The sequence below is a fragment of the Toxotes jaculatrix genome, chromosome 14 (assembly GCF_017976425.1).
Source record: "Toxotes jaculatrix isolate fToxJac2 chromosome 14, fToxJac2.pri, whole genome shotgun sequence".
Classification (NCBI taxonomy): domain Eukaryota; kingdom Metazoa; phylum Chordata; class Actinopteri; family Toxotidae; genus Toxotes; species Toxotes jaculatrix.
The window spans coordinates 19,046,759-19,116,135 of NC_054407.1; the positions used below are offsets into that span (position 1 = coordinate 19,046,759).

At 38.3% G+C, this 69,377-nt stretch overlaps 5 protein-coding genes across 9 annotated transcripts in view; 4 read left to right on the top strand and 1 right to left on the bottom strand.

The window, feature by feature from the left end:
• The first annotated feature begins 1,576 nt into the window (after positions 1-1,576).
• Positions 1,577-7,371, top strand: cplx4c (complexin 4c). Its single transcript, XM_041055624.1, has 3 exons — positions 1,577-1,743; positions 6,257-6,344; positions 7,153-7,371. The coding sequence occupies exons 1-3, from the start codon at positions 1,577-1,579 to the stop codon at positions 7,369-7,371; spliced, it is 474 nt and encodes a 157-aa protein (XP_040911558.1).
• A 4,514-nt stretch (positions 7,372-11,885) lies between these two features.
• Positions 11,886-16,883, top strand: rx2 (retinal homeobox gene 2). The gene is made up of 3 exons (XM_041055507.1): positions 11,886-12,168; positions 15,657-15,913; positions 16,446-16,883. Exons 1-3 carry the CDS (start codon positions 11,886-11,888, stop codon positions 16,881-16,883), a joined length of 978 nt encoding a protein of 325 aa, XP_040911441.1.
• A 5,091-nt stretch (positions 16,884-21,974) lies between these two features.
• LOC121193773 (dynein heavy chain 8, axonemal-like) lies at positions 21,975-54,897 on the bottom strand. The gene is given in 91 exon segments (XM_041056237.1): positions 21,975-22,262; positions 22,436-22,557; positions 22,747-22,936; positions 23,177-23,329; positions 23,411-23,567; positions 23,687-23,847; positions 23,940-24,041; positions 24,120-24,236; positions 24,706-24,861; positions 24,968-25,120; positions 25,228-25,301; positions 25,413-25,615; positions 25,696-25,811; positions 25,894-26,015; positions 26,105-26,295; positions 26,695-26,947; positions 27,025-27,130; positions 27,400-27,582; positions 27,669-27,824; positions 27,917-28,072; positions 28,167-28,338; positions 28,482-28,609; positions 28,695-28,832; positions 29,346-29,561; positions 30,730-30,897; positions 30,992-31,168; positions 31,432-31,535; positions 31,647-31,765; positions 31,900-32,126; positions 32,384-32,548; positions 32,768-32,921; positions 33,026-33,156; positions 33,245-33,367; positions 33,446-33,638; positions 33,719-33,882; positions 34,059-34,168; positions 34,254-34,467; positions 34,645-34,767; positions 34,856-34,990; positions 35,091-35,233; positions 35,347-35,578; positions 35,668-35,808; positions 35,898-36,139; positions 36,558-36,804; positions 36,916-37,077; positions 37,185-37,319; positions 37,399-37,506; positions 37,598-37,684; positions 37,786-37,973; positions 38,051-38,229; positions 38,319-38,491; positions 38,584-38,808; positions 39,151-39,312; positions 39,630-39,734; positions 40,104-40,206; positions 40,907-41,070; positions 41,224-41,377; positions 41,719-41,918; positions 42,030-42,270; positions 42,689-42,826; positions 42,968-43,068; positions 43,705-43,767; positions 43,880-43,993; positions 44,098-44,202; positions 44,455-44,690; positions 45,404-45,530; positions 45,605-45,786; positions 45,956-46,075; positions 46,211-46,284; positions 46,374-46,489; positions 46,580-46,686; positions 46,783-46,921; positions 47,091-47,210; positions 47,814-47,894; positions 47,985-48,172; positions 48,308-48,443; positions 48,534-48,653; positions 48,794-48,893; positions 49,001-49,077; positions 49,202-49,399; positions 49,491-49,637; positions 49,747-49,848; positions 49,962-50,069; positions 50,889-51,002; positions 51,538-51,714; positions 52,203-52,366; positions 52,584-52,770; positions 53,448-53,599; positions 53,925-54,009; positions 54,609-54,743; positions 54,856-54,897. Coding segments are annotated over 91 exon segments (13,566 nt in total).
• Positions 54,898-56,234: 1,337 nt separating this feature from the next.
• Positions 56,235-60,096, top strand: calr3b (calreticulin 3b). The gene is made up of 9 exons (XM_041055938.1): positions 56,235-56,423; positions 56,899-57,000; positions 57,363-57,566; positions 57,661-57,755; positions 57,862-58,071; positions 58,303-58,416; positions 58,541-58,684; positions 58,775-58,867; positions 58,993-60,096. The coding sequence occupies exons 1-9, from the start codon at positions 56,336-56,338 to the stop codon at positions 59,209-59,211; spliced, it is 1,269 nt and encodes a 422-aa protein (XP_040911872.1). The 5' UTR covers positions 56,235-56,335; the 3' UTR covers positions 59,212-60,096.
• Positions 60,097-61,219: 1,123 nt separating this feature from the next.
• LOC121192557 (epidermal growth factor receptor substrate 15-like 1) overlaps positions 61,220-69,377 on the top strand; it is a 15,736-nt gene continuing 7,578 nt past the window's right edge. For all 5 annotated transcript variants that reach the window (XM_041054288.1, XM_041054285.1, XM_041054287.1 and 2 more), the window contains exons 1-17: positions 61,220-61,429; positions 61,921-61,962; positions 62,111-62,200; positions 62,291-62,338; positions 62,434-62,529; positions 62,669-62,734; positions 62,824-62,949; positions 63,053-63,112; positions 63,230-63,496; positions 64,743-64,900; positions 65,677-65,842; positions 66,087-66,149; positions 66,912-66,997; positions 67,355-67,427; positions 67,592-67,753; positions 68,325-68,522; positions 69,117-69,281. In XM_041054288.1, the coding sequence (XP_040910222.1) occupies positions 61,376-61,429; positions 61,921-61,962; positions 62,111-62,200; positions 62,291-62,338; positions 62,434-62,529; positions 62,669-62,734; positions 62,824-62,949; positions 63,053-63,112; positions 63,230-63,496; positions 64,743-64,900; positions 65,677-65,842; positions 66,087-66,149; positions 66,912-66,997; positions 67,355-67,427; positions 67,592-67,753; positions 68,325-68,522; positions 69,117-69,281 (1,920 nt within the window). In that variant the 5' untranslated portion in view covers positions 61,220-61,375. The remainder of the gene's footprint in view (positions 61,430-61,920; positions 61,963-62,110; positions 62,201-62,290; positions 62,339-62,433; positions 62,530-62,668; positions 62,735-62,823; positions 62,950-63,052; positions 63,113-63,229; positions 63,497-64,742; positions 64,901-65,676; positions 65,843-66,086; positions 66,150-66,911; positions 66,998-67,354; positions 67,428-67,591; positions 67,754-68,324; positions 68,523-69,116; positions 69,282-69,377) is intronic.

Genomic DNA, 69,377 nt, shown 5'->3' on the forward strand with positions numbered 1-69,377 from the left:
CTCTCAAGCCATGACTGCAGGACAGCTTTCTCAGGTGTTTGCTCAATATTTTGACACACTTGTGTCTAAACTATAGCTAAATATCCTACTTGTGGTGGAGCTTCAGATCTCTGACAATGAGGACAGCACGATGCAGAAGCAGTATTTTTAGGATATTTTGGCAAAACCCAACCAGACATCAGGACTGGAACTGACTATTTTAAAATATTACTTTCTTAAAGTTAGATAATTTGGCCTCAGTCTGCAGGACTGGAGAATAATTTAAAAAGATCCTCTGTAATTAGGTGATCTTAAGTCCTACAAGCTTAATGTGTAGAGCCGTATTAGTTCTGTGTTGGGTATGGAGGTTTTAGGTCGTCAAGGTGTTAAGTCCACAACGTCCCTAAAATACTGAGACTCGGGACACAGTATCTGGCAACAGTAGTAGACAGTAGAGCTAATCGCGGAGATTTTAAGAATCTTACAGCTACTTGAGTCTGCTTAAATCACAAATCCACTAGTGACAGAGGTCCTATCAGGACATTTAAATAATCCACAAAATGTCCTTTAAAGGAGCTGGCCAAATTCATACTCAAAAAAAATAGGGGGTAGTACTGTACAAAAGTCCGACTGGCCATTGGGTAGACCTAGGCAAATTCCAGTGGGCTGCCACATCAGCGGACCAGTGGACCCTCAAAAAATCCCTAAAGTTTTTAAGAGTCCTCTCTGTGTACCTGTTATTCACGATGTGCATGAGAGCGTGCCGAGTGCGTGTTCTGGCCTCTCATAACCAAGTTACAACCCTCACTCTTAAGCTAACGTTTTGTTTATGTAACTGGCAGAGTGTTTCCTTTGGTTCTTGGTAGATTGACAACAATGTTTTCACACTCAGTCTGCCCAGTCAGAGAGACGGGGAAGACTTAGCGCTGGCAGGAGTAGAGGGTCGAAGAAAATAGGTCGAAGAATGTGAAGGGGAGGGGCAGCAAATATCCAAATCTTATCTTTCTTATCTAAAGGAGAGTCACTATAAGACCGAAATATGTATTCCTTGTATTAAATACACTGTCAGCATAGTGCCCTTTGACTGCAGGGAAGACATGTTGATGATGAGTCTGAGTGCACCTAAAACATCTGTAGGAACTAATCTAAAAAATTAGAATTTGTTATTACTGTGCTATGGAATTTATTTGTACTTTCTTGCTTTAATCTATATTTATAACCAAATTACCCCATGTGTATTGTTGTAATTTTTGCTGGTTAGTGAAGTAGACAGCAGTGGCCTACATCCTGAGGGTCTATGCTACTGCATCTTGTTGACAAGATAAAGACTCTCCATTGCCTGTAGGCTGCCACTTATGAGCTAAGCTCTTTAGAGGTTTTACTCCAGCCACAAGTTATTGATACAGTCTAATCATCTTGACACACAATAGCCAAGGTTTCAGTTTGGGAAGTGTGAATAGTAAGCAGCTCTTGTTGATAATTTGTTGATTTACATATTACGATTGGATTTTAACATTACTCTTCTCCCTTCCATCAGCCCTCGGTTTCCCTTTTCCTTATCCCTGTAGGACTGAATAACATCTCTTTTTAGTGAGTGATGGCATTTCTCATGACTCAAATGGTGGGTAATAAGTTGAAGAGTTTTACCGGAGGAGGCGGTGACGACGACAGTAAAGCAGGAGCAGACGGAAAGGAAACACCTGAGTCCAAAGGCATGTCCAGGGAACAGTTTGAAGAGTACCAGAGGCAGCTGGTGGAAGAAAAGTGAGTAAGCAGAGATGCTTACATTATATCTTCATAGTAAAACTGACTACAGCGCTAAAAAAATTATGTTTATGACTGCACAACAGTGTGGGGAAGACACAGAGTATGTACACATACCAAGGATCTTAAATAATGAATTAAAATGTCTAAATGTTTTTGCGTCTGCCACTAAGAGCACTTTGTACAATACATAATACTGATTTGACCTTTCATAGACAAAGGAGAGCATAATTAATGTGAGAACGTTTCATACTGAATTGCTGAGAGATAGAGTAGAAAGCAGCTGTAAAGAGAAAATATGACCTACATATCCATAAGCAGGGATTAGCAGGTGTGATTAGCATTATTTAAAGTAGGCTCCCACTTCATATTTGTCTCAGAACCATATATATAAAACCAGATGTAAACAAAAAAGCCTCCTATGTTCTGATAACAGGACATGGACCATGTTGGTAGCACATAGAAACAGGTGGGCTTCCAATTCCCTGCTATGATTCATAGTTATTACACAGAAGCTGCCATTTGTGATTCTATGTAATGACACTAGTAACTGTATTACTAACTGCATATTGAGTTTACAGTCACTTAAGAACATGGTTACACAAAAACTATGTCTTCAAATGAGTCAACTCTTGTTCTTGGTGTTTAGGTTAAAGTAATACAGCCAAATAAAGTTAGTTTGTAGAAATACAGTTTTAACTCTGTTACCTTGAAACAAGGGAATGTTTTGACTCATAACTGAAAGTGATGCATTGTGAATTTTCTGGTCTAATTATAAAGGTACTGGTAATACCCCATAAATATAGTGAAAACAAGATCCTAATCCTACTATATTATTATTTTGTAACTGCATCAATATCACTCCACATATAGTTTCATATATCTGGACTGTAACACATTGATTTCAGCATGGACCCAAAATTGCCAATATGAAATCTGTGGTTAGAGACACCTTATAATACCATACAGTCCAATATAACAGAGGTGTCTCTGTGGTTAGAGACACCTTACAATACCATACAGTCCAATACAACACTGTCACTGACTATGGCCTAAAAAGCCCACAGATCTGAATCAACACATCTCTGACACACAGTCAAGAAAAGCTGAACATATTAAGTCTAACAAAGGTAGGTTTAATTATAGGGCTGATATCTGAAATTGTTGTAGGTGTACGTATGAAACTACAATGTAGACTACATGACTCATGATTTCCTCACTCAGATCATTTCCAATCCAATGAAATGTCTTGACTGATACCTGAGGTTATACGATTAATTTGTTACAGTACGAAAAAAGTTTAGATGTAATATTATTTCCTTCCTGCCATCCATCCATCACTGTAATATTTTTACAATCTTGCATATTATCACAAGATTACAAAATAAATCCTTGTGAATCTCCTTTAGCAAACCCCTCCAGATGGGGTACATTTGCCACAAAAAAAACATAAATTTAAGTAACCTCAGTGTTTGCTTGTCAATTTAGTGGACAGTACAACTTTGTGATTGATAAAACTGGAAAAGAACTTTCCTCATGTACAAATAAATGTGAACTCCATTAAACTTAAGTCTTTGTTGATCTGTTGCAAAACACTGAGTGTTGATTGATATAATAACCAATCAGACATCACAGATAAGGATAACATTTGTAACAAACACAACGGCGGAAACTGATGCAGTTTTTTTTTTCTAAGTGTGTGTGTGTGTATTAGGCAGTTTGAACTTGCTTGCCTGTGCGGCTACTTGTGATGCATGTGTGACATCAACGGATGCGAGTGAGGCTTATAAGGCAGCTTTAGGTGGGGGTTTATTTCCTCAGGGCTCAAATTAGCCAGAGAAGCAGATTAGGCTCCGTGTGTAATAACTAGTCAGGGCTCGGTTTCAAGAAGCCACCATTAAACATGTCTCTTAGACAGTGCACTTTAAAACAATAATTATTTAATCACTTTACAACCTCAAGTACAGCTGATGTGTAAGTTATCTTCAATTAAGTAAAAATGGCAACTTGTAATGAACTTAAGGTCTCACTGTCAAATTTAAAGTGTGGCAGCCTGTACAAGACACGCTAATGATTTATTTAAATTCACGTAGCACCGGATGTTCACTATTTGATGATTATTCATATATATCGTAGCTAGAATTTCAAGAAAAAAAAATTAAACATCATCTTTAATATTTTATAAGTTTCACAGCCCGTTTTAAAATTGCATTTAATTTTCTTCTATAACTAATTAAACAGATGTGAAAACTACATGCTGGTTGTTAAAACAACAGATTATTTCATTAAGCTATTAAGGATAAGCTACAAGAGTCCTCATTTTGTTTTATTTACGTAAGAGCCAGGATCTAGGTCTGTGACTGAGTCATAGTTTCAGTAAATCTGCACTGTCCAGAAAGTGATGACACTGCTTCGACTACAGAATAAGTACAAAAACATTTAAGTGTCTTTTCCTTCTACAGTTTCTGTGGCTCCACGGGAGCTGGAATCTACACTGTTAGGTTAGAGTTTTTGACGAAGCAGAAGACTGTATCTCAGTAGATGCTGAGATCCTCTTTGCGTACAGCTGGCACAGAGGTGGAAGGGAATAAGGTGAAGGAGTGCAGCTCCGGCCAAGACATCAAGTAACCGCAAATCTGTGCCAAGCTGCAGCTCTTGAGGCAGCTAATCTTATTGAAACAGGGTCAGAGCTTGAGCAGACCACACTTAAATAGACATGGGTCAAACCTAGTACCAACATGGAAACTGCCCCACAGTACTGATGACGACATTGGTGCAGGTACACTTACAGAAGTGGGCTTATAACACAAATGATGTCAGCTCAGGTTTCTCCACTGCTTTAGTTAAGACAGCACTGCTGTTAAGTACTGCGAAGCCACAAGCTGTTTTTTAAAGGTTCATAGAGCCAAATGTCATATACGTTTTATTTAAATGAAAACAACTGTCTAGTATTCTGTCTGGTTTAGTTCACATAGTCTGAATTAAATATGGGTTGTATTTGTCTTTTATAAAATTAAACAAAGGGATACCAGGATAAGCCTAAACAACATAATTTACCTGCACATAAATGAGACCAAGGCAGCCTGAACCTTAATTAAATCAATTTACTGTGACTATATGCAATTAAAGTGGGGCTGCTATTAGGGAAACTAACAATTATTTGCATTACTGATTAAGCTGTCAATTATTGTTATGATGAACTGACTGATTGTCTGGTCTCTAAAATGTCCAATTGTCCAAAGTTCAGTTAAGTATGACATGAAAGAAGGAATAGCAACCGGTCATCAGAAATGAGGAGATGGAACTAAAAGATGTTTTGCAGTTTTGCTTGAAAAATGGTCACCATTAATTGATTATCAAAATAGCTTCCCCAATTTAACTAAATTAAACTAATATTTTCAGCTCTGAATGAATTATGGGTCTAAAATGTAACTACTAGAGAGGTGCAAAGGCAAAGTCACAGTTGTACTTTGACTTTCAAGTTTGTGGTTGTTACAGAAAACAGCAACGCAGGCTTTTTCTGAGGTCTAATTAAACCAGTGTTTAAAGGGGTGTCATTAAAACAACAGTGAAAATACATTGGTCTGTAACTCCCCTTAGGCCTGCACCAGTTCTCCATGCTTTTATAGCAAACAAGGATTTCCTTTTGTTTCACCTCTCAAAAAAGCTAAGTGGTGGGCTTTTATTTCTCTCCACAGTCACAGCGCCCCCATCAGGCCAATCTGCTCCTAGATACAAAATGACTAAACACAAGACCAAATTGTGCCATCCCTCATAGCTTTGTGAGTAAAAATAAGGATGAAGTGAGAGTGTGAAGAAAAAAGTTAACAGCCTCAGGCTCATAAAATGGGAAAGACTTCTTGATTATCACAGATCGACACAGGGTCATTTATGGATAAGCATTAGTATACAGCTTTCTCAACCAAATCAAAACAGTGCAGTCAAAGTAACTGATTAGATTAATAAGATAATGTTTCATAGAATGATCTCGGTGACTCTGACCAGGCATTCCTGGTGTGAATTGTTTTCACTTGCTAACAACATTACTGTAATGTGGTAATGCAGCTGATGATAAGACACTGATCTTTAAGGAAAGCTTTAGTCAAAGCCACTTGCTTCTTTGCCTCTCCTTTAACCTTTTAATACACAGCCCTTATGCTCGGACGCACTTGTTTGGGCTTAGGCCTCTTGGAGAAGGCGCAAAAGATTCTGATATTTTGGACACATTAAAATGTGCAACAATATCCATTTACTTGTTACGTGTTTTAAATTGGTTGTAAAGAAAAAAAAAACAACTGTTTCACTGAAGAGTAATACCACATTTAATTTAATTTGTACTAACTGAGTGACCTTTTTAAATCTGATTTAAAATTTGATTAATGAATGGTATTTTTCAGCATATTTAAGTTCCATTTTTTTATCCAAATATTTTTGAGTGACTATGCTGCACAATTCCCTTTACAGTGTCTGCTGCTGACTGTCTTAAATACAGTACAGTATGTGTGTTCTGCAGGATTCAGCGTGACAAGGATTTTGCCATGAGGAAGGCTGAGAGAGCAAACCTGAGAGTGGCACTGAGAGACAAATACAGACTTCCAGATGTAAGGAATCATCTAGTCACCATCTAACTTCTCATTTGTTGACATCTAACTCCACTACTTCATTTGTACCATTTTATCCTAAGTCACTGTATATCATGTCATGTCATGGTATCACACCCACTTTCAAGTGGCTTTTCAGCTTTTACACTGATTCAAGTTTTCAAACCTGTCAGTAATTATAATTTCAATATTTTTATAGAATGAATATTATAGTACATAATAACACAGTTACTATTAGAGGGGCAGAATAATAGGTTGGCATGCATGCATGTTGTTATGACAACTCCACTGCTCAAAAAATTAAAGGAACACTTCGAAACCACATCAGATCTCAATGGGAAAAAAAATCATGCCAGATATCTCCACTGATATGGACTGGGTAATGTGTTAGGAACAAAAGGATACCACATTGTTGATGGAAATGAAAATTATCAACCTACACAGGGCTGAAATCAAAGACACCCTGAAAATCAAAGTGAAAAAATGATGCAGCAGGCTTTTGCTGAAGTTTCATTGCAGCAACTCAAAATGGTACTCAGCAGTTTGTATGGTCCCCACGTGCTTGTATGCATTAAAAAGTGTTCCTTTAATTTTTTTTTAGCAGTGTACATTTCTATATTCAATTTATGTTTTCTGTGGATTTTTTGTGTTTTATATTTTTACATATTTAATTTATTAAAACACAAAACACTGTGATCCACAAGAATGACGTGAACATTGCCTCTGTCCGGTAAACATTATTGCATCATCCAGAATCTGAGGTATGACAACCATTCTGATGTATAATGTTTAACGTCTCCTGTCACAGAGTGCTCAAGACACTGCAACAGTTGAGATGGCTGGAGAGGACATTGACCTGCCAGAGGACCTTGCAAAAATGGTGGACGAAGATGAGGAAGAGGAAGAGACCAATGACTCATTCCTCCATAAACTTCAAAACATGGATGTGGATACACTGAAAACCAAAGCCCAGGCCACAGTGACAGAGTTAAAGCAGACTGCAGAGGAGAAGTGTATTCTCATGTGACCACCGTTCATTAAAATATACTGTACTTGCAAAATATCAAGGCCTTCAAAACTTTGGTCAGATTAAACGCATTCAAGTTCAATGTGTATTGTATTGTACAATCCAGCAAGATCCATCTTTCCAGTTTCTGAGGTATTACAGCTGTAAACTGATTTACCTCATAAATCTTAAATTGCTTCTCTTAATTTACCATCTTCATGTTAGAACTCATTTGCTTTACTTACAGTGGGATTATTTGTGTGACTTTTTATCTGCATCTGTTAAAAATATTAAATAAACAGACTTTGAAGTAATGAGAAGATATCCTTTTTTGACATTAGCTCAACAGCCATGTTTAAAATGTTAAAGAGGTTAAGGTAGACTTTAAGTGGGAAGCTCTAATCACAGGGCAAGGAAGGTCCTAATCTGGATGAATGGAGGGAGGGTTAACTCCTTTGACTATTGTGACAAACCAAAAGATTAACAGATAAAGTAGTACAGTATAAATTACAGCACTGTAAATCTATCAAGGATGGGCTTCAATTATAGCATGTTTACCCTGGATGTGGTTTACTGTATGTGTGCACCTTGATTTGGTAGGCATATTGGAATGCCTATGCCTACAGAACATATCATAGGACATACTGTTTAATCTAGGATTAAGCTTTTTTCCCTGACACCTGCCTATCACCACTGTTACTTGATAACCACATTTAAATGACTTGTCTTGGGTGATAATTTAAGAATTACTTCTATGTTTTTTTACCTCTACAGCCACGTGCTATATCTTTCATTTCAAAATTCACTTTAAATCACTTCATTCTGCTGTGAATAAAGGTTCAGTCTAAAGTCCTTTAAAAGTTATTTTAAAAAAGGTATTGATATTGAACTAGCAGATCTACAGCTGTACAAGTTGAGACAGAATGAGCATTTCCTTCACATTTCAGCTCAAGCTGATCACATGACCAGCCTCTCAGCATTTTACCCTCCCTTTCCATCATCTCTCTGTCATCCCCCTGCTGCTCACCATCCCCCTTTCCCCCTGTAAGCTGACACAGCGCCTTTAAACATTAGCCGCTTTCTTCCTAATAGGATCTCAAGGGCTTAAATTGTCATCTGATAAAACTAAGGAGCTTGATAGCTATGCTGCACCCTCTTAACCAATTTGTACTCAATTAGGATAATGGGGAAACAAGCAAAGAGGGACAGCTTTAATATATTAATGTGATAAAATGATTATCAATTTCCCTTGTCTACAACTTGGGTGGTATTAGTAGCATCTATCAAATCTTAAATAAATATTTGCCATTAATGAAGTGGGTCAAACCAGATAAATATTATCTGCCAAACATTATCTCTCTCTCTTGACAACTGGATGTACTGAATCACTCACAATGAATATTATCACCTCCACCACTAATTAATGAGACTGATTATCATCTGCTAAGTGCATTGAGTGTCTTATGGTATCGTCTTACTAAGGCAATTTTGCTTGCTCTTTTGTTTTTGTGCATATACTGAAAGTGGGGGAAAGAGGGCTCAGCTAAACACCCCACAGGCCTGACTTTCATTGATGTCATCATAAGACAGTAACTTACTGTACGACAAATTCGTGCCATGCATCTTTAGGCTCTTAATTTCATTCTTCTAGTAGCAAAGCTTGTTGCTCACAGGCAAAAGTAATGGGCTTTTCAGTCTCTGCTTTCTTGGAAAACAACCTTGACATCCAAGAAAAGGTGTACAGCCAAAGCCACTTAACCAAGAGCCAATCTGCTCATAGAAAGCAAAGGCACTGCAGCCAGTGTATTGCCAGATGGCTTTAAACTTGTTACATTTAAAATGCCTCAGCTGCTTAGGCATATGCCAAATGTCAAAACAAACGTTAAGTTTGTGTATCTCCCTGATTCCCAGAAGATGCTGTATCCAGGGATGGAAGACCCTTGCGAGTGCCTAAGATGTGTCAAAAGGTATTTCAAAAAATGTTTTAACGTTTTACTATGGAATGCTCAGACTGTGTATAAATGAATATACACATGCAGATGTCTTCAGGCCGGAGCTCTTAAACGTGGAGTTTGGAGCAGACTGAACAGCAGATTTGAATTACAACAACATCCTGTCTTATTGCAAACCATCAAAATTCACCATGCTGCCACAGACATGCCATTCAACTAAACCTCAAAAGCTTTGCAATTCAGCATTGTGAAAGTCTTTAGATTAGGCTGACCACATACGCTACTGATCCGATTAATTCTCGAGGCAGAGTTTGTTAAAATACAACACCTGTAAATGGCAAAAACTGCACAAAAATTGTTCAGTAAATATAAAATAGATGACTTCCTATTGGGTTTAGGGTATGGCTCCCTCCAAGAAGCTTTTTTTGCACATCTTGTTACATGTGGCTGCTAAATTTTGTACATGTAGGTTGTAATTTTGTAGGGGGTGCTATTGAGCTGTTTTACCACATCCATGCGTAACACCCATAATAGTTTTCTGAGCTTCAAAAATGTGATTCACTGGCTCTAAGGATAATAAAAACAGCAGTTTCAAGGGGTCCTCATACCAGTCAATGATGGGCCATAAAGATGTGAGCATTAAAGAAATAATAACATAAAAAAAAGTCAAAGCATGCTTTTAATATGGCTTGGTTGATGCTTGAGACTTCTCTTCTATGACAATCTGCATTTTTGAAAAATTTGTTAAATTTTGCAAAATACTTCCACAACAAAAACTTGCTGCACCACTTTACCATGTTGTATTTTGTGTTTGGCATGCAAAGAACTCCTAAATATATCTTCAGATGGGAGGAGTGAGGTCAGAGGAAATCTCTAGTGAAGTCTTTAGGCTCATTAAGGATGGGATTGATCTCTGCAACACTTACAGTAGCTACCACAGCTTTGGTTATGCCAGCTGGCAAAGGGGAAACTTGCAGGCTGCAGGATGAAACACCCCAGTGCTCCCAACCCAACTCCACTGTGAACTATCACAGGCAGTGCAACAAGTTTAACAAGCCATATTATTTATTTGTTGATTTATTTGAAACATGTACGTAAGTCACAGTTGCAACCGAAACATTTTAGAAAGGTTATAAGGACTGGCTTCAATATTAATTTTGTTCACAAATTGTTCATATTTGAATTAATTAGGTTAAACAGAGGATTGTCCCGTATTACATTGCTTCTCTAGACCTGTGCTTTAACTTATTGCTTATTTGCCCTCTTTTGGTCCTCCTGGTACAAATGTGAAAACAAATGCACCTATTATCTATTCATCTATTATTGCTGTACAGTGCATCTTATTGGTTCTCTACTATTTATAGCGACTTGGCATAATTTGAAAAAAATCCTTAAACTGGGAACCTTTATAATGCTGCTTATTCTTTTTTCCTATAAACAATGAAATTTGCCTTAAACCACTAGTGATTCATTTCTGTTTAATTTCATTTTATTATTAAAGTCTGCCTTTTCAAAAGCAGTTGTGCTCATAAAGAATTAGGTGCCTACTTCAATTAAACTATTTTATGAATACAAGCCTTTACAGTGTATAGCCATTCAAATCAAAAGTCCATCTCTGTCTCTTTTCTCCCTTACATTGTCTATAATGAAGGGATTAGTGAAAACTTGCAGTACGAGCCATTATCTTTCAGACAATAGATTTTTTCAAAGAAAGTTTTGTCAAGGCTTCATTAGCAATGGCCTCCCTCTGTGGTCTGAATGCAGGACACATTTGGAGCAATTACTTGGCCAGAAAACAACTGTCAGTCATTCTTAAAGGGGAAGGATTCCAATTAATAAACCTCTTAAACCGTTTGGTTTTACTACCATTCCCCCGCAAGCTTTGGTGTCTTGTGTGGTTAAGGAGAGTTTTGTCAGGAGAGAACAACACATGTGCTTGTTGCACAGGACTCCAATAGTAGGTCCTTTGCTCACTTGTGCGCAGGGGATTTCAAGGATTTAACTGGGAGTAACAAGTGCCTACAGTAGATGTTAGTGTCATTCGTCTACTTAGAGACTATGGAGACACCATGTGTGTAGCATAGTCTGCGGTAGGAACCTGAAGGAAGGTAAGAGTACTTTATGTAGTATAAATTTGGTTTAAAATAATAAAATAATTAAAGATACACATGCACTATTTAAAGTAATTTTTTAAAAGTAATCTTAAAAGTAAACCTGCTTAGTGACAGATATCATGTTGACATGTTTAATTATCCACCACAACTCTTACATGTAAAAACTGTAAAGATTACTAATAAGCCATTAAATTACTTTTGCCATTAAATGTAAGTGCTCAGCTTTACCATATTTGTTGTGTCTTTTGTTCTTGCAGACAAAGATGTCAGTTTGTTCTGCTTTTTTGGAAACAATACACTGAACCTCACGGAAGTTATCCTTGAAGGATACAGCCTTCACGCTTCACATAAATCGGCTTCATTGCACGTGAAGCAGAACAACAGCTCTGTACAACAGTTGCTTTGTCTCACTTTGTAGCATTTTGATTTTTTCTAATAAGCAAGAGAGAAAGTGTCTCCAAGGGATCGGATGCATTTGTCAATGGATACCCTGGGAATAGTGGACGATAGTTGCCTGGACAACTATGATATGGCAAAAGGTGCCGGGTCAAGCAGTGGAGGCAGGGTCCATAGTATCGATGTCATATTGGGATTCACTAAAGACCAGGACCCTTTACTCCATTCGGTAGGAGATGGTGACAGTCAAAAAGCCAATGGAGAAAACCCACAGCACCCTGAAAAGCAGATCCCATCAGACCCCTATGGGCACCTTCCAGAGCTAGGTGACAGCTCCCAACATTCTTCTTATCATGGTGAGTCTTTTCAGAGAAGAAGCTTTCGACAGGCACAAAAACACTGATACATTTCTACAGGATTGTAATGAGTTCAAGGGATTTTTGTCTTTAACTGTGCAACAAGTGGAATGAGAGCTCTACTAAGTTTGTCAGTCTCCTACGCAACACCCCCACACAGTTCTCCCAATGTATTAGGATGTATGTTGAATGCCATCTTTTAGCAACCACTGTCATGATAGGTTATTTGGTTGTGTGAAATGACAGTGATGTGAAGCAGGTAACTATAACTTGTATGTAACATTTCTCAGAAAATATAATTTTATGGAACTGGGCTTTCACATTTTCAGTACTATACAACAACAGAAATACAAATGACAGCCAAAGAAAGACGGATAAGTAATAAAGGGCTCTTGAGCAAACATGATCAAGATAAAGATGTAGCTTTGCTAATGAGTGTTGAAGTTACCCTGTTGAATCCTGATTTTCTTCCTCCATTCTCTCTTATGTTGCTTTAAAATTTGTGAAAACATACTTTACAAAATTACACACAGATTCTGTGTTTCCTCCCTGTTCTAAAATTCCACTTAATCTATATATAGTTTGAGAAAAAAAATCAAGCAGCAATGTTTATTATGGCTGATATTTTAAATCAAATGGAAGTATATTAATGTGTTGCACATCAGTTTACATACATTTCATTGTAACAGGTCTTCCTACTTTTTTAGACTTCTCAAACACAGATAGCTCCTAATATGAACAACTGTTACATTTCATTTAGGTCTTTTAGTGCCAGGGCCCAGGTATTGTTACTTACTGACGCACCTGACTGGAAGAGAGCCAAGATTAATGTAATTACTTACGCCTGTGCTCTTCTTGCTATGATGATCGTGAGAAAGGTCCATTCAGGCTGTCCTGTTTGTTGTATCTGGTGCATTTGATAGCTTTGGGATGCTGCGAAACAGAAAAAATAATGGATTAGAGTTATAATTGTACACTCAACTGGTTGTTCTAAGTATGGGCCTACTGGTGGGTCTGCTTGAATAAAACAGTTAAGAAGCCAGTGAAATCACCCAAATTTGAGCGTAACGGGATGTTATAAGATAATTCTAATTTTCAATCACTTATGTTTTACAACTACTGGAATCCTAAAAATATATTTAAATCCTGTGGTAGACATGATCCCTTAAATGTTAGGAACGTAATCACCTTGTATATACTAAAATGATCCAAGACAATATTGCTATGTTCTTTGAAATTTTAGTTATTTAAAAATGACTACTGAGCAGACCCTGCAAAAAGCTACAAACAGAACAGTTAGCGTATGGTAAAATAATGGACACCTACATGTCCATAAGTAATTTCTATTTTCTGCATAGCCATGACTAAATGTGGCATGTTGTTATTTTTTCAACTCAAAAACATTTTATCTGAATCTTGTGGACTCTTGAAAACTACAGAATTTATACTACTAAGAGACATAATAATTCTCTGTATATGTAGGATGTAATAAAGGATGGCTGTGTAAATACAGCCTGCTGTGAAATTGCTCCAGACATGTTTATGCTTAAAAGTTGAAAATGTAAACAGTTAATTACCAAAACTGCAACATACAGTATGTGAACAGTTTAATAATAAAAGACAAAAGCCATTGCGTGAGCTAGGAATGAGTCTTTCTGTCCAATGCAGGATAATGAACGTATGGACAGCGGAGAAATAGATTAATGTATGGGACAGGTGGGGTCAGTATTACCTGCTACATTTTAGTATTATTTCTTCTGTAAAAGGTTTGCATTCTTGGATTCCACCATAAACAATCTCAGCTGACCACAGAATCTAATCTCACTGGAAACACCGTTCAAGAAACTTACTACAACCATTTAAGGAGCAAGATTTTGTGGTGTATATCTTTTAAATGATCTCAGTTGAAAAAAACGATTCTTTTACTTTATATCACCACATTCTGGTGATTAAAATGGCAGTTTGCTCCATAGGCATGACTGATATTGCAGGCTACATTATCCTGTGAGGGTTTCCATTGCCTGGACATACTACAGATATAACCATATGCAAAGGCCTTAAAGTGCACCTTATTCCTAATAATTTATGACAAATCTCGAAACTTTCATTGTCACAAGAACTAATTAAGATTTTATGTGCAATCTACAGTTCACCATATTATGTAGAAGGTTTACATTTTCAGTTTACAAGGTCGACCGTTTAAAAAGGGAAGGCGCTGCCAGTGAAAACATTTTTTTGTCATTCAGATAAAGTCCTCATTGCACTCATTCTATTCATAGTGTAAATAAGAAAATCATGCTTTTAAAATTGCAACAACCTACTCTGAACACAAAGCTTTTACTGCTTGGCATCCTTACTGCAAACCAATGATCTGTTGACCATACTGCCTCAAGCGATTTGGTATGATTAACGAGCTTTGGTGCATCACACACATGGCTCACTTGATCTACATCAATTTCTTAGAAGACACAATCTGGACCATGACTGTTTGCTGGGTCTATGCAGAAGCCAATTAAAGTCCCTTGTTAGATTAGAGGAGGCGGGCACTTGTAGATTTAACTGGTAGCATCTGTTACTATGGGATTACTGCAAGGGAAGAATTCAGTGAAAGACGTGATGCCATTTGGACTCACCAAACCCCAGGGGTTCACAAACCCTCAACAGTATAAAGGGTCATCAGTCATTAAGCTATCATGATGAGAAGAGTTAAGATTTCACTTTTTGATCAGACTCTATATTTTCGATCACTCTATATTAAAATATTTCTTTAGTTTCGAAATTATCAACAGTCACATGTAAGTAAAGTCTTAAAACCAGATAAAAGACAATATAAAGTAGATCAAGTATTAGTCATTCATTATTTGATATCAAAGAAATAAATAAAAGTGTAGTAAGGAAAGCTGTACTACTCGTTTTCAACATACTGAGGCCATTTTCTGGCCTCAGTATGTTGCTAACACTGGTAACTAAATTCAGATATTGCTAACACTGGTAACTAAATTTCTGGTAACTAATATTGCTAAGACTGGTAACTAAATTTCTGGTTAAAAAAGGATAATAGGAAAATAGAATAGTTAATTCCCTAAGATTCATTCATATATCATGTTATACCTCTTGACTCTTAAGTTGTTGGTTGTATAATGCACAAACCTGGCCTTAAACTGATGGCCTTCCTGGCGACGTCCCCAAGATCCTTAATTGCTCTTTTAGCTCCACCTTGCTCTGTCCTCATGTCCTTGGCTTTACTCAGCCAAATAAGATTTATCAAGAAGGCAGCATTGCCAAATTTAAGGACTGCTTACTGGCTTGATACCAGTTGCACACCAGTTGGTTGTTTAAAAAAAGTTACATTAAATCTGAGCGTTAATAGATTTAAAAACCTACTGTGGAAAAAATATAGATGGTTTATAATAATTATTTTGGTCATATGATGAAAGATATCTAAACAAAATTTAAAACTTACATATGTATCCTCTCCTTCATTGAAGAATCTGACCTTTTCTCTGGTGACAAGTGTGATGGAGAAATGAGTGACCTGCAGAAGGAAGTGGATGTTCCTGAGGGGTCTCCAGAGACCCTAAAAGAAGAAGAGCACACTAAAAAGAAACACAGAAGAAACCGCACCACCTTCACCACATATCAGCTTCACGAGCTCGAGCGAGCCTTTGAGAAGTCCCACTACCCAGACGTCTACAGCCGTGAGGAGCTAGCAATGAAAGTCAACTTGCCTGAGGTTCGAGTTCAGGTAAATACTATGTGATATCTTGATTCTGAAAGAGGGTTCACTGTTGGGGCACAGAAAGATTGCTCAAGTGGCCAGTGTTTCATTAGGCAGTTTACTGCAGATCTAGAGGAAAGACATAAGCTAATAGGGTCAGAAATTGTGATAGTGTACATTTGATGGCCTAGATGCTTGTGCATTAGTGCAATATGTAAGGAAAAATATGGTCAGATAAGTGAAACGTACACCAAGAGAATGGTACAGGCCACCATGACCCACCACGATCATCAAAACACCAAATGAGGGAATATGTATATTATTTATTTCAGGCAGGCCTAAAGGCTGAAAACTGTTTTAAGTGGACATGATTGTGGACACCAAAATAAATCTGAGTGTTTCTGACTTTCCCCTAATAGTAGTATCAAAAAACATACAGTGGTAGAGAGCACAATCCCTTCCTTTTTTGTGTTTTTCTGATAGCTTGATTCTTGCTGTTGTATCTCAGTGCTTTCATGTCACCTCACAATCTCATCTTATTTCACGTGTCTCTGTCCAGGTGTGGTTTCAGAACCGAAGGGCCAAGTGGAGACGCCAAGAAAAGATGGACACTAGCACCATGAAGCTCCACGATTCCCCCATGTTATCCTTCAGTCGTCCCCCAATGCCTCCCAACGCCGGTCCAGTGGCTAACACAATGCCCCTAGATCCCTGGCTGACCTCGCCCATCTCCAGTGCCACGCCTATGCATACCATCCCAGGGTTCATGGGCTCACCGCAGGGCTTGCAGCCTGCCTATCCAAGCCACAGCTTCCTCAACACCCCGCCTGGCATGGTCCAAGGTATGCAGCCCATGGGCCCACCTCCCTACCAGTGCCCTCCCAGCTTCAATGATAAATACCCAATGGAGGACGACAGGAGTTCCAGCATTGCAGCACTCAGGATGAAGGCCAAAGAGCACATTCAGTCAATGGATAAAACCTGGCAGCACATGTAATCTGAGGAGGCACTGTTGATGGATTTTTGAGCTGCTCCAGTGAATGTTTACAAACTGCTTTTCCACCTTTTGTCTCATGTACCAAAGAAGAAGATACATGACACCAAAGAAGTTCAAAAGTCTTCTATTTTTTTGACTGATGCTAACAAGCACCTCTCAAAATGAACGTCTTTTTTTTTTTTAAATTCATTTTAAAATCGAATTGATTTGAATGAACCATTTTTTAGGCCCAAGGAAGAATGATCAAATCTCTGGGGGTCATTTATTTTGGTTTAGCTCAAAATGATTAGGAATAAACTCTCTTGTTTGAATAAGAGAAAATCTTCACCATGAATGTTTGACATTTTAAATTTGTGAGTGTTAATTTTGTATATTTCTGACAACACTGACAAATTGAAATACAGTATAGTATATGAGAGGCTAAATAGAACCATGTGGTCAGTAGTAGAAACGTTTTTGCATTCTGAGTTATTACTTGATGACAAATTTCAACAAATTCATACACGTTTGCTGTCTTAACCCTCCTGTTGAGCCGAAGACAACAGGAGGGTTAAGCGAGCAGTGTTGTCACCTATTTTGTGAAAATATACTTAGATTTACCCGCTCCGTTGAAGTGATAAGGTTGGCCTCTGCACAGTGCTTTGAGGGTGTTCGCTGGTATCTAATCCTTAAGAACAAGACAGTTTTAGCATAAATTTGTCCATTTTAAGGGACAGCTTATAAATCTTTTAATGTATTTTCAGTTGCTATAAAATGGGCAAAAATGTGCATTTCAAAACCATTTTCTCACCTCAGTTTAAATTTGATTTGGTTTTAAAGGCATTACGAGTGTTTTTTATTTAAATCATTAAAATGGCCTTTTGGAGAGCATGGAGTCCTGGTGGGGGAGGTTATCGGAAGTCACAGAGCGTAATCTGGCTCAGAGGCTAATTTAAACAGACAAGCATACCTCTTAACACCTAATTACTGCTTTTAAAGCGATTAACCTCGGATTCTCAACCATAGACAGAATGCCCTCAGATGCCCCTGAAAACCCCTTTTCAAGACCTGATTAACTCCCCTCACACTTGCCCATTTATATTATTTCTAATTTACAGACACAGCACTGCATAACGGTGTTGTTCTTTATCATGCAATGTCTCAATCTTCCTTATTGGTAAAGGATTCCTCTTATTGCATTGTTGACAAAATACTTGCTTAAGTCAGGTGGATTTAGAGTGAGAAAGTTAATGAATGCTGGCAGCCTCTCTTACCTCTTGGAAAAAGCACAGTTTGATGTAACAGTTGGACCACAACTAGAAGGGGATGACGTTGCACCGACGAGGCTAAGAGACAGGTCATGGTGATGCTGGGTATTTTTTATACTGTATGTCCATTTGGTGTGTGCGCTTTCTTAATTAATTTCTTCTGTGGCTCTTGAAATAAATTACATCTTATTTCATGGACTCAAGGGAACAGTCATTTGCAAAGCATTTCATTCAATTTCCATGCTTTCCTTTATTTGTTGAAATGTGTCTTTAAGATTTGTCAACACCTAAATAAATCAATATCAGTACCTATCTACAGGTAATACTGGACACCCTAATGAAATGTAAGGAAGGTTTACAGTCTACATTACTTCAAATGATCAATTATCTGTATATCATGGCCTTTAGAAATGGCAGGCTCCACACTGTCAGTTTTATAGGTTTTGTTGTTTATTTTGTTATAATCCCTGTTGATAACAGTGGACTAAAAGGCCAAATAAATAAAAAGGAACATTTCTTTTTACTAGAAGGAACATGTGTGTGGATGTTCATTATTTTTTTCATCAGTTTTCAATATTATATACTAATTTCTAGCTCTTTCAAATTTTTAAATTGTGACATTTATTTTCCATGTACAAAACACAGAATAAAGTTACAGTAGCACTACTGTAGAAGCACTTTGATTGTGGATCTTGTTTTTCTTTCCACACATCCATTAGTGAGCCACCAACATGACTTAGTGCCGTTAATGAGCACTGGTGTACAATAGGCCTGTAAGCTGTGACAGACCAAGCTGGCCTGATGGAGGCCTGTTGTGTTCGCCCAGGCCTGTGGAGCTTTGCCAGGCCGTTAGGCAGATGAAGCTCCACTCAATCAGGCCCAACCAGGGGTGTCAGGAGGCCCCGCCTGCTAGGCCGCAGAGGCCATAAGGGCTCAAGCTCTAATTGCCCTCCAGTAGCCTGCGTGGCTTAACTGCCCCAATTTATTTTGGGAAGGAGGCTTGAATAGTAGTCTACTTTGCATCTAAGTACTTTACAACAATGCACTAGTAGGCAGACCAACTAAACTTAATATCCACTATTTTCTGTGACACAGTTTTTTTTAAGTTTACATAAATACAATGTGTCTATCAGATGCTTCACAACTTCTATCTATAGTAAAAGAGATCTGGAGTTTGGTGTAGAAAACAGCAGGTCTATGAGAGGTGTTCAAGTGTCACTGTATTACAAAGGAACAATAGTGTGCACAGATTCTCTAAAGGGAAGAAGTGAAAATGAAAAGCCCTTACGTGCGCATGGTTATGACTAAGAGTTATACTTAAGTATGTGTTCAGAAAATAATATGGTATGAATTCTTTTTAGCCACTGTCTATAGTGCATACTTTCTTTTTGACTTGTCTGTTAGAATAATACTTGTATTTGGGCGATGGACATTTTGCCAGAGACAAGAGCAGAAGAATCTTAGCTTGGGTCACTCTTGGGAGCATGAGAAAAAATATATAAAGGTTTACAAAATAATATATAGGCCTCTTAGCAACTCTGCACCATGACATTGCCTAGGATAGGACATAATGTAAATGATAAAATTATTTCTCTCTCTCCCCTGTTAATAATGGCTTTAATTTGGTTTTGCAGGGACATCAGTTGATAAATATTCACACCATTTATAAGACTGAGTAGTTTGCCATAATAAAGCAGTGGAAGGATGAAAGATGAAAAGTGTCTTGATAGAGGGTTAGTGATAAGCCTCTATTACCACACCTTAGTCAGAGACACTTAATATAGCAACATCCAGAAATTGAAGGCATTCAGAACACTCAGAACTAGTAATTAATTACACACATTATTATGTTATTGTGCTTGGCCAAGCATGACCTTTGCTGGGGCCCAGGCTCTAGTTAACAGGCTGACTAGCGGGACGTGGTCCACGGTGGAAATAATAAGGGAAAGGAGCGGAATTAATTGGGTTTGATTAAGAACACTTTTCAAAGGGACACCGTTTTCCTCTCTTGACATAAATGCAGATCACTCAACTGGCTGGCGCCAGTTACTCGTCTTCATCCTGTGACAAAGCACGTTGCTCAAACAACACTCCCTTACTTGCCTTACACACATGTGCATGGCATGCACCAACAAACACATTAATGGCTTAATTCTGCTTTAATCGCATTGTCTAAAATTCATTCCCTGTAACTCATCTTAACCTTAAATGACTAATAAATGCCTAACTAAGCCTAATACTAATCTTTAGAAACCATATTAGCAAGTGCTTCACGTAACTAAGCGAAACTAGACAAGCAACACAAGGTTTGTTTGTTAATATACACAATCATCTGGCTCGAGTGTTTTCTTCTTTGTCATTGTATATTTGCAAAAAAAAAATGTTTCCAAAATGACAGACTGTGCAGGCGTTTTTTGATTTTTCATCTGGTTTGTGAAAAATATACAGTATTTTGCTTCAAATAATGCTATCAGTGCTTTCTCAAAGTAATCTGTTGTCTATTTAAATGGCATCTGCAGTTTTATTTTGTCTATCTAACACTGGGCTTTGCAAGTCTTCTGTCAACAGCCCATACATTTGTAGAAGTTTACAGAGGTCATTCTACACTGTTAATTCAGCATAGTAATTTTAAGCCTGAACCTTAGAAAATCCTCTTTATGCAGTTATGGTATAGGCCACTAAATCATTTTGTTTTTCTCTTCTTGATTATAATGTATTAAGTGTCAGCATCAACATCTCAGGAGATCAAATAGGATACTCTTACCTTCATCCACTACACCCAGCAGGACTGAAAGGACAGGATGGCAACAAAACATGTTGGTGGTAAACGTGCCAGGTCTGCCTTCATTAGATGTGATCTCAGCAACACTTAGAAGCCGCCCAGCTGCGTCGGGTCCTGTGTACAGAACAAGCATGGAGATGAACTGCTTGCTGTGGGTTGATACACAATTTGATTACCGTCATGTTAACTTTTACGGTGGTCCAGGATCCCTGCCCATGTAAATGTAGCAACTGCTCTATCTTTAGTATGAGCATTAATCCCTTTGCCTATTGCCCTCTATTGATTCTTACTGGTTTTGAATGATTTCATTAGTAATTCTAGACTGATAAGGAATCTTAGATATTAGTTTTGTTTTTTTTTGTTTTTTTTAAATCATGTTCTCTCAGAGTGGTGAAAAGGTACAAGGACACTTCACTTTTTATAGAAAGCTTTAATCTTGAACTCAATGAAACTAAATGGACAGTATTTGCACTGTGGGTACATGTCCTAAATGCTTGGAATAAGAGTTACATACATCTGTGAATACCCTGAGTGCACTGTGCATGCAAGTGGATTTATGTTAAGTATAATTTACCTGTATCGCTGATTACTTGACTGGTAAGAGCTCACTGTTCCATCATGCCTGTCATTATAATTATTAAGCCTTTTATGTCAGATGGAAAAGAACTCCAGAGAAAACAAATCAGGTTCTCATTTTAATGGGGTGAAGCATTTCAGCAGTGTCGCAGTGACTAGTTGTTCAGTAAACGTGTAATTTACTGAAACAACTGAGCAGTTGCTCACACTAAAAGGCCAATGTACTGATGCCTTGCACTATGGATTAAATGCACAAAGGGGCAAAAGAAAACATTACTTTATACCAATGGAATGATTTGTCAATAAGCAGACCATCCATTCTAAATGGTATAGCATACTTTTTGTGTACTACTTAAATTTTCCACTGCGTTAGAATTGTAACTATCTTAATAAGTATACCTCTTGACAGGATATTGTCCATTTGACAGAAGCATTTATTTTCCCTTTAATCAATATAATACATTAATAAAGTCATGCAACTATCTTTTATGTCATGTCGCAGAGAAGGGCAACCCCTCGCAAGATCCAGTGGTCTGGTGACTGGATGGTAGGCAACACCACCGCTGTGATGTAATTCAGGTCTGTGCGCCTCGGTTTCTTGTAGATGGGGCAGACATAGAGTTTAGGATCCACCGGGGCAGTGGAATTGATGGCAAACAAGTGGATGACAGGCAAAGGTGTGAAAAGCACTTTGGGTGAGGACTCAATGAGTTGGGTGTTCTTCCTGTCCCAGCCAGCGCCATCCAGGTACAGACCATACACATAAACTCCCTCCTGTTGAGGAGAGGCAGCCAGTGACAGAATAACTAATGTTTCCTAAAAAACTAAACATCAATTGTTCACTTATCTCACATCACTTACACTGTGCAGAAAATACTGTATTATTGTTGTTGTTATTATTATTAGTAGTTGGTGTATTGCTAGTGTTTTCATGCTTTTTGACTCACTGTAGGGGGTGCTGTGATCTCCTCCTTTGCTTGCTTCAGTACTTTGTTGTGCAGAGTAACTGTGTCCAGAGCCCAGCCTTTATTTGCCCTTGTTACTTCTTGTCTCATAGCTGTCAGGAACCCTGCAAACATCCCCCAGCAAAAACAATATTAGCATAGACTGGCATAAGTTATGTAATCTGAATACAAATTAACCCCAGCTGATCGTGACATTTGTTGGAGTTCTTATTTTACCACCAACAAACTCAACATGTTTCAATGTGTCAGGATGAATCTGTTGACAAATTACTCCACAAAAACTGGTTTCCTACCCTGTGGGTTGAAGAAGCCCGTCATCCAAAAGGTTTTGGGTCTTCCCTCAAACACCCAGCTATGGAACTGTTTGTTTCTCTCTAGAAGCTCAGTGAACCAAAAGCCGAGTGTGGATGATTCCCAGGATAGTTTCCTCCACAAGTTTGGCACACGCGCATCAAAAATATTGTCCAGAGCATCACGGAGGTTCTAGGAGTCAAGTACAAAGTAGCACTTTCACAGCACTTTAACCCGTCAAGATAGTTAAGATAGTTAAGTCAAGAATGGTTTTTTGCACTTTACATTACAAATAAAATCTTTAAGTAAACAAATATTCATTGAGTATTAATTGTGAAAAATGTCAGAACTGAATTACAAATATGTACTGAAGTCAGTATTTTAAGAAGCAAAGCCCTGGTGTTTTAGAATGGGATGAATCAGTAATCTGACCTCGCTCATTATGATAGTGCCATCGATGGCTAACTTCAAGTCAGTCAGACTAGTGCGCACCACACTGATGATCTTTTGCATTCGATCCACCTCCTGACGTAGGAAGATGTTCATTGGGTTCAGAGCTCCCATCTTCAGTAGCCTGGCTTTGACCTTAATCCATAAAAGAGTTTAGATTTAGATAGTTGGTGCAAGAATTGGTGACAAAAACACTAAATGATAAAACAAACTGACCATATGTGGCACATAATTAGGGGGCAGTTTCTCCAACATGTCCTCTGCCATGCTGTAAACAATGGACTCTCTAGTTGCTCCTGATCCCCCTCCACTTTCCTTGGGCTGAATATTTGTGATTGTGTCTAGCACTTCAGCAGATGTGTTTGTCTGATACCTGGTCAACATTGGACACAAAGCAAAAATGTTATTAACAATAATATTACACATTATATTAACACACATTATGAGCACAGTATCACCATTATCATCAATAAGTTTAGGGTGTCTCGTTACGTGATATCAGCATTAGGATGCAGCCCCAATGCTTGGGGTGAATCCACAGCAGGCAAACTCTGAATGTGCTCTATGTACTCCTCTACTGTCTTGCACACTGGAATTTTGTAACCCGTGTAGAAGCAAAATGATGGGTCAAACATCTTTTTACTGAACCACACCTGCAACGACAAACAAATTCTATATTGTAAAAAAAAAAAAATTTACTGATCGAGATGTAATACATGAATTAACACAAAAATGGGATAATTACGCGAGCAAAACACTTCAGCAGGCGCTTGTCATAGTCATCTGTAACCCTTCCTCCATATTGCACCTCAGCTAGCATGTATCGCACAGTTACCCATGATACATCCTGTGGGGGAAAAGCACAAAATGATGAGTGAGATAAGATGATAAGAAAATCCTTAAAGTTAGACTTCTGAATTCTCACCTTCCTGGGACCACAATCATCCAAGTGTTTCTCTACAAATTCAACACTTGCAGTGAAATCAGCAGAGTTGAACTCATAAGGTATATTCCAACCCAATGGCCCAAATTTGCGTCGTTCCTCAAAAAAGAAGCAATAAAATAAATTATGTCTAGAATCAAATCAGTATGCATCAATCAATGCTCAGTAAAAATGTGATTATAAAGAACATTCTTCCCAAACTGCCTTGGAAAGAAAAACACTCATGCAGCCACCTTTTAATTCTAATAACCATATATTCACTATTCCTATGCCATTTTTGAGAACTGGATTTTTGGAGGTCAAATATTGGTCCTACACATAGCATGTTGAACTGCAGGATTATAATGATGTATATACAGAGGATATATATGAATTTATAGTCATTAAGCTCTGTCCTAACAATAACATACGTTTATAAAACTATCAAATGAAATAAGGCTATGTCAAGATTCCTTTTATATCTTGCTCTGCTTCTAGTCTGAACTGTGCGAAAGACCAAGTACTTTGTCATTGGCTGCTTTAAATAAAGCTCTTCTACCTCATCAGCTAACTTGCAAATTACTAGTACCTGCACAGCAGTGTGGAGAAAGGCCACACTATAGAGCAAAGGCTTCCACACGGGCAGGTTGCTGACCTCCAACTGGTTCTGTGAAATTCCTGCAAATGTTCGTTTCAAGCCAGCACGTACTCCCTGGGGTGGATCATTGGTAAACTTGATAGAAGACTAGAGGTAAAGAGGTGAGAAACATTTGTTCTAACACTATTCGCAAAGGTAAGATCAGGAAACAAATTCCTAACACCTTAATGTAGTACAAGCGTAAAAGTGTCACCTGTAGGAGTGTGATGGAGAATTGATTGTGTGGTTCGGTGGTGATCCAAACTCTGAAAGTATCATGCATGGTCTCTGCAGTTGAGATAGTTTCTAGCAACTCATCCATAAACTCTAATCCCAGGTGACAATTTTGCAGAAGGACCCAGCCTCCCTATACACATTCAGATACAGAGGCCTCAGATCAGCTGAAATGGGCAGCCATCACTTTAAAAGCACATATTCATACAACTTAACACTTCATTGACTAAGGACAAACACCTGTGTCATTGATGTCTGAACAAGCTTCCTTGCATGAACCTCTTGCCCTTGCCCCATGGATATAGCCCTGCATTCTATAAGACAACCGTTTGAGGATATCATGACATACAACACAAGTAATAATTCCTCTGGGTTAAGATGAGAAACCCATAAAATTTTAATCCTAAGACGGCAGTAAAGCTCACCAAGTTGGAGTTTCTTAGCAAGTGCTTCAATTTGGTCAGTAGGATCTGAGCCCATAGAAAGAAAGCAAATTAAAGGGGTGCGAGGGTCACTTTCCTCCCATGTGCTATGAAGGTTCAAGATGACCGGTTCAGCAAACCTCACGCCCATGGATTCTGCCACATACTTTCTGGCCTGAGACAAGGTGCGGTCAGGGCACCAAGACCTGTGAAAAAAACTGCTTGTAAGATTATTGTACTAAATACTATTAACACATAAGCAACATGAGCAGCAGCAGGATCCAACCTTATTAGCAAAAGTTTTAGGAACGCATCAAGGGAGCTGTATCCATCTGGAAGGACACCTTCCTCTGGGGCATCAAGATTGAGCCATGCTTTCCAGTGTTTCCCATTTTGAGACACCTACAAAATGTGTCAGTAGAAACACCTTGTAAGGACACTTTCATGGAGGATTCAGACGTATGGTCATAGAACTAAAGCTCACCTGGGTTATGATGTTAGTGAACTGTGGCAATTTGCTGAGTTCCACCAAGTTTAGCCATACCATATCCAGGATCCAACTGGATGGCTTTAGGGGGCAGGTCTTCAGGTCAAGAGCTGCGCCACCTATTTGTTTATTCAAAGAAATTATGTTTTAGGAGACCATTTAACAAAAAGGCAGATCAAACTTTTCCTTGAAGTGATGACTATCTTACCTTTAATAAGAACCTGAAATTGGTTATGCTCTATTTTGTTATTCTGTAAGTCAATCTTCAGGGCCAGCAAGAGTGTGAAGATGAACTTGTGGTTTTCATACAGGCCTCTTACTGTGTATCTGAACACCTCATAGGTCAGATATTCAATAATGTTTGCAATTCGCTTTTGAGTTTTAGAGGACTTTTCAGACCTGCAAAAGCACATTTATGAGTGCAAGAGATAGAGACAGAGTGTATAACCAATATAACACAATGACAAAGTAAACATAAAGAATACTATGAGAAAAAGTGTTAGCAATTATTTTTTTTTCCATCAATGCACAATCGAGTGCCTTACAGCACCTATTGGCTAGTCATTTAGAAAAGCAAAAAAAAAAAGTTTTTTTTTTTTTAGTCACACTTGTTTTCAGACAAATTTGTCAGTTGTGAGAGCAAGTCATGGTTGGTTAGTTTCATAAGTGTAACTCCGTGTTAATTTGTAACATAGTGTGAAGTATAAGGTCCATAGTACAAAAGCTGTTACAGTCCCATGCTTCATACCACTAATATTGTTCAGACATGCTTTTTAAACTAGTTTTGCAAAATCATACCTTGCCAGTGACAGGTCAAAGATTTTGAGGAACTGACCCAGGGAGGTCTGGTACATAACGTTGACCATGCTCATCTCTGTGATGAGAAAGTAAAGGATGCTGCCTCTTGAGGCAACAGGACGATATTCTGCTTGAGCTATATTGATCTTGACCTCTGCTTCTGCTGCAACACTGAGCTTTGCACTAACTTCAGCAGCAGTTTGCTTAGTTGTACTCAAAATGCCAATCATGGAGTCATCATCAACCAAGGAACCTTTAGTCACACAAACAAAGAGAAATGTATAAATACATTACAGATATGGCACTAAGCTACACCTGTAACTGTCATACCTTTTGTGCTGCTGAGTCTGTAGAGCAAGTTGTCTTCCAACTCCTGCATCTTTCTCTTATTGGCAGTTACATCCTCAATTAGCTTCAATCTTTCTTCCTCTAGTTCCTGATAAAATAATTAAAATAACTCAGAATTTACAGTGCAAGGTACAACCAATATTTTAAGCTCAACACTGTAATAAGGTAATATAAGAGAAAACATTGACTCAATTAGCCTAACACAATGGACACGTTTTGAGGCTGTCCTGTGATGCCCCTAAATCACTGTTGTTGGGTCATGGGCTGAAGATGTTACAGCTGTTTTCATTTTTTAATGTTATATTATGTACAACCAATAAATAATACTTGTACAACATGGAAAAAATAGACACTAACATGTTTCTCTCTGAGGATGACACGTCCAAGCAGCTGATTCTCTAGGCCTTTCATATTTACAGTGAAATCAATGATGGATGTTTTTGCACTGACTTCTGGTGTGTATGCTGGATTAGGCAGTTTGGTGGTTATATAGAGCTGGAAGCCATCCATCACATTGACCTCTTTGTCTCCCACTTTAACCTACACAAAAAAAAATCCAAGATTTTAACAGAGGACAGATTTCACTGTTGTATTGTTGATGTGAAGCGGGTATTTCAGTTGATTACCTTAAAACTGGTCCCAGATTTAATGAAGTTTTTCTCAAGGACGTTGTCAAGAGCAGGATCAAGCTCTTCACTTACATCTTCAATAAGAAGTGGGCGTCCCAAGCAAAGACAGTCTTCCAAATGGGTGCGAAAGAACTTGTGGTTAAGTGATGTCACCTGAAAAAGAGACCACAGATTATTTCCACACTCATGTTACTAAAACAACTAATTTGGGTGAAAATGGATTGAAAATAAATTCCTCTATTTACTTGGAGTGCATTGGTCTTTTCTTTTTCCTTAATCCAAGCCTTTCCCTGAGTCTGGGGATCAATGAGGAGAGGATATCTAGTTGCTTTTGTGACGATGATGCCGTTCTGCACAGACAAGTCATCTCCTGGGAGTCCTTGGAGGTTCCACTCACTTATCTTAAACAAACAGGGGTGTAAATGTGTTTCATCATATAACTAACTTTTTGTGTAGATAGTAGTGAGGAAAAAGTTAGGTTTGTGTTGTTTTTACAGTGGGGGGGTCCACTAGGGCAGAAATGAGGTTGAGGTTTTCTGTGAAAGGGATTTTATGGCTCCTGAGCTCTGCCTCCCAGATGTCCTTCAACAGCATGTCACGGAAACTCTGGTTGAATGGCCCACAGTAAGACAAGAAGCCAGTGAGCTGGAGCACATCACCCACAAGTCTGCCAAGAAGAACAGAAGGATTTAAGGTTTTCATAATTTTAAATCTTCCTTGAAAAAGTCAGACCTAATAACAATAAAACAAAGATTTTTCATGTGTCCCTTTGAAATATTCTTTTTCACTTTTAAATTAAGTGTAACATACCTGTTGATCTGTGATTTAAATTCTTTGCTTTGCTCTATCCAACGGACTTTCTCTCCACTGAGTCCATCAATAAGTGCAGATGCAGCTTGCATTTTATTCCTACACATCTCAGCATCATCCAACAGGTCCTGAAAAACACGACATTTTAAGTGGTCCACAATATTTACAGCTTTAGCTAAATGCAGTATTAAAAGTGGAAAGGCTGAATCGCACCTGTTTCTCCTTCATAGCAGCATCGCATTTGGCTTTGACTTTGTCAAACTCTGCTTGCTTCTCAGCCAGCTGAGCCTCAGCCTTTCCTAGTTCATTATTAGCCACCCTTAGCCTGCTTTCCTGAATGGCGAGGTTAGCCTGGACACAGACAAAGCCATTGTGGTTGAAATTAGTACTTTTTCTTATTTACTGGCTCAGTCACTCTCTGCAAACAGCCTGTACTCTCATCATTAGTTGTGTCTGAACCTGGACCTCTTTTGGCTCTCCCTTGCCATCAGCCTCCTCCCCTCTCCCCTGATTAAATAATCAGCTATAAACCATGTCATCTTTGGAACATGGTAACTGCCAAAAGGACTGTTTTGCAACAATATGAAATTTTAACCCACACATTCTCAAAAAATGGTTGCATGTGACATCTGGTAGGTGGGTAGAGTATGGTAGGAGACACAGGAAGAATGGCCACATAAATATGGCTGAGACAGGAATCATGACAAAAAATTATGATTCCTAGACTACTGACTCAAAATATGTGAACTCTTTTAAACAGTCTTAAAGCAGAAACATTTGAACCCAGTACTAAAGTACAACAGTCACCTTTGTCTGAGCTGCATTACCAAAACTTTTACCTGCTATGATAAAGAATGACTTTACCTTTAGTGGCAGCACTTCTTTGTTAATGGCAAAGAATGAAGCCATAGCCCGGGTCCATGCTAGCAGACCAGCAACACTACCACACACTTTCTTGGCATTCTCCATAGTGTAGTCTTCCATTTCAAAGTAAGGCTGCAGCAGTTCTACCGTTTCCTCATTAATTTTATCATTTTGGAACTGCTGGAGGGAGGTCATAAAACCAGCTGCACTCATAAGCTAAAGAATAGCAAAAAGAAATTTTAGAACCATAAGCAACTTAACAATGTTCATCCTTATTGTGGTATTACTGTTCTCATCATTGTTAGATTACAACACTACAGATCATGCAGAATAGCTGGGTTTCAGTCACGTGATCATGATGACGCACGTAGGCGGAGCGATTTCACATGGAGGGCAGGAAGTACATGTCAACGGAGGAAATATTAGCAGAGAGTCTGTGTTGTACGGGTTTAGATCTCGAGATTAAGATACACACAATTAATCAAACAATATATTGGACGTAACCCGTACCTCATGAAGATGAGTGAGTTTTCAACAGACGTTAAAGATTTGCCAACAATCGAGGCTGTTGAGATCACCAATTATCTTGTACTTCAGACCTCTTGTTATACGAAACATCAAATGAAAACCTACAAAAGCCTGGAGGCATATAATTTTTTGGTGAGCGGGTGGGTCCACAACCTTGTTACCAAAAGGCTCGAAGACGATTATCATTTGGTCTTCGCCAGGATGAGTGTTTATTCGTATACTGATTATGTATAGCTAGCAGCTAGCAATAGCGGCTATAATGTCAACAAACACATCTTACAGGGATACAAGGGGGTTTATTTGTCAATTACATAGAAATATTAATGTATGACATGACAGCGAAATAGCATTTGGACTACTGAGTCAACGCCCCCTAAAACGCTAGGGCAGCCTAAAAAGTCCCAGTCCATATTAGACTACCGGCAACTTAATAATTATTACTATTTAAATGAGCATTAAGCGACAACCTAATGCTATAAACACAGCCACAAAAACCAAGTTAGCTAGCTAACATACCTTTGACGAAGTGGTCACTGCAGACACGGGCATTAGCAGACTGCTCCTCCCGACCGCAGACGTAGGTTTAAGATCCACCTTTTACGGCGTTGTTCTGTAAGTTTTTTATATTTCTCACCTCACTACTTTTGGTACCCTGTAATAGCTTTTGTCTTTTTCGCTATTGGAACGATTTGAGCACCGGTAAACTACACAAAACCACACGGTAGATTCTCAGCGTGTCAGTCAGCTAACGGCTGAAACACTTCCTGCCTTTCATTTGAATTTGGCGCGCTCGCGCCGCTGCGTCGTGACGTCACATGAAACCCACCTATTGAAAGGACTGAAACTTTTTTGTTACCTTTAGCGCTTCTCCCCATGAAGGCTTAAGACAGCGCCGTTCTGGATCAATAGATACAGAGTCTAACTTCTTTTGGAATAAAAGCAGGCAACAGTCCATAATCCTCATGATCAGATGTGGAGGCTTGGCCAATTTTCTCACAGTGGCAATGTCAGCAGGCTTAATGGTCTGTAAAAATTTTAAATATATCACATGGTCATGTGGTACAATGCAGATGGTGTAAATACCCAAATATATATATAAAAAAAATTACAGATCTCACATTCAGTGCAGCTTCAGCCTCTTCCAAAGCTGGGCGGGCAGCCTCCAGTTTCTCATGTGCAATAGCTTTTTCTTTTCCAATTCCATCCACAATTTTCTGTGCTTTATCCTTAACAACCTGGACCTCATTCTTTATAACAGTAGCAGCTTCAGCACTGACTGTCACCTCTGCCACCACCTATGTAAATGCAACAAGAAACATCTCAACAAGAAATGTCCACAAGTAGTTGGTCTTTCATCCAGTTTTTTTTTCCAGTTTTCACACAACCTGGGTCAGATGTCCAATGAATGAATTCTGCTCTTTCTCTTCTTTCCTTTTATGCTTGTTTTCATGTCACTTTGTAAATATTTGCTTGAGAAAAGTTGCAGAAAACTATCCACCCATTACCTGTACATGCTTATCTTGTGTCATGAGAGGTTGGAGTCTCTATTATTATTTACCTTGTCAGCTTTGACTGATGCTATAGCAAGCTCTTTTTCCTTGACCTCAAGATCTTTGGATAGTTGAGCCACAGACTTGCTCGCCTCCATCAGTTTGGCTAACCCTGAAAATCACTAAAATCTTTAAAAATCCTTTCTCAGAGTACACCTTGAAAAGAAGTCCATACATGTCATCTTTATAGCATGTCAAAGTCTTGCTGTTAAATTTTCCTTACCAACATTCATGCGCTCTGCTAGTGTGTTGATATAGTTATACTTCTCAGTGTACAGTGTTTTATAGCCATTTATGAAAGAGAGGTAGGATTTAGGGGTGACATGAGTTCTTCTTCGGAACCTGAAAGATAAAACAGCATACAACTTTATATTCGTGTAAAATATGTTTCTGGTCTAAAAACTCAACAATATCTGAAATAAATAATTACAATATAACAATTACATGTGAACTACATGTGATTTTGCGTGTTATACCTTTCAAAGTAGCTTTCACAGGTTTCAGATACTTTGTCATGATATGTACCCATGGTGGTAACCACTGAAGCCTTCACATCAGCAGAGCAAACCATGGGAAACTCTGACAAGAAGTAGTTGGAAACAGCCACAAGAGCCTCATTGGGCCAAGGTGTGAACCAGTCCATTGTGCAGCCAGAAATCAAGCCTGGAAACTTCAGGGATCTGGAGCGAAACTTCTGTCCAACCTGTTAAGGAGAGCAGACAAAATGTAATTTAATTAAGAGTATTCCAATATGCAACAGTAGTTTAATAAGTGAATGAGCAATGAAGCCATTTAACTGATTAAAATAGGAATGCATGAAATACAGACCATTAAAGAAAATACTGTAGACAACAGTTTTAAAAAATAAACAAAGATGCAGAGAAATAAACAAGGAAAGAAAGTATCTGAGCACCCAGAGTTTTTGCTTTTGTGTGGCAAATATTAAAAGTTTTGACCTACTGGTGAGAAGCAAAGAACTACATGCAGATTTTTTCTGGATCGGGATATGAAGTAGTCATAGAGGTTGTCAAAAGTTGGTGGAACACGTGGAAACTCCTTTTTCATCACAGGGATCAAGTTCTGGGTGATCTCTTGTATCTCATCTTTACCAAACAGATTGGAGACCTGCACACAGTTCAGTCACAGTCAAGTCACCAGGACTAGTAAAAGCTTTCCTTCCAGATCTAAGGTTTTCGTCTGACCTCTTTGTTTCTGATAAGTCGGAATTACGTATTGTTTCAATGAGAATAAATCAGAAAGTTCTAAACATACATTGTCTAAATGCAGACTTAGTTGGTGTGACAATGGATTGGGATGTCAAAGACATCAAAGTGAGGTCCTCACCTCTCCAGAAGAAAGAACATTGTTGAGGTATTCAAGGAAGGCTTCATCCTTTATTTCATTGTCAGTAAAGATGAAGGTAATGCCATTGCCCTCAGCACCAGCTGTTTTATACAGCAGTTTCAGGTCATCCATGAAATTACTTACGTTGTATGTTCTGAGAAAACAAACATAGCAGTGTAAGAGACATCATTTAGTATGAATGCAGTGAAACAGTTGCCTAACTAATGCTGACAGCAGTTTTACTTTTTCCATTCTCACCTTGTCAGTGTGACCTGGAAGATACTGTATCCTGCTATGTATGAGGCAAGGCGAGTCAGGCTTTGTTTCCCTGATCCTCCCACTCCCACAAGCAGGGCATTTCCATTGTCAGTTCGAATGATTCGTGAGATCTAAAGGAAGGCAAATCTCAGATAAATCAGAATTATTGACAGACTGTTCCACATGATATATATCCATCAGGTTGGCTTCTAGTCTGACCTTGACAAGATGAGTCATAGCATCCGTGAAGAAAACCAGATCTAGGCTAGAGCCTCTTACAATCTCATTGTGCTGGGTCTGATACATCATCAGCTTTTCTGATAAGAACTCAAAATTTGGTACCTGGAAGGACGTTAGTTTGCTCAGAAAATTTTGACAGCTTTCAACATCAATCATTCATCATTAATACCAAATCCATACCAGTTCATAAATTTTGGGAGCATCAAAACAGGCATCGTCATCTTCTTCTCCAGTGGGCTCAGGAGCATCTCGCAGGAAGTCCACAAAGTATGGCTCAGGATGAAGTGATGAGACAAAGTTGGGGTTAACATGCTCTTGGATGACACGAGATACAGCCTTCTCAAACCACTCTCTATCCTCAGAGCAAATAAACCTACAGCAAGAAGTCTAGGTTAGCGTTTTTGCAATCTTTGATGGTTTTAAAAGGAGATTCACTGTATGTAAGCACTGTACCTGTCAGCAATCACCCTTGTGCATTCACTCTTGAAAAGAGCCAAAAGAGCAGGGATATCACCACACTCCTCAGCTTTAATGTTTAACATTCCTTGCCAGATCCTGGACAAGTCTCTCAAATTGAAGATGTAGTGGAACTTGGACGGTGTAGGAAGCATTTTTGCCTTCAGTGTGAAATCATCAAATCAGGTAATGATTTCATTGTTATCAATACACAGTGAAATGTGAATTCATGTTGAATGATGTTCTCACTTATCTCTAGGCCCTGCAGTAGATTATTAGGATGTGCTATATAAATCTATCCATATAATCAATTTCACAACATATTCCAAGTGATTACCTTTGTCCACTGCCATAAAATCCTTCCTGCAGACACAAGGCACTTCACCATATTTGATATCTCAGGACTGAATTTTCTGCATGTGTGGAAATATCCACACCCGATTACACCTGCAGAGAGATGACGGGAAAAATAATTTAAATATTTCATACAACCAACAGTAAACAGAAAATGAATAATTTTAGGGACAGCTACCAAAGATCTTATCAATGGAGGTGTTGGATGGCAGAGTACAGTTGAAGACAGTAAACTGTCTCTTCAGTCTTTGTGGGATGTCATTTCTCCCACCACCGGGGTGAATCATGGCAGCCAGAATCTGTACGTCCACAACTGTGGTGAAGTCTCCTGGTTTGTCCAGATTGTACATGCCGCTCATTTCCATCATTTGGCGGACTATCTCATTGGTGATCTGTTGGAAAGTCACATATAGTAGTTACTCAGACCTAACTGAACATGAAACATGTAAATTTTCATTATATTTATGTATACACTCACCAACCACCATTTAATTGTCAGCAAAGAAGAAAAATCTGAGGCTACAGTGGGCTCAGGAACACCAAACATATATATGTATATATACATGTACCTGATCTCCCCATTCATTGACAATAGGCATGTTTATATCATCAATGAAGACTGTCATCCTGCGTCCTCCTGGGGGTCCGTAGGTACTGCCAATTCGTTTCTCAATATAGCTCTCCACCGTTCGCTGTGATAGAAAAAGAAATGTTTTTGCAAACCAAAACCTATTCAGAACTGTACCGGGCTAAGCATACGGAACATGTTAAATATTCTACCTGAAACATCATGGGCTCTGTTGCAGATGAGAAGTTCAGGGACTTGGATAGGTCTGTCTCAGGATCATATTTTTTCGTGTAGCTTTTTATCATCACTGTCTTGGCTGTCCCTTGTTCACCAATAAGAAGTACAGCCTATACAAAAACAACATTAACATTCACAGACATCAAAGCAAAAAAAGTAATTACATTTGTAATAAAAAATATTGTTATATTATAAAAGATACAAGATCACCTTGCGTTGTTTGGCAATAGTCTCCAGCAGGAAAGCAGTTCTTGTGTTATCCACATTTGGCACAAGAATGGAGGCATACTCTGGCACATGGTCAGCTGGATAGACATACTCCCCCACTTGGTTATTCCAATGACACCACTCACCTGAAGTCACCATACAGTTGTATGCCCACAATGAAACAGTCCTTTGACCACTCACTTAAAAAAACAGATAAAGAGGGCAAAGAGGTGGTATTTAACGTAGAAAGATATCATACCGTTTGGGTTGACCATGTACTCGAACATAGTCTCTCCTGGCTGTGTTTGAGGCACATCAATGCTGCTGTCATGTACTCTAATGTAAGCCTCCAGTTTATCCCTATCCTCCAACTCCAAAAGGGCTCCTAAGCTCCACATCATGCAAAAGATAAAGAGGCGCTCCATGTGTTTGCAACCAGCCAAGCCCCCTGTCTCCTTGGTTGGGATGAGGCCCTCCAGCAGATTGACAGACTGATGGTAGATCATAATAAGATAATTCATGAAACAGGTTTAGAGTCATCTAATTCCTGTTTGTCTTCAGCATTTTTCTGGATACGAACCTGCATTATATAGTTGCACTCCAAAAGCTCCATTTTGGGTTTAAGGTTGTGCTTCATATACAAGTAAGCATCCTCAAATATCTTGTCATATAAAGTAATGATGCTTTCCGCCTCCTGAGCATTGCGCTTGTGAGTCCATCCCTACAACATAAAGCAAGAATAATACAAGAACTGCATTGTTTCTTTTCCACAAACATTCTCTCCTCTGATGATTTAAAAAACAACTATACCTGGAGTATGGGTTTCCAGCTGAGAGCTGAGGAGCTCATGAAGACCATACCCACACGGGACACAGTAGCAGGGGAGGCATTATCCATGTTGTGCACCTCAAATACCAGCTTGCAGGATGGAGACATGGTAATGCGGTCACCATTAGCTAGGGTCAGTGTTTTGTTATCATCCAGCACAGAGTTGAGGTTCTCAATCCATATGGCGTCTACGGGGCCATCCAGAACAATCCATATGAACTCCCCTGAAATGTACCCATTATAAAACCATCACAATTCTGATTCAATTCTCAAACTCTCTCTTCCACAATTTCACTCACTCATTCTGTTGTTTTGTCCCAACAACAGCAGTTTTTACAGGTGGTATCCCTGACATTTTTAGGTGTAAGTGTGTATTACTTGCTGCCTAATACCGAAGCAAAAACTGAAAAAAAGCTGCTTTCACTAAGCAAACAGCTACATTGAAAAAAACATTTGTGTCCAGTTCTTTATGTGGCACTCTCTTTACTCTGTAACAAGGTCTATACTGTTCCTATGATCTATTGTTGAAGTAATATTTAATTCAAAAATGTGTTTTGAGTGGCATAAGAAAATTTCTGCAAAGGCAATGTGACAAATTGAAAAATATTAGTTTGAATGTGCACTGAACAGTCCGCTACAAACCTTTCTTGGCTTTAAGAGTCCTCCTCCACAGAGTAGAAAAAATGCCATCAGTCCAGTCATTGGTGGCTGCATCAAGGCGACCAAACATTTGCGGTGCAGTGATTGCTTTGGGGTTCATACGCATCTCCCTGTGTGGGGTTCCACATTCAGTCATAGCATGCATGAGAATGTTGATAACCGTGGTCTTCCCAGCTCCGCTTGGTCCCAGAGTCATCAAGCCATGGCGCACTTGTGAAGCCTCATAAAGCTGTTGGTGACAGTAACAGTAAAGTATTTGTAAGCAGCATATCTTCGCAGCCATCACTTAACAATACACAAAATACAACAGGAACTACACATACAAGAGTTTTTGAGATACCTGGATGAGCTTGAGGTTCCATGGGGGGTGGTTAACAATACCAGCAAGCTCAACTTGATGAGCTACAGCAGCTTGAAGTTCAGTATATGTGCTTGCATCCAGCTGAATACCAGGGAATAGGTCATTGATCAAACTAAGAAAGAGGGGTTCATCCTCATCTACCTGAAGTATACAAAAGGATAAACATGTAAAGTGTCTGTCCACATAGTACAATACCAGAAGAATGTATCTTACTTTCCCTGATGGTCAACACCTAGTTTTTGTCATACCAGTTTAGAAAGATTCATGTCACGCAGTACTCTCATGACAATGCTGGATTCTGTGTCATCAGGTCGTGCTCTTTTACTGGCCCCCAGTGTTCTCAACACAGACAGGATGTTCCTCAGACCAAAGTCATAGTGAACCTGACAAATAACAGAGGTTGAGTCAGCAGGTCATAATCATTCAAAAGAGCAAATAGACAAACGAAAAAAAGATTTTCACCTGTTTTGTAAGCTGCTCTTCACACAGTTTATAAAGGACAAAGAATTTCTGGGCTAAGATGACATTCTCATTGAATCCACAACTAGCGAGTTTCACTCTCATGATGATCTGCAAAAGACAGCAGTGGAGAAGTGACTGCCTATTAGGTCTACAACAAGAGGAAAAATATTACTCTTCAGCAAAGGTAGCATTGACCCACCTGCCGGTCAGGTACCATCATAGACACTGTCCTGAATTGGACTTTTAAGTTTTCAGGAAGTTCCTGACGACCTGCATATCCAGGGTTCTAGACATGGAATGGTGACATGTCATTTAATGTATATGTGATGTTTCCCACCTAGTTCTAAGGTATTTCTGATAAGATTGCTGTGCATTTGTCTTTCCTACCATGGTTATAAACAGGCCAAACTCTGGATTCAGATCCACACAGTCTCCATCAGTAAATATGAAAGTGCTTTTGTGTTTCTTGCGTGCTTGCAGAACAATGTAGATCTGCTGAGCAGCAACAGAAAGCACTGGCAGGTCGATTCTGTTGAACTCATCAAAGCAGCCCCAGGACCCTGACTGTGCAAGGCCTGAAAAAGAATATGTTATGAGATAACTGAAATTGCACACCACACTGCTTGATGAACTGTTTCATTGCCTGATTTACCTTTGTATATCCTGCCAAGTCCTCTAAAGTCCATCTGGTCTGAGCAGTTGAACACCACCACATACTTGCCAAGACAGCGTCCCATGTCTTTTGTGGTTTCAGTCTTCCCGGTGCCAGCTGGCCCTGCAGGGGCTCCTCCCATGCTCATGCCCAGAGCCTGGGAGAGTGTGATGTAACATCTGTAGAGAGAAAACAAATGAATGATTCATCTTAGAAACTAAATTCAACCAATTCAATTATTAAATACCATAGTCAAGTCTTCTCTTGCCTGTCAGTAAGAGGGGTGATGACCAGACGGTCGGTGCAGCCTAGGAACTCATTCTGATAAATGAAGTCGACATTAGTGATAGACACACTGACTTTATCCAGGTCCTCTCTGAAGTAAAATCTGCTCTGCTTCAGCCATTCAAAGTCACTGGCAGATTTTATACGCTTTTTTACCTGGGGACAAAGCAGGATATCAATTTGAATGCATGAACTAAATTACAATAACAGTCAATGAAATGAACAGGAAGATTTTTCAAGGAACCTACAAGATCATTAAATATATCACTCTGGTGCACATGGATTGTGACAAGTGTCTCATATTTGACTCTGTCAAACTTGCTCAGGTCGTAGGTGGTTTGTTTAATAAGAATGCTAAGTAAATTTAGGAATTTCTTTTTGGTAAAAGGCATGATCTCCCGGTCATCTTCAGCATTATTCAGCGCCTCTTCTGCATCTCTTGTCCAAAGCATCTGTATCCCCAACAACCCCACCTAAAAAGTAAGAGCAAAAGGACACATGAAAAGATGCATCAAATGAAAAGAATTACCTAAATATAAGCTGAAATTATGAGCTAATTTTACATTATTTGTGGTTAAAAAAAAAAGTAAAGGAATACTATTTTTTCTATTTAAACCTCTCAACACTACAAGGATATTGTTTTTATTTTACAAAGTTCAGATACAAAGGCTATAATTCTGGATATTGTTGAGAAAAAGAACAGTCATCACTCTTAAATAGGGATCACTATCTATTAGTTTGATCAAAATATGGATACATCCTTCCTAAAATTTAGGAAGGAAATTTTTACAACAGTCACACTATTGTCTTCTGACCTGTGCTTGAAACGTGTTGAGGAAAGAGAGAAGATCGAAGTCTTCATCATTGATTTCTAAATACGAAGCTTTGATTACAGAGTGTAATGAAGCTTGCTGTCGTAACAGCAGCTGCCCGAGCCAGAGCTCCACTGGTCCCTGCGCCATCACAGGACTGTTCAGCTGAAGCCACAAACACACAGTTATACTATACTTGTGATCAGTGAAGGACAAGAACAAAGTGTATTTACCCAAGTACAATTTTATGGTAGTATAGGTTTTCCATATTTTTCTTCCCTATGCACAGCTAATTACAACCTACTTTAAAGATAATGAAAGGTGATGAACTGCTATGTATTCTACTATGCAATAATACACTAATGTAATTAAAATCAACTCATTTACACCAAGTGCAAGTAATACATACATTTCCACATTATATTATATATTCTGCAAATGTTGAATTGCATTAGTTATAATCTACAAATGAAATTACATACCTGTAGTTTCTCTCCCTCTTGTGAAAAAACGGCCAAAATCTTGTCATAGTCTGTTGCATGAAACTCTGCTTCATTGACATTGTCAAAAACTCCAAGGAGATGTGACTGAAAAAGTGTACCTAAAATTAGTTTTGCTCATTTTTATTTATCAACTCAAGAAATCAACATGTTTTTGTGACAGATTAATACCTCTCAGGACATTTAAAAAGTGAATGAGAAAACAAATTTCCCTCTCTCACAATATTAAGAAAAACTTTTCCTGATTTGTATCTGCATATCCTAATCCTCTCTTCCTCCACTTTATTTCCCCCCAGATTTCACAGAAATATTCTGAAAGATTTTAAGATACCCTGCTCCTCAAAAGTCAGACATATAAACTTGACCAAAAACATGACCTCCTTTGCGGAGGTACTATGTTTATGTACACTCTACATTTTTTAAAGCTCTTTTTATGGTGACAATCAATGCTCTAACCTGAATTGTGTGAGAATCACTGGCTTGTCCAAGAATTTCCAAGAGGGCCGGATCAGACACAAAGAAGAATCGTGGAAAAAGAAGCCTCTTTTTCTCAAGGTACCTGTTGAATTAGATCACATAATCTCCAGTGTACACATGTACTCCATTAAATGTACTAGTATAAGTAGGGCATATCGAATTCAGGGAAATATTCTCTTTTTGGTCCAAAGCATATGCAAAGATTATGAGGAGTAACCTAAATTAAATGGAAAAAATAAACAGAGACCATCTTGCATTAGGATCACACCAACTGTGATTTTGTACTGATCCATGAGTACTCTGTAGTCATTTTACATCATTACATGAGTGTCCAGTACTCATAAATCGGCCCACACCCATCTTTGACCTCATCCTTCATTTTGATCTCAACTACTTGTAAAATGCACAATCATACACACACACAGACTCACAAGGTGAAAACAATTACCAGGTGTTGTGGCAATAAATAAATACCTAATGTAAAACATTTAAAGTGCATAAGAATTTAAAAAAAATGCAAAAAAACAGTAAGGAAAATATGATGATAAGAACGAAAATATCAAGATTTTCTTGTTGACGAGTCACTGGCATCATTTAAATTTTGTTAATTTGATATGTTGTACACCAGTTATTTGCTCTTACATAATACTGACAGCAGCGAATTGTAGGAAAACTGAGGAGGTTAATGTTACAATGTACTTAACGTTGTAAAACTTTTTTTTTTGCCCCACTGATCGTGCTAACGAAAAGTAATGAACTAAAAGTTGATGGCAAAGCTTTACCCTGCAAGAGACTTTTGACAGAACTCCAACTGTTTCTGAAGATCTGGTAGGAGCTCTCCCAGAGTTGGATCCTCCACACAGCACTCCACTACATTTGGGACCTTTTGGGCTCGATGCATGATCTTAATCCAGGATTTGTCAATAATCTGAAAACGCTTTGCTTCCTAAATTGGGAAGTATGAAATATTTTAGCAGTTTACTGAGTAATTAGGACAACACCCTGTATACTAAATAACAGAAATTTCCCCAATTAACCTGAAGACTTTTCACTGATCATTGTAACTTCAAAATACAAAGATGAAAAGAACATACTGTACCTGTGGCAGGTCTTTAGCAATGTCACCTCCAACAAACACAGCCTCCAAATAGATCCACAGGTTTTGCACAATAATCCACTGTTCAATGACATCAGATGATGTTGAAAGCTTGGAGACCCAATCCTGGATCTCTGCTTTGTAGTAGGCACTGTACCTGTAAAAGACAGACACGAATCTCTGTTGGTCACGAGTTCAAGACAAGAAAGAAAAGGGCACTGTGACACACCATGTCTGAAAACTTTTCTTGAATTAACAAAACCAAAATTATTTGCATCGATATTTCCACTTTCCATATGAATCATCAGTTATGGTCACACCAGACCAGTAGCAGTCTTTTCTTTTTATGTCCTCCATCCATTATCACAGTTGGTGTTAAATGTTTTGGATTTTTTGAATTCTCTTCTGAGCTTTATGGATAAGATGATGAGCTTGCTAAAAAAGATCATTTTAAGTTCATTAAATCTAAATTTCAAATAGGAGTTTTCTCTGTCCTACCTGTTGCTCAGCAGTGAACCCAGCACCATCAGACTGTCCTCCAGAATGGTGAGAATCTCTGCTGTCTCTGCGCCTTTAAGCATCAATTCTCCTCTATCCTTGAATGTCATCAAGCTCAGAGTCTGGCTGGACCACACTTCTTTCACCTGTGACAGCTTGGCCTCAATGTCCTTCTCCTTAACAGCTGATATGCAGATATCCTACGAATACAGAAAGCCAAGCATAGAAAGGTATATAAAATAGTAAGATAAAATATTGAAGCTTGAAATTAGGTACAGGTTGTAATCACACTATTGAAACTGCCAGCAAACCTCAATATCTTCCTTGTACTTCAAAAGAGGCGCTTCCATGATGTTACGGAGCATAAAGTCCTTGGTCTCCACCGCAAATTGGTGTCCAGTAAGGTCTGCGATCCGGTCCCAGTGTCTCCTCATCATAGATTTGTTAGCCATCATCTCAAGCAGAGGGCATGACTCACTGAAATCATCAATTGTCTTCTTTAGATCCAGGAAGGCTTGCCAGTCCTTTAGTCCTTTGGGCAGCTTCCGGCACCTAGAAATTTATATGATAAAAATAAAAGTGTTGATAACACTTTATTGAACCCTGTGGGGGAAATTCAGGTCTTACAGCAGCTAAGCAAGAATCCTAATAAAAACACATAGAATAAGACTAACAATATAACAAAATGTAGAATGAAATAAATGATATAATAAAATAATAATAATAATAAAATATAACATGCATGCAATATATAGTTACAAATTTTGTTTTCACTGTCTATATTTGAATACTATTAAGGCATTTACAGATATAATATCTTCATTTAGGGAAAGATAATAATACTACAAAGTTTTTATATAGGTACATGCCCACCTTATAGCCAATTTGCTCTCCATCATTTAAAAACACAGCGCATAGCAAATTGGTTATAACAGTAAAGTGGGAGAATTAACAGCAATACTTAAATTACCTGTTCTGGAATTCCAAAAGTTCTGCATTGATCTTCTCAATATCCACATCTGTCCACAGAATATCATAGTACCCACTAATCTTAGTCATGACTGCATCATATAGGCCATAGAGTTTCTGTAGCAGATCAAGCTCTTTTCTGGATTAATCATAGGAAATAATAGGTTCATTAGTCTGAATACATTACAAAATACCACAAACATTAAAACTGTACCCAGTATAGCTAGAAACTGCACTGTCATGGTAATGCAGGGTAAGCCTTTGTAGAATGGTAACATACTTTTTCTTTTGCAGACAGTCATACTCTGTAACTGGCAGACCTAGAAGCTGCTCCCCAGAGGTGTATGTGCTGAAATGTCTCCACAGTTCTTCAAATCTAGCCTGAATAAAATGAAACAACGTCTCATCATCTAAGAAAAATAAGATGCTAATATATTTTTGTATGTTATTTTGCAATACCAGCAACCAGTGAAAATGGGCATTTGACATACAATTAAGCAAACTGTCAAAACAAACAAAAAAAATGTTTGTGTTTATGAAACATATTTACATGCATTTTAATCTGTTTCTCACATTTCACCTCTGGTATTTTTTGAATTGAGCTACTTGGATTGTTGACTCGTAAAAAACATGGACAAACCTTGTCCACTGCATCAAAAGTATAGTTATATATACATTATTTTTTTACCAGGAGCTGCCCTTGAAGCTGAAGCAGGTAGCTGGTCAATACAGTAAAGGAGGAAGCTACAAATTAGACAGTTTGTTTTGTACAAAAGGGAAAAAAATATATTTAATTCACATCTAAGTGGCTTCACTGAAAACACAGAGGTCTGTATTAAAGTGAAGGATCTGGAGACAATTTCAGTTAATCTTAACATCAAACTGAAATGCCTTTAACATACTACATATAGATCTGTATACAGTATATGACTTTTCTTCTTGTTTGAATGTTTTCCATGGATGTGACATTGACCAGTACATACAGTAGGATGGTATTAAGCTAACTGACAGTGTTACCTGACAGATCTGGAGCCTGCGGCTGGCTTCTTGTGGAGCTATTCCATCGACCATGGGGCCTTCCTACAATTCAAGAATATAAAGACTGATTAATAGATTAATTAGAATTGACTAATTTGATTCACTGAAAACTTACACATACACTAATAAGGCTAAATATCTATGGATCACTTACTGAATTGTATTGCTCCATAAAAGTGCCAACATCATTTTGGAAAGTGGCAACACACTCCAGAAGGTTTTGTTTGAATATGGGTTGCATACGAACAAGCTCATCTTGCACTGATGTCTAGGAGAGTCAGGGATCAAAAACCAAGCTCAGAGGTGACTTACAGAAGAGCACATTATTAAATGCCAATATAAAATAACAATAAATGAAATGATAATACTAACAGCTTTAGACTGAAGTTTAGTGAACAAATGCCTCAGATTGTACATCCCCTCTGCTTCTCTGTTGGTCACCTCTGCTTCATATTTGGTTAAAATTTCATAGGCTTCCTGAAATATACAGTTTCATCATGAGATTACTTGGTAGCTACATAAATGAAACTTAAGAGTTAACTTATGAAGAAAGAACATATGACTTCAAAAAGACAATGAAAAACATTTCTGAGCCTACTATGCAGCACAGAAATGCAAATGACACGCATCCTCACCGGTATAGCCACTGTTTTCTCTTAATCCTACACAGTCATCTAACCATTAGACTTAAGCTATATCCTTGAAAACAAATTATTGTGGTATTCATACCTCAATAAAAATCAATGTCATATCAGTTCGTATTTCAGCTTCCCGAAGCTTAGACAAGGTCCCCATGGCATGGCGCACATCTTCCAGATTAGCCACAGGATGAGACAGTTGTATGAGGTATTTGTTAGTACGTATGCTGGTGTCAATCATTTTCCTTTTGTACTCCTCCTTCAGGTATTTGCACAACAGTTTCTTCCACGCTTTGGTCTCAACTGTCAGGGCCTTCTTTAATGGATCTGTATACAAAAGACACAATTTGCATTCCAGCCATTGCTCACAGTTCTCCAACTGGGCACAACTTAAGAAGTGATGGCATAATCAGTAAGAAAGGACTGTATTTGATTTAAGACTCAAATAGTGAAATGGAGAAAGTAAACCAATGTTTTTTTAAAGGTTTCATAAGTAGGTACACTTCTCCTGCACTGATATTCAGCCAGGTACTGTGCCTTTAAAAACAAACAGTGTCCATGTTCTCTAAAACAAAGTCTTGTATTGCCATGAAATTTTGGTTTCCAAATGAGACATTCTGATGACTTCTGTGATCTCTTGAATGAGATCATTGAGATTTGTACATGAAAGTCATGTTTCTCACAGGATCAACTGTAATCACTGTACTTTGTGTTAATCAGCAAATACTTGCATGCTAGCATGTTAAACTGGGCCGGTGACCATCAGCAAGTTAACATTTTCAGAGAGCATGCTAGCAATTATCTCAAAGTATTGCTGTGCATAAGTATATAGCTGCTTCCAAATGCAAAAGAGAGAAAGCTCTAAAGATTTAGCCTGTTCCTTTGGCTATGTATTGTAAAGCTATCTCACTCCACAATTTCAGCCACAAGCACACAATGTTAAAGATAATGCAGAGGTCAGAAACAAACAGACTGCAGGAAAAAAATAGTAACTCGGAATTTATCTGACTGCTGTCTGGAACACATTATAACTACCTTACCCGTTGACAGTTCAATAGATCCCAAAACAATGATGGGTTCGATATCTTCAATTTCTTTTTCAATTGAGTCGTAGTGCTGGATTTCAGATTTGATCTGGATCAAGGACGGATGGCTGTCCGTGAATTCCTTTAAAAGTTAAGACAATTCTGTTATTATGGGAAATGTCAAACCAAAAACATTACGTTTGCAGGAATACAAACCTTGACTTTGAGGTTCCTGTCTTCAATGCAGATCACTTTAAAAGGACTGAACTGCTTCAGTACATCAGGCGCTTGTCCTCTCTGGGAGCTGACCGCTGTTTTCAAAATGACTACCATCTTTTTGACATCCTTGTGTTCAACTACTCTGTGATAGAAGTTCTCTTTTTCTCCACCTGTGAGCTCTTTAAGAAAACAGGCAAAGTCACAAATATATCCCCAAAATTGTTCTTGACAATTTCAATCACAGATTCAAAAAACAAATTATATTCACACATCAAATTAAAAAGGTCATTCCTGTCAGCTTGTCTTTCAGCTTTTCTTCCATCCATGTACATGCCGGCAATAACATACCTTTGTTCTTTGCGTCGTCATGACTGCACTCCCTCTGCCATGTAATACCCTTGCTAACTTCCAACACCAGTTCAGTTAGTTGATTGATAGCCTGTTGGATTTCATCTACAGTGGGAACCACTACCTGGTGACAACAAATATGAGAAAAATGACAATTTCTGTTTCATAAAATTAGAAAGGAATTTTAGATTCTTCTTCTTCCCGAAAAGGTAACTACTGTAGGATTAACTAAAATCAGTCAAAAGTAGCAAAAACTCACCACGTTGGGTATGACCAGATGAACTTCAGATTTTATTAGAGGGACCAGCTTGGACTTGGACTGGTAAGAACTAAAATTCCCATTTATTGATGCTGATCTGTAAGAGATCACACCATATTTCTCTTAGATATTGGCCCTTTGTTACATACTGACAAATACAGATATACTTACTTGCCACAAATTCTCCTCTTCAGGGTCTCCAGAGACAACTTTGTTGTTTTAACCAATGCCTCTAACACCCTTGCAGTGAAGTATTCATAAAGCTTCTTAAACTCCTGAAATTAAGATGTTTAGTTAAATAATTAACACAGTTGTTGGTACACTGTATGCAAGATAAATGCTTTGATGTTGGTAAGCAAACATACCTTTTCAAATTTGATTGCTTTATCTGTGTCTGGACCCTCTAAATTCACACCCGCAACTTCACAACGCTTCTTCATCCTCTCTCCAAAGAATGTCACATTCCTCTGTACTAAAATGTGTGTTGTACGTGTGTGAGTGAAACTAAAAAAGATGTTCACATATACATTTAATATGTTTAGATTATGGGTACAACTCTTAAGAATACCTGAAACAGGGTCCTCAGTGGTCTTCTTGGTGCCTTTTAACTCATAAATATCACTAAGCATTTTACCCAGCTCCCTCACTGCTTCTTTAACATGACTGCATTTGTAGTCCAAGATCTTTGCCCATTCCTTACACTGATTCTTAAAAAAAAGATATATATATAACAAGTGGATTGGTTGACAATTACAACTTAAAGAAATTTAAATTAACACTTAACCTTCATTGTCAATAAAGTACAAATTGACTTAATGGAAAAGCATTTACGGTTCAATCATACTTATAAGATAGGATGGTTGTCACAGTCTGTACCTCATTATGATCAATCAGGTCACACACTGAAGATGCATGATCCCCTGGGAGCTCAATCAGCACAGTCTCTGAGATATCCTTAAGGACATCATCAATGCGGACCTTACAGATGTCCTGCACCTTAAAAAATAAATACAGTATGTAGTAAGATGACTTTTGAGCAATAGCATTTTAAGAATACACAATGAATAAAACTGTGAACAACATGGAATTAAATCACTGTTGAATATCCATACCTGACTTCTGACTTTTATAAAGTAACATACCTTTTTTACAAGATGTTTAAGCTCAAACAAAGCAGTGTCAACATTATGGAAGAATTTGTCCAGGAGAAAGGATGACCAGGTGAGCAGCACTGATCCATGGCGAAGAGCAGACTCCACCTTGCAATTTATCAAAAACATTACAGTTTAAGTTTGGAAATAATGACAAATTAAGAAATAAAGGCTTGTTAAGACACAAAAGTATCAATGTAAAAATAAATGTGTCAAAGCTGGTTCCACACCTATTCATACTGCCTGCCATACTTTCCCACAGAAGACACAAGTGTTTTTTCTTGCTGAGCAACTAAGCAAGAAGTAAACACTTTGTGTTTGTTTACACACTGCTTTGTAGCAAATATCATGAGTTGAATTATGAATATGAGAACATGAAAATGGTTTATTCCTCAGAACTTTGATATACTTTTCTATTTATAATGTACTGTATTTACAAACTGCTTACATTTGTTATTTTTGAAGCCATCAAGCTGGTGAAGACAGCAGGTATGTTCTCACAAGTGGACTCATAGTCTGCTAAAATGGTCTACAAGAGATAAACAGGCATACAATCCATTGTATATCAAGGTAACCCATCCTTCTGTTAAAAAAAAATGCATGTTACAGTATAGTCTACCTGTAGTCGGAGGTGATTAGTGTTTATTTTGCTTTCCAATTTTACCAGACGCAAAGCCTGCTTTGGAACCTCCAGACCCATCTTTAGCAAACACTTAGCCTCTTGAATGACCTCAGTCACTTTAGGATCAAAGTTGACAAGTAGTTTTCCAGTTTTTGGGTGTCGAACCAGCAGTGTGATATTCAAGACTGTTATGAAGGAGAAAAGGGATTAAGTATTTGAAATGAATATACCAGAATCCTATGCTGCATCCTAACAAGGGATACTGTATATGTTGATACACCTAGGGCAACAACATAGTAAGTTAGAACCAGAGAACCAACCATAATCTAGTTCTGACACTTCATCCATCCATGCTCTGTGGTAAACACACTCAAACTGTGCAAATGCAGCTGCAGTGTGATTGTACATTTTGACCACATCTTGTCCCTTGGGGCTGCACAGGATATCAGCATGTTTCTGTCAAGGACAAGAAATGCATTCAACAAAATATATCAGTATGATAATTAACTATCTTCAGTTATTTTGGTGGAAGAAATTTAGGCATACTTTCAGGTTTGACATGGGTTCCTCTATTTTTTTGGTGAGGTGCCTGACCCAACCAATCCTTCCAGCCACAGGAGGCATGTTTCTAGCTAATGGGGGGTTCTCTCGCTGTTTGTCATAGAGCTGCAAAGAAAATGTACAAAAGCAGACCTGTTCATTTAATCAAAAACATCAAAGTCCATATTTGACATTAAATTTGAAAATGAGTTTATATTTTATTGTTGGTATCTACTCAAGTATATAAGTCCATAAAAATGGGATACCTTTTTCACAAACTCTACTTCTGAGGCATAACACTGAAGAATAAGATACAAGAGCCTTTGAATTTCTGTGTCTAAACAGGGAATTTTGAGCATCTGAAAACTAGAAATAGAGTAATTTATAAGACCTGTTATCATGCCAACTTGTCCACAGTTTAATTCATTACAGTAGAATCTTTATATTTTACTACTATGCAATATCTTACTGACCGCTGCATCAAGCAAAGAGCTTGCTGAGATGAGATAATGACTGAGAAGCAAGATCTCATAAATGCCTGCAGCTGGTTCTGCAGAGAAGGATAGACATAGATCATCTAGGTCAGAAATAATACTTATTTAAGAGAGGAGGAGATAATGGATGCTGCCTATACAAGACACTGCACATTCTAAACAGCAGAAAATTAAGTATACCTCAATGTGGATAATTTGAGCCATAAACTTAGCAAAATCCGTCTGGAATTCAGCTGTTCTTGGTGCCAACATATCATACTGCTTCCTTTTAAAATTCATGGATACAGTGTGGAATTGTCTGGCCAGACTCTCAATGCCCTCAATGTTTGATTTCCCAAGAGATTCAAGTGTCTTGAACACTGTGATTATTTGTGTGATCTACAAAAAATAAAGCTTATTGTTATTTGGTAAAAGTAATGTTATTTGGTAAGAGTGGGATTCAAGTTAAAATCAGAATTGTGGACTGCACCTTTTCGAGTTGCTTACAGAAGGCCTCAAACTTGCAAAAAATCTGCTTCTCTGAAACCTCAAAGGACCTCTTACCAGGTCTTTCCATTGTTTGTGTCTTTGTTTTCTGGAAGCAAGACTGATACTCCTTATACAAGCAGACACAGTCCTGCCAAAGATTAAAAAACATGAAAACAATCCATCCTGATGTCATGTATTATATTCAAGCCTCAGTCATGATACTATAGATTTTGTCAGTATATAGGTATCATTATCACCTGCATTTTTTTGATAATGTCTTCAGCATCTTGGTCCCATATTAGACATGTGCCATTGTCAGTGATATATGATCTACACGCTGTCACCATTTGATTTGTGACCTGGAAATTTTTTCAGGAACACAACTATAATATTTCACTAAGGAAATTGGAAATCCCTACATTGTGCATTTGCATGAAAACACATTTTCTATAGCAACTTGCAATACACTTACTTTGATCAACAGGGCAGATATCTTTTCACTTGTATTGTAGTACTGTGAAACACTGTAAATCATCTGAATGGCACTGATGATATTCTGCACGCTTTTCATCATGGTGACCTGAAATCACACATCCATGTATGTCTATATTATTCAGAACAGTGTCCTTGTGGAAATGATTGCGGTCCATTAACCTTATGATGAACAAATAAGTACTTTTTAAAAAATGGAACAAAGCTGCCTGAACACATGGCTTCCATTACATTAGTCTTAAGAAATTAATAGTTCAGTTACTGCCACTAACTGCACAGTTTAAGACAAGTTTAATACTGTCTGGAACAACTCACAGGGTCTCTTACAACCAGTTTAAGATGAGTTTGCACCTTTAAGGCCCAACTATCTTTAGTTTAGATAGTGTTGCTGTGTCCTTAAATATAACCTGATTCCACTGGAGGTCACTACAACCCAGGTTTAACTTACACCTGCAGTACAGTTGGGAGGCCTCTGAAATTGTCCATTATTTATATAGAGAATCAATAGTTTCAGTGGCACCAGTGGTATTTTGTGCGTTGTTGTCACTAATTTGGACACTATTTATGCGTAACATATAATGGCAGTTGTCAGTGATGATGCATGCTCTATATGTTTTTTACTGCTTTATGTCATTATTTTATTCTGCTATGTTGGATGTCATTAATCATTACTGTAAAACGCAAACAGAATTTGATGGAAAATCTATTTTCTTAACAACATTTAATACATTCTTTTTATAATTACTTCTTTTAATCTGCAATTTATATACATAATGTAACTGAATCATGCTCCCACATCTTACTGTGTGCATAGAATTTTGTTGTTAACAGATTTTCATTCAAAACTGACAAATTCCTTTCATTAAACATTAGGCATTCAGGAGATCAAATTATTTACTATACATACCGGATCACTGTTGTAAAGAGGCTGACAGATTTTCTCCAGTGTGCACAGGAATTTTACGTTGTCTTTTGCCTCACTGGCACAATTTGTTATCCTGACATCCAGCGCCTGCCACATCTACACAGGTACATGGTTTAAAATGTTCAATTTCAGTTCATCTTACAGGGCTTTTTTACATTAAATCCTTCAGTCCATAAAATGACCTTCTCAAGTTACTGTACAAGAGCCCAAAGAGATGTTTTCAGATTGCAGAAAACTCAGAGGCTCAAAAAAAAAAAAAAAAAAAAAAAGATAATTAATTTCAATTAATAAATTTGGACGTTCAAAGTTGTAATGAATGTGACACCTTGATTAAATATTGTAAAAAGAGTGATCAAAGATCAATAATGCCATGTATTAAATTTATGTTAAATAAATGTACATATTCAGGATTAATCATAATTAACCTTGAAGGATCATCTTCAAACTGTGGACATACACCAATATTATTTTCTATCATAATTTTGAACAGACATTTGTGTTATTTAACAGAGAATCATTTAGTGTTAATGCATCTGTGCACACATCAAACCTTTGTCAGATCCACCCAAAACATGGGAAAAAATACTGTATAATAGCTTTTTAATGTATTACAACACTCAAGCGTCAGTACCTTCATAATGTTCGAATGGCTGATATGGAGCACCATTACCACTGCCTTACACTCTGGGCCTTTGATGTGGCTGATGATGGAGTTGAATCTCAGAGACATTCTTTTCCAGTGCTGTAACTCAGTCAGTGGTCCTGCAGAATCATCTCCTTTCCTCAACTGATCACTTTCTATCAGGACCTGATGATTATGGATACCAAGAAAGGTTGCAATTTCCTCTTACAGGGCAGCTATTCAATCAATAAATCTCCAGTAAGGTTCATTTAGGAAGTAATATGCTTAAAAAAAAAAAAAATGATTCATTCACCATGGAGAACATTTTACACCAATAAGCCACAACATTAAAAACCAGTTTTAATTTTAACACTGTAGCTGATCAGTGTATGTCCAGTGTTATCTGCAGTCTCCATTTGTATTTTGGACCAGCTGTATAGTCCCCAAACATGCTTCAAGACTGTATCTGAAAGACCTCCTAATGAAGTTTTCGTGAAAATTCAACAAGGAATCTCTTTTCCCTCTCACTTCGCTTTCTATTGGGTATTCATGCTATTTTCCTGTTTTTCTGCTTTATTCTGTTTTCCACACAGTCAAAATCCCTTTCATCCATTTCTGATTTCAGCATATCTGAATGCTGTAATCACAATTATAAAATCTTAATTTTTACCAACCTGCTCGATTTGCTTGTACCATTGCATCAGAATTTCTTCAAATCGATGCACCATGTTTAAGTTGGCAGCTGCAGCTTTCATATCATCAAGGGAGACCAGCTTAGATAAGTCAATATCTGTGAATGTTTTCATGTGAACAATGCTCTCATTGTTCATCTGTATGTCTGCGGTATAAACATAAGACAAAGCAGATCATCAAAATTACTTTACGACTGCCATTTCATTATAATGTCACTATTAACAGACAATGTGACAAATTACAATTTTAAAGCAATGAAGTTAGACTTGTCAAACAAAATTGTGACAAGACACTTTACTCTTATATTTCCTTCTAAAGATCAAAACTTGAAAGACTGGCAAATTCAAGAAAAAAAAACTTACCATCTAAGGAGCTAAGACAATGTTTAATGGTGTACTTGAAGTTCTTTATAAATTCTGCTCCATGTCTAGACTTATCCAAGACACCCCAGTTTTGTATTGCATCAAGAGCTGGTAGCACAAAGTTGTAGGTATTCCTTATTCCTCTCAGGAGGCCATCTCTGGCATCAATCATTGAAAAAAAGATTTCCTGCAAAGACATGATCACCCATCATTTAACAGAATCCAAAAGCAAAAAGGCTAAAAACTATCTTAGCACTAGTTACACTGTCATCAGTGAGTGAGCATCCTCCAATGTAAGGCAACACATTTGTTTTCTATGACAATAGTTGCAAACTTTCAAAGGAATACAAGGAATCATCATTACTTTCATTTGACTGATTGAAGGTGTGATAATAAGTAAAATAATCTGTTCTGATAGGTGGCATAAAAAACTGCAGACTACTCAGACAAGATAGCATCATCTTGGAGTAATTTTACAAAATTTTAAAATATTTTGGCAGTTGGAGTACTCTGGCAAAAAAGATGTATTTAAATGACCGTAATTCAGTTGTCATGGGTCTGGTTGACTTAAAAATATATCTCAATTTATCCTTTTAAAATCTCCAATCAATATTCCAGAGATTTGACAAATCTGCATGACTATCCATAAATCATCATATTTTTATCCAGATCCATAGAGAAAACTTCAAATACTTACTCCTCTGAAATAGTTGACCAAGTTTGGCACACAAAGAAAATCTAACATGTGCCTTCAACTGTGATTTTAATTTTAATATTCTAATCAAAAAATTATCACACTATCAGACTAAAAAAGAAATTACAATTACAGAAACACACCACTTTACACATACAAGACTGTCTTACCATATGTATGTTTTCTGAATTCACAGGAATGTCCACTTTATTCCGTGTGAAAGAGCAGCAAACACCTGTAAGGCATGTCTGAGACAAATCTGCTAAAAACAGCCTCAGTATCTTTCCCCCTTTGGTAGTCCCAGGAAATGAACGGCCACACTCTGGAATTAAGTCCAAATTATTTTTGATGATATAAAAAAAAAACCCATAATGGACAAATAAACTTGATCACTGTTGAAATTTAAACTGTGTACTGAACTTTAAACATTCACCTGTGTGGGGACAAATATGGTAGTAGACAAGGTAAAGATTTATCCCAAAATTATATGAGTGACCCATCTAAAATAGAGTGAACGTGAACTCAAACACATACAGTGAAGAAGGACCCATAGGAATAATCCCTCCCTTACAGACATATGACATCTTCCTATGGCCAGGCTAATTTGTGACAGTACAAAATTGGAGCCTTTCAAGATTTATGCCTACCTATTCCAGGGACTTCAGACTCTTGATACACAAAAGAAATGGTTTTACAACCTCCTTTGGCGAAGAATTGATCAAAAGCTGCCAACTATTGAGCAAGAGAGAAAAAGCAAAAAAAGAGAGAAATAATGAGCTTTTTTTCACCACTAATGATACAGTGACAGACATGAAAGACATTTGACCAAAAATATGCCATCTTAGAAAAATTTATGAAAATTAAAACCTCTCCCCAAAAATGATGAGAGAAAAATGCATTATACCATGAACTGACACAAGAAACACTGAATGCACAGCCCCTATGGGAAACACTGTAATATTTCTGAATTCTATATCACCAGATACATTGTGGCAGACAGAAATAAAAACCAATATGATGTGATGATGTGTATTGGTTGAGATGTTGTTGGTTTTAACAATGTCATACACCCCACAGTCTTGTGTAAGCTATTTGCAGAATTTTAGGAAGTATCGTAAACCTTTTTAAGTGTCATTATGTATACAGTGATTTAACAAACTGAAACCAAAACATGTGAACTTTATCCGTTGGATCAATCCTTGGCTCTCGGCTGATATCTTTTGTTCAACAAAAAATAGTGGCCACACTTTAGAGTCAATGGTCCAAAACCACTGGGATAACTCAATTGCTTCTCTGGAGGGATGTTCTGTACATTGACTGTCAAAACTCACACATGAAGAATCTAAAATAAATTCCTCTACTGCTGTTGGCTCCAAGGACAGGCTGTTGGCCAGGATGTCTATCATATACTTGTGTGCAGGGGTAAGGAGCTTTTTTCGCTCTTCTCTTGCCTGCTTGTATTTGGCCTGAGAAAGACAAGGTTTGTAAATAGTAGTAATGGTACTAAAGCAAGTAACAACATTTAAGTGTTTGTTTGATTCCTGTAAGCCTACAAGTAAAGCTGTTAAATTAGTTTACCTGACATCCATGCTTGTTTGCCTTTGGATCGTGTGCATCCATCATAGAGTTCAGTTTTTTAAAAAAAACAAACAAACAAAAAAAAAACAAAAAAAACGCCGCTCTGGAAATTCTCTCTTAATGAAAGCAAAAAAACATCATTAGTAACTTGTGGTGGAGCCTCATATACTTTTCACCCTATAGACCTGATACATTCAGGAGCTTGCATGATGAAGGGCCAAATAGGTGGTAGTGACAGTAAGCTAGTAAAGGAGTGCACCTATTTTTCAGGAAAATTGTTTTGTTTTTTTTAATCTCTTGGAATTCATTATCATGGTAGTTAAATTGAAGGTGATGCAATGTGTTAAAGCTATATAAATATTTATAGGGCAGGATATGCACCCCACCCCACAAATTAACACTACCATACTAACGACCATATTAGCCTTAGACTAACGTTACCTATTTGACTTTTAAACTTTGACAACGGTTAAGCTTATGTACCAATGTAAAGACATATCAATGTTGCAAACAGTTTCAACGCTAACTGAAAGTTGGCTAAATAAAAGTAAAAGCTAAAACCTGTTAAATTATTTCTGGTAACTAGGTTAGCTTAGTGATTAATGCTAGCATTGATATTGTGATAGCTGAATAACGTTAACTTAACCGTTAACAAACTAGGGGAATCATAAAATTTAACTAACAAAACAGTAACACTTTTCTGCCCTTACCAAACCTTGGTCATCCGATAAAATTATGGCTGCCAGGTGGCAACATTTTCTGTTTGTGCTGCTTCTGTTTTTCTCAAGTAGAAAAGACTTCTTGATCTCTGTTTTCTGGCCGCTAGCAATTAAGTTTACATTCAAATTCAGCCGTTATCAGCGGTACAGCCGTTACAGTTGAGAATGCACGCGCTCCAGCCGTTAGCAACAGAGACGGTACAGTAAAAGCCAGTTTAAATCTCAGTGTCACTAATTAACTCATAGTTTGCTAATGTCATTTGCCTCACTTATGGGGTTTTGTGAAAGATTTAAGTACACTTGTCCCAAGTATTTCTGTCTGTCGTAACACTGTTAATTGTGTTAATTTTGTAGTCTTGAACTAGCTTACCGCTATGCTTACTTACAAATCAAACTACCAGAGGCATTCTCCGATATGTGGGAGTTGTAGTGATGACTGTGGAGGCCTTAGGCCTTCTCTTGAGGCCATTTTAGTTTCCATCTTTGCTATTTGGTACCCTCTACCGGACTGCTCATATAACGACACAGTCGAAATGATTAAAAAAAAAATATAAACCGATCCTGGATCAGAAACCAGAGACCACATATGTTTCGTGGTCTACTGCGATTGGTCCAGGCACACCATCTTGCTGGCCAATGGCAGGTAGACATCTGTTCGCTGGAGCGACTCTAAAATATTCCCCTCTCTTCCGTCTCCTCTGGGTATTCACTAGTGAGCAAGGATATTATCATCATTCCAAAGTAGGGCTGTTCTAGGGAAAATGCAAGTCTTAGGTGTCGTTGCGTTTATATTCGCAGTATACTGCGTGCATGCAAAGGTTTACTTTCGGGAGGAGTTTCTGGACGGTGGTAAGTTCAGCATGGAAATGTCTAACTCTAGCTAGTTGTGCAGGAGTTTAATTCATTGCATGTTAGCTTGACTGCTCACCGTCATTCTGTCAGAATTATCGTTGAGTTTTTCTCGAAAGCCTCTTCTCGAAAACAAGTTTTCTCAGTCGGTGATTAAATGAAAATGCCACCCTTCTCAGTTTCCCAGCTTTAACTGGGTTGTTAGCTGCCTAAGTTTAGCAAGGCCCCAGCCAGCTAGCAAATGTAACGTTTATGCCACTAATGTTACTGAGTGTGGGCCTAAGTTGCAGTCTGAACTAACTAACCAAACGAATTTAGCCATTTTAACAGCTATATTTCAAAACGTAACGTCAATGAATGAACAGTTGGGTAATTATTTGCGGGAAGTAACTCGATGTATTTGAAATAAAAGGTTTCTCAAGTGTTACTCCTCAGTAAACTTGGTCGTTGGTAAAAATGGTCGTTTTCTGTTCAGATGAATGGACAAGTCGCTGGGTGAACTCCAAACACAAGTCTGACTATGGAGAGTGGAAACTGACGGCTGGGAACTTCTACGGAGATGCTGAGAAAGACAAAGGTAAATGTTTTGAGTTCTTATTCCACAGAACAAGAATCACGTGGTTTGATTCAAAAATAACATTTTTAGAGTTGATCATGCTGTATTCACGAAAAGATACCAAGGCATTCAAAACTGTTCTTGATGGAAATACAGAATTCATATTTTAATGGTGGATATGAACATCAAATCTTTTGAGAACAAAAGAGAATAACTAAAAACTCACTTGCTGCACAGTTCTAATGTATTTATCGGTCTTACATAGTTATGTCCTGTCAGTAAGTTAAAATGCCTTAGTATCACTGTTTTGTGGTACAGTTAGCTAAAGAGAGCCTATTTTGTGTTTATCTTACTAATGATTTCTTTTGTACTTTCTATTTTAGGTCTCCAGACAAGCCAGGATGCTCATTTCTATGCTGTCTCTTCCCGTTTTGACCCCTTCAGCAACGAGGGCAAGCCTTTGGTCATTCAGTTTACTGTCAAGCATGAGCAAAAGATTGACTGTGGTGGTGGCTATGTGAAGGTCTTCCCTGCTGGTTTGGATCAGGCTGACATGCATGGAGAATCCTCATACTACATCATGTTTGGTAAGTGAGGATGTTCACGGTAATGGACAGTAACAACTGAACGGCTACAATAACACAATTTGGAACATGTAGTAATTAAATATAACTTACCCAGGTCCTGATATCTGTGGCTACAGCACAAAGAAAGTCCACGTCATCTTCAATTACAAAGGAAAGAATCACCTCATCAAGAAAGAGATTAAGTGCAAGGTAATTCTGGGTTCTCAAATAAAAAAAAACAGATATTTATCATAAAATACAAATGTGCAATACTTCTGCACCAGTGGTTTAATCCAAATACCACTTTTCCTTCTAGGATGATGAGCTGACCCACCTGTACACGCTGATCCTGAATCCAGATCAAACCTATGAAGTGAAGATTGACAATGAGAAGGTAGAATCTGGCAGTCTGGAGGATGACTGGGACTTCCTGCCTCCTAAGAAAATAAAGGACCCCGAAGCCAAGAAGCCAGAGGACTGGGATGATCGTGCCAAGATTGATGATGCTGATGACACCAAGCCAGAGGTAAAAAAGCTTACTGTTATCATTTAGTAATAGCAATAACCAACCTCCTCCATACGTTTTATCTGCTTTGCATTGACTGAAAGTGCTTTTACGTCCATGGAAGGGATGACAGGAGGAGGAATGTACTTCTCACCCAGATTTACACAGCAGCCCACGGCTTTAAAGATTAGAATTTTCTCTCACTTTTCTGTTAGTTCAACTTTCATTTTAGGATTATCTGTTTTTCTTTAGGACTGGGACAAACCTGAAAATATTCCAGACCCTGATGCTAAAAAGCCTGAAGACTGGGATGAGGATATGGATGGAGAGTGGGAGCCACCCATGATCCCCAACCCAGAGTACAAAGTAGGTTAAATCAGAATAGTCATGGCTAGATTTTATGATCTGTGTGATCTCTTCTGCCTGAAAAATGCTTTACGTTCACTCTGCCAATGCCTTTGCAGCTTGATAAATAACATCTCTATTACAGGGAGAATGGAAACCCAAACAGATCGACAACCCTAACTACAAAGGACCCTGGGTGCATCCTGAGATTGACAATCCTGAATATAGCCCTGATTCAAACATCTACAAGTTTGACAGCATTGGTGTTTTAGGTCTTGATCTTTGGCAGGTGAGAGAGAAAGAGATCATCTTTGAATTGTAATGTTATTGTCATAGCACTGTTTAACTACAGTGTAACATTTGTCATTGTTTATCTTAGGTGAAATCTGGTACCATCTTTGACAACTTCCTGATCTCAGACGATGTGAAGGAAGCAGAAGACATTGCAAAGGAGACATGGGGTGTGACAAAGGTAAGCTAGTGCTGGTATTCTCTTTAAGCCATACTTTGTCATATGTACAAAAAAACCATTAACCATTGCCAGTGAGATACTAGATAGATAAAGAGACTTTGTGATAATTTCAATTTTCCTCACAGGAACCAGAGAGGAAAATGAAGCAGGAGCAAGATGACCTGAAACAAAAGGAAGAGGAGGAGAAGAACAAAGAACAAGATACTCAAGCTGAGGAGGATGAAGATGAAGATATTGATGAGGAGGAGGAGGAAGAAGAAGAAGAGGAAGAAACAAAGGATGATATGGAGGAAGCACTTTCAGAAATGGAGGATGAGGACGTAAAGCTTAAAGATGAGCTTTAAGGAGGGTTGTCCAGAGATTTTGTCTTTCCCTCCATTAGAAACTCTGTCCTATAATTCCCAGGGGTATTGTGGCTGCTGTGCATCCTTTCCCTGAGATCTGGACACAACCTAACTTGGGGGCAAATGTAGTGAAGTGGGGCAGGTGGGTGTTAATGGACTTAGTTTCTCTATCATTTTGGTCTTGATGTTACCCTGTTGCCCCTAAACAGCTGGATTGATTGTAAGATTTATGCCGACAAAGCCCATTCCTCATTTTGTAATAACAGAGAATAGAAAGGCACTGACATCCACTGTTTTCTTGATTTTTCTTTATCTACACATAGACCTTATTTGCAGATTCCCTTGCACATTTGCTCATCTGAGTATGGTTGACCAGAACCTGTGATAAAAGTATGGTAAATATGACAAATTGAGATCTGCAGAGAAAAAGGATTACACATTCAAAATGAAACAAGTTCAGCTTAAAAAAACATCTATTTCAGCCCAGTGAAATATAAAAGGCACATAACTGAACATACAATGCATAAACCAAAAGACTTACAGCAATAGAAAACCACAAAATACAGAGAAATGAAAACTGTAACATGATGTAACTTATTTTGGTTATGTCTTTGGCACTGACTTTTTATTTTCCTTTCCACACTCTTTAAGGTATAATTGAATGAAATCTAAGTACACAGTGAAATTGTTTTTCTACATTGAAATGGCATAAATTCAACATGTCTTCATGGTAATGTGATGGGACCTGCATTATATCATGAAAGTCTGGAGAAACAGATGGTGAGCCCCTGGTGTGACTCATGACATCAGTAAGGGTCACACATTTATTTTTATTGGACAGAATGTTATTGATACCAAAGTTTTTATTAAAAGAGTTTAACCTTATTGCCTGGTCATATTTTGTTCACTTCGTATGCACATTTTGGAAGTATGTAGTCTAAATATAAATCAACACATTTTTTTATGTTTTGCAGTGTGGGACAGAATAGTAATCAAAATTTGGAACCAGTGATATTACAGTTTTTATATATAGATTTGTTCCACTGAGGGGAAAAACAACTGGAAGTAATAGTAATAGTAAAGATGTCTCTCTGAAGCCTGTTTATCCTCTGGGGGAGGTTTCCAAAGATTTGTGGTGGGGAAAAACAAATGAAATGTGATGACAGGCTCACAAGGACCTTCATAACTGTGACATAAATCAAGAAACTTCCATAAAGATAACATCTGAAAGGTTTTTACTTGTTGACTTACTGATTTATAAATTGCTAAGTGATACATCTGAAATAATAACAGTTTTATTTTTGTAGAGGATATACTGACTATTTATTCATTCACACACACACACACACACCCTATCCAGTGTAAAACAAAATCCATTAAGAAATTGCACCATTTTCTAATCTGTTGTTTTCTGCTGTTTCTCTGCCATGGGGCCCTGAAACAAAATTGAGTTATGGGCCCCTGTAGACTTAATGGTTCCTCCCCTACTATGAGCACTGTGTATGTAGTGTGTTGCCTTTAATGCATCAGGTCCAGAGCACTCCAGACGTGACAGCTTCAGCAACATGATATTATTCAACAAAGAAAAGGAAAACAGAAATGTGTATGAAGTTAAATTACACACAAGAGTCTCACACGCTACACACAAGTCTGGCTTTAAGGCAATCTGGGATAGGGGGAGTAAGTGGGCATTATAACAAAGTTAGGCAACTGGATTATGTGAGAAACACTGATTTCCATCCCGCACACCGCAAAGTACATTACACCATATTCCCCATTCCTACTGATAAAACTCTGCATATCCATCCAAAGCTAGTTTTACGGAGTAAATTCGATTTAACCTCGAAGGATACTTCTTTATTACTAATGCGGCATCTCTGCTGGATACAGCGAGATGAAATGTGTACTCTACCTTTAACACGGGTCAACACCTGTGCCTCGTCATACGGTGTTTTTTTTTTCCATCAGGGCTGTGACCGTGACTCAGCCAGTCGGTCATTAATACCAGTGCCATTTTAATAAGACTCAATTCCACCTCTGCGCTATCAGTCTGGAGCTGTTGTCCCAGACAGCGTTCCCGGTGTTGTGACTGAGACGGTTCTCCCACCGGAACCTCGGTCATCTCCGAGTTGTCCCCGCTCGTCCCCGCTCGGTTAAGGGGCGTATGCACGCTCCCGAGACACAAGGAAATATGGCGGCGCTCATGACTCTCACTCAGGTAAGAACATCCAATATCTCAAGAAAAGTCTCTTAATTTTAATATCGATCATCATAAAGTGACAGTGACAGTGTTTGTATGCTCTCGCCACATTGTTGCTTTATAAGCTGTGGTAAATATTGACCCGTGGAACCGTATTAGCAACCTTTCGTAGCCAACTAACTTAACATGGTTAGCTAGATTAAGCAAGGATTGCAAAGTTGTTGTACGTTTTAGTGGTAGAGGGAAGCTACTATTGCAAGGAAAGTGGTAACGTCAACAGCGAAGGTGGTACTATTTAAAATAAGTGCTTAGTAGTTATAACTGGGCAATAACAAATCTTTAGTTAGCTAACGTTAGCGATCAAAGCTGTGTTTATCGACTTTCACATCTTACAGTCTCTTAACGTTACAGCTGTTTGTACATTTCCAACAACTACATTTTGTCTGTGTGCTAGCTGACACAGTCATTATAACCTAGCTGCTGTGCTCCTTTCCTGTCTGTTTCTCCAGTTATCAAGTGGAAACCCAGCCTATGAAAACTATTACAGACAGGTAAGGTCGTGCTTATCGCTGATAAACAAGACCACCCCAAACTCTTATAGTGTTCCTTCAAATCAATATTATGTGTCTTATAAAATGAATTAACAATCACAGTTGTGTCTGATGCATCCATTTAGTGTTTGTTATTGATTCTTTGTAGCTGGATCCAGGAAACACTGGCAAAATCTCCGCTGGAGATGCAGCTCAGTTCCTTAAGAAGTCAGGGCTGTCAGACAGTACATTGGGGAAGGTGGGTCTAAAACACACGAACATGTGCACACAAAAATCATATGTTCAGCCAACAGCATCTAAATTATTTGTTTTGTTATTATTTTCCTAGATTTGGGATTTGGCAGATTCAGAAAGAAAAGGCTATCTGGATAAGCGGGTAACACAGAATTTCTCTGTAAATTTACTGTGAGTGGGAATGCTGATGTGTGCATTAAACGCCGGATTTGCCTGGCTTTCTTCTTCTTTTTTTAGGGTTTCTTCATAACTTTGAGACTGGTGGCCTCAGCACAGGGTGGAAATGATATCAGCCTTAACAACCTCAACCAAAACTTAGCTGCACCCAAATTTGTAAGTGTTGAAATGGAGTGTTTCAGAAAGTGATATTGTGAGATAAAACTGCATCCCTGTTTTTTCTTCAGCTTCATGCATTTGTTACTGCTTGTCTGCCCTTCTTGTAAGTATGTTATCCTCTCTTTATTTTTTACAGAAAGACACTAACAGCCCATTATTAGGTGCTTCAACGACAGCGCCTGACTCACAGTGGGCAATAAGAGTGAGCTGATTGTATTTTCAACAACGTTCTTGAGAATAAAAGAAAATCAAGCTTGTCATCTAAACTTGAGTTTTTCTTTTTTTTCCCAGCCTGATGAAAAAGGGAAATTTGAGGGCATTTTTGAGAGCCTGTCTCCTGTAAAGGGTCTCCTCTCTGGGGATAAAGTCAGGCCAGTTTTGATAAACTCCAAACTACCTCTGGATGTGTTAGGAAAGGTGATATGACATGTTAAATTGATATTTACACACATAACACAAAGTTAACAATTCAAATCAACTAAACCATGTTCATTTTTGCATTTATTTACTCTTTCTCTAGATTTGGGACTTAAGTGATGTAGATAAAGATGGACACTTGGACAAAGATGAATTCACGGTGGTAAGATGGCCTTTGACGTCTAAAGTAAATACTGGGAAGAAAATATAGGTTAGAGTTTTTTTAAAGCAGTTTTTACCAATATACATATATAAATGATCTGATTTCACTGTGTTCTAGGCCATGCATCTTGTGTATCGAGCCATGGAGAAGGAGCCCGTCCCAGCTACCTTACCAGCTTCTCTCATCCCCCCATCTAAAAGAAAGAAGTCTGCAGGTGCGCTGCCAGGTGCGGTGGCTGTGCTGCCTGCTCTGTCCGGGCTTACAGCTGGCCCGGCTCCTCTCAAAGAGGCCTTGCGAAGCACTCCTCCTCTAGGCAACACTACTCCCCTCAGCACCAGTACTGTCAACCTCTCTCCAAAACACTCCTTCAAATCCAGCTCACCGGTATGTCACTTCACCTTCTCACCTGTTTTTCCCTTGAGGTGTCGATTAGTCTATGATGGGCGAAGAAGCACGGTTAAATTATGCTTAAAATTAATATCAAAGTATTATTGATAATGAATTACTATACCTCCAATTATAGAAACATGTATGAAATGTCGCACATTAAATAATTAAACTAATGTTCAGAGCAATGATATACTGTATAACTGTAATCTAATTTTCTGCATTACAGCAATCAGCTCTTCATTAATGTAAAGCAAAAAAAAAACTTGATTAGCTTTTAGCTGCTATTTGTTTAGAATGATTCACTTACACAACAGAATTTTGTCAAATTGTATTTTCAGATAAAATTCCACTGAAAATTCATAAATGCTAATACTGAGTTACTTCCCAGCCCTACTCTCTCCATTAAATGATATACTCCAATGTCACTTCTTTTACTGTAGGACTGTGCCTATGTCCATTGTCTTCGGTACTTTCACACCATACCTGCCTTATTGATTGGAATTTGTGTAAAAAAGAAAAAAAAGTTTACATGTGTCATATGCTCTAAGTGCAGTTTCCTATAGTCCAGTTTCCCTAAAGCGTCACAAGAACAGAGCCTGGTGTCTTAAGGAAACCAGCATTTCACATATTGATTCTTTTCTGTTGCTAATGGGAGGACTTGTTCTGCCACATTGTTCTAAGCATTGTACACAGGCCATTGTGTTTCTCTCTACGTTTATATAGCTGCAGGGATCTTTCACCCGTGACTTTTGGAGAAACAGGTTTCCTTCAGATGCAAGATTCTCTGTTCACACTTGTATCATGATCACCTGACGTGGCTTTCATGACACTTGCTGCAACGCCCTCTTTTTTTGAATTAGTGTCCTTTCCCCCTTCTTTAAAAGCTATTTTAATTTCCCCAGGTAGATATTTTCTCTGTAATGTACCCAAAACAAAATGCTGGACTGTTTATAACACATGTAGGGGACCTTGCACATTATTTGTGACAGAAATAAAATGTTATATTTATGTGCTAAAATGTTCTTGCATATGTACTCTCTGAAAATAGCTCATTTAGTTACACTAATTAGATGTTATTCTTTTATGTACTACCAATTTCAGTAGATTTGTGAATGTGTGTAGATTTGTGAATTGTGAAACGTTTTCCTCACTTATATCTCAAAATATCTAGTTTAAGAGTAATACATAAGAAGATGTGCTCATCTGAAATCACTGAAACATTGTGCTTTGTTAATTGTAGCCCGCGGTGAATTGGGTGGTACCGGTGGCGGACAGAGAGAGATATAGTGACATTTTCAAGCAAACAGACACCGACAATGACGGCCTTGTCACTGGCTCTGAGGTGATAGAGATCTTCATGCAGTCCAGTCTCTCCCAGACAATGTTGGCACAGATATGGTGAGACCACAGCGCAGTTCACGTTAGATTTATTTATAGATGTTTTCCTCATTACTTTAATGGAGAATGTTACAGTGGGTAAGAGAGTTGAATTCACTGTAACTGAAGAAAACACAAGCAGAAAAACCCTGCAAGTTCCAACATAAAAACAGAACTAAGGGTTTACACAATACATGTTTCCGGGGGCACAATAAAAACAGATGAGCAAGCAAGCAATAAGAACAAGTCACTAAAGAAGACTAAATGTATAGACAATATCTAGTGATCAGTGTTAAAACAAAAATAAACATTGTTGCCTGATTTTCAGTTATCATTGATGAGTGATCAATATATTTGTCTCTGCATTTAGTGCCCTCCAGAAATTTCTTTTATGTTGTGTAGTACTTGCAGCGTTTCTGTATTTGCTTGTGTCTTCTTTGCTCCACTTTCCTTTATACCATGCATGTGTGGTCAAATGGTTGAGTGAGTCTCTTAACTGGCTTGTGCTGTATTTGCAGTTTTCAAATATTGTCTAGGTGTTGGTTAAGTGGTGGAGATATTGTCTTAATTTGCTTTGTTTTGTCTGACCAGGTTTAATGCCATAGCACCATCTTTTGGACAGTTTAAATCATTACATTTTCTTTAGAACATGGGTTCAACTGCCAGAAGAAGGCAGTAGAAACAGTTAAAATGATAAACGTTCAGAACATGATTTTATCTGTGAATCTGTGGTATTATTTTCTCACAAAGTATGCAGTATATCATTTTTTGAGTGAAGTTTACCCTTCTGTCTGCAGGGGATTAGCCGACACTAAACAGACGGGCAAGCTGACCCGGGAGCAGTTCTCCCTAGCCATGTATCTGATTCAGCAGAAGGTCACTAAAGGTATAGACCCTCCCTCCACTCTCACTCCAGACATGATTCCCCCCTCAGAAAGGACTGCAGCATCAGCGACAGGCCCTGTGAGTCCTGACTTTAGCTCACTACAACCACTGCTTAATCTTCCAGTCATCTTATTTGTTGAAATTCCTCCTTTTTTCCAAAGCCAAAATTTTCTATTTCATCTGTACCTTTAAAATCTATGTTCCCTAGCTACTATATGCATTCTAAATGGTGAATTCTGCTGTCTGGCTTTTCAGCCTTGCCTTGCAAAACTGTTTTTTTCTGCTTTTTCTTTTTTGAGCTCTTTTCTATCCCATCTAACAGAGCTATTTGGGGCTTATGTCTTCTCTGAGACCTGAACCTGCTGCACTAGCTAATATGCGCAGAGTGAGTGTTTGGGCTTTGTGTCACAAGGTGGCGCTTTTGTTCTGTTATATTCTCTGCCTAAGTCTGGAGCTCCGGGTACAAACAGAGCCGTGTTTCTTTTACTATGCATTAGATTCCCAGTTTATTTTCCCCAACACAAGGGAACAACAGATCTCTTAGATATTGTTTGCTATTTTCAACATATTAATTATTTCTTGGGGCTTCCACACATTTGTCTTTTATAAACCTGTGTTAAGGCCTCACACTGCCACCTGCTGCAGTTTTGTCAACATGGTCCTTCATAGCAACCAATGTGTACTAATTTCCATCAACATTATTCAAGTATGATTTTCTGTTAAGACATTTATTATAGGCCTGATATGTTGAGCACTGATTTATAAGACGCGTTTTATATTGTAACACCTTTCACTGTAGTGTTAAATTCTTTTGTATTGTGTGCATTTCTCTTCATTCATGTATTGTCTCTCTTGCTCTCTAGCTGTGCGAGGTGTTTGTATTTCCTTCCTGTGTCTTTTGTTTTGTTAGACGTATCAGTGGGAAGCTCCTCTCTCCCCCTGTGTACCTCTCATGTCCCCTCTGCTCTCCCTCTCCCTCCATTTTGTCCCCCTTCCCTATTAGAACATTTTCTTTAATGTCTTTTTCACATCCATGTCACTCCTGTCGTCTCTGTTTTCACCCTCCATCACCTTGTGTCCTCCATGGTACGTTCTTGCCCAGCTTTTCTTTTCTCTCGCTCATCTATCTCAATGTCTCTCGCCTCAGGACAGCACCAGCTCCACGGGGTCGGTAGATCTGACAGGCATCAAAGAGCTAGATGACCTCAGCCAGGAAATAGCTCAGCTGCAGAGGTGAGCCCCTGTACCCTGAGTAACAGGAGGATAGCTTTGTTTCACTTCCTCTGAGAAAAAGGAGGGGAGGTTGCAGTGAGGTGATGTTCAGGCTTGTGATCAAAGCTGATGATTTGGTGTAGTTTTGTTGAATAGTGTTAACCTTTATGTAGCCACATGCTCCTTTAGGTTTTCTTTCTTAGCGAAGAGAACAGCATCACAATGGAGCCTTGCTGATACTTTATTAGGTTATTGTACGTTAGTTGAAAGTTTAATTTGCACTAAGCACAATACAATGACACATTGGCTTTTTGGGGTGTAATTAACAGAGTTTTTCACTTTCTTCCCTTGCTCTTCTCCCACACACTTCACCTATAGAGAGAAATTCATCCTGGAGCAAGAGATCAGGGAAAAGGAGGATTCCATCAGGCAGCAAAACAGTGAAGTTCAGGTAAGCAGAAATAATTTGCAAATGATTGGACTACACAATTCATGGTACAAAGGTGAAGAGGTGAACTGGAAGAATAAATAGGTGAATAAAGATGATACCCTGTAGCTGTGCCCTGCAACAGGTGTTTACCTGTGCATGTGCGTGTGTGTTTGATGGACTTTCAGGATATGCAGAACGACTTGGACAGAGAGAGCAACAGCCTGCAGGACCTGGAGTCCCAAAAGCAGGATGCCCAGGAGCGCCTGGAGGAGATGGACCAGCAGCGCTCCAAGCTGGAAGGGATGGTCAACGACGTCAAACAAAAGTGCCAGGAAGAGTCCCAAATGGTTAGAGACTTGACTTGTTAGAACATTCATATAATAACAAGGAATTTGGATGTATTTTATTTTGTGCTTCTGACATGATGATTTACATGCAGTTCTTATCTTGTGATCTTATAGTGGTGTAATCTTTGTACTAAACAGATAATGTTTTGGTATTTTTGAGGTCAGATAAAAGATACCAGATGTCAGTCAAACAGTGAGGCCAGTTGAGGTTAAGGTGTTTTGTAACAGAGTCACTAAGTCTTCTAAAATTATGTAAATTTGGTTTGCTTACTTTGTTGTTTGGGGAAATACATATTAAGATGTGAGGACTTGCATTGCTGATTCATTTGAGGCAAATTAAGTAAAAAGTATGTTTAATTAAAAGTAAGTATAATGAGCAGCACCATCTTACTGTACTGTATTGTTCTTGCATCCTCCTGAGGACAAGCTTTAAAATGTTGCTGCTTGCATCAGTCCAACAGGCAAAACTAAAAATGATTTAAAGCTATAACTTCTAAATGTGTTGCAATTTGGGTGTTACACAATTGATGGACCTACAAATATAAAACTCATTTCTTTCCTTCCACTCCAGATTTCGTCCCTGCAAAGTCAGATCCGCTCTCAGGAGACCGACCTCCGGAGCCAGGAGGACGAACTGAGCCGCACCAAGGCAGACCTGAGCCGACTGCAGGAGGAGGAGGCCCAGCTGGAGCAGAGCCTGCTCTCTGGTCGCGTCCAGCTGGACAGCATCATGAAGTCCCTCAAAACCACCCAGGAAGAGATCAACCAGGTCAGTGCACATGGGCCGACAACAGGTTACATGAGGATGTTCTGCCTCTTTTGGCCATTAACTGATTAACTTAGTGCTGTGCAGCATAAAGATAAGGTTGTAAAGTTAGAAAGTTGAATACTCAATTACAAGACTGACTTGGAGGTTGAAAGGGTTTGTATGTTCATGTACTATCTGTGGAATTTGAACTTGTATTGTGTTTTATGTTACTGGAAATGGTTTTTAAAACACAGCAACATAGATTTTGGAAACATTAGTTTTAATTTTGCTTCTGTGACCATTGTTCTTAATGTATCTAGTATGCTTTGAAGCACACACATTTTTAAGTGGACTGAAGTGAAACTGTTGTATCATAGCGGTTTTTTCCATCAACTTAACCACGAACCACCAGTTGCACGAGCTGCTAAAAATCAGGTACATTTCTCTATCTGCTGAAGACTTTTGAGGAGCCTCTTTTCTGCCATTAGGGGAGGTAATTCAGTGACAAATTGAAATTTGGCTAAATGAATCACAATTCATGTAATAGTGTGTGAATTCTACTTTTGCTTTGAGCTGGGCTAAAGCTGGGTTAAAAGGTCTTTTGTGTGTGTTTAGGCTCGCAGTAAGCTGTCGCTGATCCAGGACAGCCAAAAGGAGGTGACCAAGACCATTGAGCAATATAACGGAGCTTTGAGTGACATCAACGGAGGAAACTTCAGCAACCTGCCGGACTTAAGTGAAGGGTTTGCTGAAAAGGAGAACGGAAATTTCAGGAGTGCGGTGAGGAGATGATGAATACATCTTTATGCCTGGACCTCTGGAACTTCACCAGCCGTTCCACCTGAAAAACCTGCTTCCATTCAGTTGTGGTTCCCA

Coding starts and splice junctions, on each gene's coding strand:
- cplx4c (XM_041055624.1), top strand. CDS start 1,577: ATGGCATTTCTCATGACTCAAATGGTGGGTAATAAGTTGAAGAGTTTT. Junction 1,744..6,256: donor AGGCAGCTGGTGGAAGAAAA/GTGAGTAAGCAG, acceptor TGTGTTCTGCAG/GATTCAGCGTGACAAGGATT. Junction 6,345..7,152: donor ACAAATACAGACTTCCAGAT/GTAAGGAATCAT, acceptor CTCCTGTCACAG/AGTGCTCAAGACACTGCAAC.
- rx2 (XM_041055507.1), top strand. CDS start 11,886: ATGCATTTGTCAATGGATACCCTGGGAATAGTGGACGATAGTTGCCTG. Junction 12,169..15,656: donor CCAACATTCTTCTTATCATG/GTGAGTCTTTTC, acceptor CCTTCATTGAAG/AATCTGACCTTTTCTCTGGT. Junction 15,914..16,445: donor TGCCTGAGGTTCGAGTTCAG/GTAAATACTATG, acceptor GTCTCTGTCCAG/GTGTGGTTTCAGAACCGAAG.
- calr3b (XM_041055938.1), top strand. CDS start 56,336: ATGCAAGTCTTAGGTGTCGTTGCGTTTATATTCGCAGTATACTGCGTG. Junction 56,424..56,898: donor GGAGGAGTTTCTGGACGGTG/GTAAGTTCAGCA, acceptor TTTTCTGTTCAG/ATGAATGGACAAGTCGCTGG. Junction 58,417..58,540: donor TCCCCAACCCAGAGTACAAA/GTAGGTTAAATC, acceptor TCTCTATTACAG/GGAGAATGGAAACCCAAACA.